The following is a 72,089-nucleotide window of genomic DNA, read 5'->3' on the forward strand; positions in this document are numbered from 1 at the left end:
CTCTGCGCTCTCCTCCCCCACTGCCTTCCTCAACTCCGGGCACCCCCTCTGCAGCACAGGGGCACCACGCCCACTGCGGAGCTGTGAAACGGAAGGTGAGGAGCGGGCAGGGGCTCCCGGGCCGGGCCCAGGGGGCTGCTCATCCACCTCCCCCGCCCTGCTGGCCCCGGCCCCAGAGCCCAGGGACCGGCCCGGGCTGCTCCCGGCCCGGATCCGCTCCCACCCACGCGGCGAGGGCAGCTGCGCGGGAAGGCCGCGCCGCAGCGGGGGTGGGGGACGACCCGAGCCCGGCGGGCCCGGGGCATCGTCCCCAGGGGGCCCACCCCTGCCCGGGGCTCTCGGAGACTTCCCGCAGGCCCGGCCGCGGCGCCCCCCCCCCCCCCACATACACACACCCGCCCGGGGCCCCGCTCTTACCTCCGGCGTCCGCATCCCTCCCAGGGGACCGCACAACCTCCTCGGCGCCCCCTGAGCGCCCCGCGGGAGGCGCGAGATGCGCAGCCGCTGCGGACTCCGGCTCTGCCGTGGCCGCTTCCCGGGTGTGTGAGCTCAGCCCGCCCGCGCGCCCGCGCTTCCCACGCTCGGCGCCCGGCGCCGCGCCACCCAGCGGCCACGGCCGGCACCGCACGCTGACGTCCGGGAAGATCTGCCGCAGCACCGCCGACTGGTTTGGAAATTCCCAGAATTTGACCGTGGGTTTGCAGTGGGGCGGAGGACCCCGCAGGCCGTTCTGACCTCCGGCCTTAGGGCGGAAAGGCTCCCACCCACCCCATCTCTGAGGGAGATTCCAGAGTCTTTGCATAAGTCCCTGAGTTTCCCCTCTGCTTCTCTGACCTTGCCTCCCTTATTTCTCTCAGGGCAGTGGAGACTGGTGAGGGTGGTGACTACTCATAAAATGGAGGTGGTGGGATCAAGGGTGGGCAAAGGGAGGGAAGCCCTGTGAGCTAGCATTTCAAGGTCTCCTTGGGCCTGTCTAGAGATCCGAGGTGTGTGCACCGGACAGTTCTTGAAAGAAATAAAAAAATAAAAAAAAATAAAATAAACGACAGATGCCTCAACCCACCTGTAAATTCTAATTCGGGAGATTTGGAGTACTGTTTTTTAACGTTTTCTCGGCCCTAGATCCTTCAGAGAATTGAAAGAGAGCTGGGCCCCTCTCCAGAAAAGTGCACATTCATGCATAAACATAATTTTGCACCGTCAGGGAATTCTCAGACTTCTCAAAGCTCCATGGACCCCAGCTTAAGGAATCCCTCTCTGCCGTACCCAAGATAGCAAGAGATGGAGCTGGTGATTCCCTGTGCCCGCTGCCATCTTTGCTCATGCTGTTTCTTCCTTCAGGAATACCTACTCCTACCACAGTCCCACATTTATGCCTATAGAAGTTCCACATCTCCTTTAAGACCAGCTTGAATACCACTTCCTCCCTGGTTTTCCCATTCAGAAGTGACCTTGGTCTTCTGGGAGCATGTTCTTTATGCCATTTATGGCTATTAACACTATTCATGTGGACCTGTAGTTATTTTTGTGGTTGGTTGTCCTATCGCTGCTTCTAGATTATAAACTCTTTTAAGAAGAGTTTCCGCTCTGCAACTACGAAGCTGAGGTGGCTTACATGGTATGCCCTTGACAAATAGCTCTTAAATAATCAAAGGGAAGCTGGGATGAGGGAACAGGAGGCCCACTGGAGACCCAGGAAGATGAATGCCCTTGCTCCAGAGGAACCGGATGCCCCTCATACTAGATGTTTCACCATCAACATACATCTGCACCTTGGCACCTGGCAAGCAGAATTCTCAAGTTGGCAGGATCTTTTCATCCATTTCTTCTCCTCTGGGCAAGGCAAACATAATTTAGAGGTCCCTAGGTGAAATTGGGTTACAAGCTCATACAGGATACCCCTGACAAATAGCAGACATTCTACCCCAAGTGTCCCCTTGTTGAATAAGGGACATCACAACCCACCAGTTGCACATGCCAGAAACAAGCTAGCATCATCCTTGACTCCTCCCCCCTCCCTTCCTTTCCTCCATACACATTCCCCATCGATCATCATGTCCTAAATTTATTTCAGAGATTGCCCTTCTCTCCATCCCCATGGCCCCATCCCAAGCTCAGACCACCATTATTTCTTGCTTGAATTTCTGCATCTGTCTCCATCCTAGCTGGCCTACCTGCCTCCAGTCTCACCAGGCTCTGATCCAGTCTCCACAACCCAGCCAGAAGGATCTTCCAAAAATATCAACCACTTCTCTGCTGAAAATGTGTAGGCAGCTCTGCTTTTACTAAGAATGAGGTCCCAACTCCTTCACCCAGCTCTCTCAGCCTCCAAGCTCTGGCCCTCAGCTAACCCTCTGGCCTCCTCTCTTGCCCCTTCCCTCTCTCCCTTTGTGCTTCACTTGTACCAAACAACAAGCTCTTTCCCACTATGAGGTGAGAACCCCCTTGCCTGATTTGTGAGGCTATGCCCTACTCATTCTTCTGGTTTCCCTTCTGTCTCTGTCTCCACGTATGTCACCTTGCCCTTCCCCAGCTGTAACATTCATCACAGAGATTGTTCCTCACTTAGATGATGTCCACTTACCCCGCCACAATAGGAGCGCTGCAGTAGTATCCTCAATGCCGGGCACGATACCTGATAGGAACACAAATGTTTACTGCTTACGAGAGGAATGAAAGCTTTGAACATGACACACACAGGGACTCTGGGACAGATACTGTGGTGCTGCAGGATCTGAAAGTCAGATGTGCTGGGGCCAGGCCCACTGCTTTTGAATAATAGCACCACTCACTGTTCTCTAGTGAATTCCAATCTTTCTGGGTCTTCGACTTCCTCAACTGAAAAATGGGGATAATAATACTCAGGGTGCTCTGAGGGTTGCCAGAGGTATATGTGGAAGCACTTTGTAATTTTGAAGTTCTCTCTATGTAATAATAGTATTGTATTAACTTCGTTTAATCCCCACAGTAACATTTTGAGGAAGGTGGCTGACATTCCTTTTGTGGAAATTCCCAGAAATAACTCGAGCGCACTCTAAGAATGTCGACGAAATCACCAAACACGATGTTACAGACATAAAGAATGGAGGTGGTGCCTGGCACATAGTATGGACTCCATGTGTGTTAGTTCCCTAAGAAGTACACACGTCAGCATCAGGGCTTAGTCCCCGTGCTCCAGAGTCTTCTGATAACGCAGCGTTTGCCCTGAGCATGTTTGTTTCTCACTGTATCCAGTGCCCCAGGGAACACGCAGTGCATCTGCCCTTCACAGATCCATGTGTGTGGTTATGGGGTCTTTTCTCTTTAAAGATTAAATCATTTTTTCCCCTTTCTGTTCAACAAAGACAACAGCCTTTTGGTTTTTGATAAACGTTCCCTTCCTACTAGCAGGTAGATTTGCCCCAGGCACTAAGCGTTGTGCTTTTAAAACACACACAAGCCCAGCTGTCTGAATCTGCTATGCACTCCAGTCTTACTTCTCTTATCTCCTGCCCCCCAGGGGGCTTGAGTTTTCTCTGCCTTGCAGGCTGATAACATGTGGAAGGAGGAGAACAGTTTTAATTAACAGACTAATTAAGTGGTATAAGCCTTTAAATGCTGATTATAGGAAAGTCGTTCCCCACCCCCCCAAGTGATTGATTTATTTATTGCCCTTGTGCTGCATTATGGCAAAATAGTCAGCTTCTAATTATCTATCGGTTAGTTCAACAGGTCTTTTCCTTCTCTCCCTTTTCGTGTTTCCGCTTGCTAATGGTGGGCACAGGTAGAATGGGAGACCTCAGACCAGGTGATGAGCAGCTCTGAGCAGATGTAAGCGTTGGGATGCTACTGCCACCCCCATCTTGACAGTGCGAGCTAGAATGGGAATGGGAGGTAGGAGGAAAAAGAAGGCAAGAAAATCCTAGCCATACTTGTAGGTTTACCTCCCCATGACCCCTCCCTCATGACCCCTCCCCCTCATAGGCCATAACTCACACACATGTCTGTTGCATTCAAAAACAGTGCAGTATGGAGTTTTAGAGAATGCTCTGAAATCCGACTGCCTGGGTTCAAACCTTGGCTCTCCCACTGGCTAGCTATGTGGTCTAGGCAAGTCGCTTAACCTCACTGTGCCTCAGCCTCCTCGTTTACAAAGTGGGAAGATAATTGTCCCCCCCTAGGATTGTCACAGGATTAAATGAAACAAGCCGGGTAAAGCACTTAGCCCACTACCTGGCACACGCTAAGCCCGCATACGTGAAATATGATCATCACTCCTACTGCCTGAAATTATTCAAATTACCTGCTACATAGAAGGAATTTGATAAATGTTTGTAGAATAAATGAATGACTATATCATAATTTTCAAATAGATTGTGAGTCCTTGAAGTTCAAAAGGGTGAAGAAAAGAGGAAATTGTCCATTAAATCATAATAAGAAGCTACCTTTAGTTTAGAGTGCTGATCACAGGTTGGGCTCTGAGCTAATTGCTTTCTGTACATTCTCTCATTTAATCCTTATGTAGGGCTTCCCTGGTGGTGCAGTGGTTGAGAGTCCACCTGCCGATGCAGGGAACACGGGTTCGTGCCCCGGTCCGGGAAGATCCCACGTGCCGCGGAGCGGCTGGGCCCGTGAACCATGGCCGCTGAGCCTGTGCGTCCGGAGCCTGTGCTCCGCGAAGGGAGAGGCCACAGCAGTGAGAGGCCCGCGTACCGCGGGAAAAAAAAAAAAAAATCCTTATGTAACCTGATTTTTACCAGCCTTCTTAGAACATGTTTTCCTTAAACAGCCCAAGTCCCCGCACCAAATTCTGTGGGATGTCCCTGTTCCCCCCAAGGATTCTTGGGGGATGGGCTGACATTTTCATGTTCCCTTTTTTTTATGAATTCCTGCTCCAGCTGAATTCAAGGTCATTTTCCTGCCTCGTGATAGTGCATCCTCTCGTCCTATTATTCTCACAGCAAGTTAAACTCTTTCCTTCCTTCTGTCCTTAAAGCTCCCAGAACACAGGGTCATTTTGTGTGGAAGACTTTTACTGCAGGTCAGAGGCACGATAGGACAGTTATAGCGCCACTTAGAGCAAGCAATAGCTGGGAATCACCACAGTAAAGCTCCTCAACTGCCCCGCCCTCCCTGTTGCCCCGCCCTCCGTCCTGGCTGTTTTGCTACCCAGAACCCTGCCTGCAGCCATTTTTCCTTCCTGAGAGCATTCTCCTCCATTTCTCTACCGTTCCCCACCTTCCCCTGAAAATATCAGCTTTCTATAACTTTATCACACGAAGATATTTAGCTCTTTGTGAACAAATGTCTCCAATCTGGGCTATTCTCAATCTGGGGTCAAAGGAGGAGCTAAGGAGATGGGTGTGTATAGAGTTGCTCAGCTGGTTTTCTCAGCCGCAAAAGTTTATCCCAGTGTTCTCCCCAGCAAATGAGCCGAGCGCCTCTGAGGTGAATCCTGCCTCCCTTAGAATGAAGAAATACGGCAGTAATATTTTTACATAAAAATTGTTTCTTCCTGTTAAACTTGTGGTCATGCTATGAGGTAGATATGATTAAACCCCATTTTTTTTTTTTTTTTCCAGACAAGGAGCCTAGGAATGAAAGAGGTTTAAAAAAAAAAAAAAAAAACCCACTCAAAGTCACATACCTTGTATCAGGGCTGGACTCCCAGGTCAGGCCTATCTGATTCTAAAGCCAGGAGGTGGACCACGACACCGTGTGGTCACTTAATGTAGCTCAAGCAGGTCTGAAGTGGTTCTACTCCTAGGGCGAAGCTTTCCCAGGAAATCTTTCTGTGAGGGAGGCCGTGTGGGTCATGGGAAGGTGAATTGATTGACTGGAGGCCAAAGCCATGAAAACAGATTTAGAGCTAGAAATAGCTACCTATCTATATAGGTTCATGTATGAGACCCGAGAGGAGTTGTTGCTATTAATCACCGCTGAATGATTACTATGATTGCCTCAATTTGTTGATGCTGCAATTGCTGAATTTTGCTGTGCTTTATTCAACCTTGGGTAGGGGCTCTCACTCCAGGAAGATAAAGAAGATTTTCTTCTGCTTGTGGAGTGCTGACTCCATACGTAAAACATCACGTCGGTAGCCCATTCTTGTCTGAGAAGTCTGGCCAGTAGCTGAGGCTCTTACAAAGAGTTCAATAAATAGCTTTGAAATGAATGAAAGAATGGCTCTTCACTAACTTTAATTTGTCAGTTCTCTTCCCAAGGCAGGAGGGGTGAGGCAGGCAGAACCAGAGGAAGGAGCATCCGTCCCAGCTGGGCAGCGGGCTGGGACACCAAAATTGTAATGTTGCAAGAACATCGCTGGAAGTGGGGTGAGGTCACAAAATGGATTTATCGGAACTCTTCCCAGAAAGAGTAATGAATGTAGTTAGAATTCTCTAACAGGCCACTGCAGGCAGGGGCGTACAGATTTTACCGCATAGCAGCAATGTGACCCTGGCTTTCTCATCCCCAAAGTGGGGATTTGGTGTTTATCACAAGGGATTTCCCCCCCAATTAAGTGTGATAATGGAAAAATTCTAGCTTTTATCCTTACTTATTCTTCAGTCTATTATAATCTGGTTTCTACCCTTCCACACTCCACTGATTGCTTTCACCAAGGTTACCAATCACTCCTTTGTTGAAAATTCCATTTCTCTACCACTTGGTAGCATTTGACACTGTATAACAGACCTTCCTCCATGAACTATTCTCTTCCCTGGTTCCTTATGATGCCAGTCTCAAAGTTTTCATGTCTCCTTGACCACCCTTCTAAGTCTCCATTTGAGACATCTGTATCAGTTATCTGTTGCTACATAACAAATTACCTCTAAATTTAGCAGTGTAAAACAGCATTGATTATCTTACATAGCTTCTTAGGGTCAGGAATTTGGGAGCAGTTTTGCTGAGTTGTTCTGGCTCAAGATTTCTCATGAGATTGCAGTCTCATTCATTCATTCTTTCATTCATGAAGATTCTCTCCCAAGCTCTTCCAAGCTCGCTTGCATGGCTATGGGCAGGAAGTTTCAGTTCTTCACACATGGACCTCTGTGCAGGGTTGTTCGTGACATGGAGATGGCTTCCCCAGAGTGATTGATCCAAGAAGAATAAGCACATGTGGCCAAGACCTCAGGAGTGCCATACCATCACTTGTCACACAGACCAATACTAGTCCAATGTCGGGGAGGACCACACACCAGTATGAAGCTGAGGAGGCAGCTCTGGGGGCCATCCTGGAGGCTGTCTACCATGGTAGCCCTCTTGGCTGACCCTAAAAAGTCAGTGCTCCCCAGGGTTCTATCCTCACACCCCCCTCTTCTCAGTCTCCACACACACCCTTGACACCGTGGTGCTCTCCTTCAAGTACTATCTAGATTTTAAAGTCACCCAAGTCTGCATCTCTAGCCAAGTTCCCTCTCAGAAACTTCAGCTTGTACACTACCTATTGGATCCCAAAGGCACTGCTGAGCCCACAGATCCATACTGAACTCATCCTCGCCCCACGAGCCTGTTTCTCCTCCTGTGTTTCCATCTTGAGGATGACAACGTGGTCCACTCTGTTGCCAAAAGAGAAACAGAAAATCATTCTTCACTGCCCTTTTCCCTATCTCTCATATCCAATTGCTGCATTCTTTGTTTTTCATTATTTTCCCCATCTTTTGGCTTCGAAAAATGTCAACCCTCTAGAAAATTTAAGAGTAAAATGATCCCCTATTTACTAGATTACTTCATATAGGTTCACAATTGCTAATATTTCATGCCACATTTGCTTTCTCTCCCCTCCTCCTCTCTCCATAGATATATATTTTTTCATAATAATACAAAGATGCTATTTGCCCTATCACTCTTATTCTCTCACAGATGTACTCTGTGTGTGTGTGTGTGTGTAAAGTTTCCATGTAAATACGGTGGATTTGAAAGTAAGTTGCAGGGAAAAGAATCTGAAAAAGAGTGTATATATGTATATGTATAACTGAATCATTTTGCTGTACACCTGAAACTAACACATCTTTATAAATCAACTATATGCCAATAAAAATTAAACTAAAAAAAGAAAAGTGTAGATAATAAAAGAAAGTTGCAGATATTATGACACTTCATCCCTAAAGAGTTCTGCATGCATCTCCTAAGAATAAGGACATTCATTTCCCTACATAACCACGATGCCAATATTACACCTAAGATTACATCCTCCCATTCTGTCTCCAGTTTAGCCACTTTCCTTCAGGCCACATGTTTCCCTTATCTTCACTAGTGCAGTCACCTCCTAACTAGTTCCTCCTTTGATCCATGCCCCATACTTCTGCCAAAGTGAGCTTTCTAAAATGCAAATCTGATTGAGTCACTTCCCTTCTTCAAACTTGTCAATAGTTCCACATTACCTTCAAAATAAAGAATAGACCTCACATGGCATATAAAGTTTTCATCATCTAGATTCATTTAGAGCAGTACTGCCCAGTAGAAATATGAGTTACATAAGTAACTTTAAATTTACATTTTAAAAGTAGCCACATTTTAAAAAGTTAAAAAAAAAACAGGTGAAATGAATTTTAAAAATGCATTTGATTTAATCCAATATATTCAAAATCTTATCATAGCAACATAAACCCAATATAAAAAATTATTAATGAGATGTCTTACTTTAAGAGTTAAAGTGAAATGTATTCCTACAAAAATAACAAGATTATATTTAACAAAAAAAACTATATTGTTCCAGTCTTAAAATATGAATTAATTAAAATTAAATAAAGTGGAAAGTTCTGTTCCTCATTCACACTGGCCACACCTTAAGTGCTCAGTAACCACATAGGCTAGTGGCTCCTGAAAGAGTGAATTCTAAAGCAGCAGTGTCATCCAGGATCTCCTGGGGGTCCCCAAGACATTCCCGAGGGGTAACTAAGGTCAAAATTATTTTCATAATAATATTAAATGTTATTTGCCCTCTTTCACTTTCATTATCCCACAAGTGTAGTACAGTGGAGTGTTCCAGAGGCCACAAGTCATGTAATATGACGACAGATTGAATAAAGAAACATATGAGAGTATCAGCAGTTTTCTATTAAGCCAGATATTGAAGTAATTTACCAAAATGTGAAACAATGCCTCATTTCTCCCTAATTGTTTTCTTTTTTTTTTTTTTTGGCGGTACGCAGGCCTCTCACCGTTGTGGCCTCTCCCGTTGCGGAGCACAGGCTCCGGACACGCAGGCTCAGCGGCCATGGCTCACGGGCCCAGCCGCTCCGCGGCATGTGGGATCTTCCCAGACCGAGGCACAAACCCGTGTCCCCTGCATCGGCAGGCAGACTCTCAACCACTGCGCCACCAGCGAAGCCCCTAATTTTTTTTTTTTTTTGGAAAATATAATTATTTTTCATTAAAATGGGTGACATACATTCACTTAAAGAGGTAATTCTTATTTTTAAATGAGTTAATGAATAATTTGAAATGGTCTCAGTTTTACTTTCTGATACAGTAATTATTGATAGATATAATTCTCAAAATCAAAAGTCTTTGAACTTTTGATTACACCTCTCGATGGTGTAAGAGGGCTTTGAGAACAACTGGTCTTGAGCAGGCCTAACTCTCCAGCCTCATGGCTAGTGATTTCCTCTCCTCCCTCATATTTCTTGCATGAATGTCCAGTTCCAGACAAGATGAAGCAGACACACTTCTCCCTATTCCTCTGGCTAAATACTTCTAAAACCAGTGAACATCATATATAAAATAAAAATCTGAAAGGTAAAGAGAAGAAGGTTAGGGACCTCAGGACTCAAGGAGTGACATGTCATCAAGGTAGTATCAGCAGAGACCTAGGGGGGATGCTGAACTTCCACTCTGGTCCAGCAATAATGAGGCACCCAGCACTCCACAAGTGTCAACAGTTGAATGGGGATCCTGGACTTTTACCCGCACCTGGTGGTAACCAGGAGGTACGTCCCACCCAGTGCAGTATGAAAGGGGCCCTGCTGAAACAGATCCAGAGTTTCATAACACAATACCCAAAGTGTCCAGGACACAATTTAAAATCACCCGTAATGCCAAGAACCAGGAAAATCTCAACTTGAATGAGAAAAAATAATTAGCAGATGCCAACACTGAGACGACAGAGATGTTGGAATTATCTGACAAGGATTTAAAAACAACGATTATAAACATGCTTCAATGAGCAATCATAATATGCTTAAAATAAAGGAACAAATAGAAAGTCTCAGTATAGAAATAAAGTTACAAAGAAGAATCATATCCTTTGCTTGGGCCTTAAAAGAACCACTCACATTTCTGGAATGACCAGTCTCACTTTGTGCCTGGGCCAAGGTGCCTACCTCTCCCTGGAACATCCATATCTCCTCTTCTCCTTTTTAAATCCTGCTTGTCCCTCAGGGTCAGCTGAGATGTCACCTCCTCTGGGTAGCCTTGCATGACTTCCATGCCCTTCCTCCTCAAGGCTCCCTACACCACAGCACTCACACTCAATGCTAATTATTCTGTCATCTGTTCCTCCACACCCACCAAGTGTAAAGGCTTGACAGAGGGACTGTGTTTTATCCCAGGCCTTGCATAGTACCTGGCTTAAAATAAGCACTCAAAAAATTTTTGTTGAATAAATGAATAAATCAATGAATAAATGGAAACTCTGCAGCGGCCCTCTCTCTTCTAATGAATAAATCTAAACTCTGTGGTCTGGCATTAAATACTTTACACAAATAGTGATACATATCTTTCTGGTACCCAGCTTCCCTCCATATATCCTACTTTTCTGCCACACTGGAAAACACAGTGTTTTGAAAGTACTTTTTACATATCTGTATCCCTATCTCCACATACACATATGTATGTACTTCTGTCAGCCTCAAATATCCTCACCCATTTTTTTTTTTAAAGAAGATGTTGGGGGTAGGAGTTTATTAATTAATTAATTTATTTTTGCTGTGTTGGGTCTTCATTTCTGTGCGAGGGCTTTCTCTAGTTGTGGCAAGCAGGGGAGACTCTTCATCGTGGTGCACGGGCCTCTCACTATCGCGGCCTCTCTTGTTGCGGAGCACAGGCTCCAGACGCACAGGTTCAGTAGTTGTGGCTCACGGGCCTAGTTGCTCCGCGGCATGTGGGATCCTCCCAGACCAGGGCTCGAACCCGTGTCCCCTGCATTAGCAGGCAGATTCTCAACCACTGCGCCACCAGGGAAGCCCTCCTCACCCATTTTTGCCATCAAATTCTTATCCATGTTTACAACCCCACTCAGATATCACCTCTCCGTGACCCAGCCCCTGATCTCCCCCACTAGAAGGGGTTCTGCCCACCTCTGGATATTAGGCACCTCATTTAGTCTCTTGTGTTATTTCTCACTTTCTGCCTTGCATTCATTTTTGTTGGTTTGTTGGTTTTTTGGTTTGAATGCACTTGTAGTATTCTCTCCAAGATTTAAAAATCTGTGGGGTTGGGACTTCCCTGGCAATCCAGTGATTAAGACTTTCCTCTTCCACTGAGGTGTGGGTTTGATCTCTGGTGGGGAACTAGGATCCCGCGTGCGGCACAGCCAAAAAAAAAAAAATCTGTGGGTTCAGGTGAACTCATATTTTGTTCATCTTTGCCTCTGCCACTGAGCCCCTAGCACAGTCCCCTGTTACTCTCTGAGTTTCCATTTCTTTTTCTGAGATCATGGTACCTACTTCATAGGATTTAATTTAATTTTTGATACAGCATCTCAATGTTGGTACAGTCAGTACTCAGTAAGGGTTAGCCATTATGATGATGATGATGATGATGATGATGATGATTTGAAGCAATAAATGATGGAGCAAGTCCTATTGGCTCTACCTTGAAAACATCTTTTGAATTCCACTTCATCTCCCCACTTCCACTATTATCGCCCTGATCCCAGCCATGACCATTCCTCTTGATACGATCACTATAGTCTACTTGGTCTCCCTGCTTCCCCTCTCTTGCCTGTCTACCTCTATTCTCTACTTAGCAGCCAGCACAATCCCTTTAAAATATAAATCAGATCATGTTACCTCTCTGCTCAAAATCCTCCAATGGTTTTCCCCATCTTCTAATAAAGCCCAAACTCCTGAGGCCTCAAAGGCCTGATGCGATTTGGCCTGTCACCACTCTTCCCCTCACTCCCTCTGACACAGCCTCAGCCGTCTTCTCGTCCTCCTTCACCTAGAGCTTCTTGCACTTGCCAGAGTTTGCATCACAGGCGCCTGCACTTGCCCTTCCCTCTGCATGGCCTGATCTCTCCCCCACTTCATTCTAATGAACTGTGTTTTCAATTCTTACCTCCTGGAGGGTAACAACCACATGTAGATATCAACCGTTACTCTCAATCTATTTTATACTTTCCATAGCTCTTAATACAACCTGAAAACATATGGATAGATTTGCTTAGATAAATGTGTTTGTTTCTCCTGCACTGGAATTGTAAGCTCGCTGAGGATTTGTTCACTGCTCTGTCCCCAGACTCTAGAATGGTATCTGGCACATGGTAAGTGTTCAGAAGACTTGCTGAATGACTGAATGCTGGCTGTGGGCTTCTTGGGTGTGGGCTGTAGGAATTAGAAGCAGCATCCCGTTGCATTAAATTGCTCAACTGCTACTGGGTTTACGTGAAGAGGAAAGGCGGGATTGTTCCACTTAGAGGAGTTGATGGGGGAGGGGGTGGGGGCAGACCTTTCACAGACAGGAGCACAGTAGCAAACCCCATGGAAGTGGAATTTCCTAACCAAAAGACACTTGCTTGTTTGGTCTGTTTTCTGTAACTTTTGCTAAATACTTTATATGTTTTTAATGCTAAAAAGCTGTGTAAAAAGCTGTGTCTCCTCTAGCATTCCTCACCCCAGGATGAATGTGTTTACTCCACATAGCATATCCTCCCATCCTCTGGCTGCCTAGGTCAGTAAATAAAATCGATGTACTATAATTTATAAGTAACACTGTTGAAACTCTGATCCCTCTGGAGGCTGTAATTTGCCCTTCCCACCCTGTCCCCATTCTCAGCCCACCCCCGTAGTAGCATTTGTGTGTATTCGTGCCGGAAAATTAAATGTTTCAAAGGTTTAAATTTTAAAGGTGTTTGCTATATATAACTGTTCTGCATTATTATAAAGCATTTTCAGCAAAAAAAAAAAAGGGCCACTCCATCACCGACCTTTTTATCCAGGCTTAGGGGATCCTCCTCTTTATCCATTAAATGAAAATCTAGCAGAAGATACATCTAGGTATGCTTTTCCATAATGAACTACGTAAGAGTCCAGGGTCAATTCTCCAGGGCTGACTTCAGGCACAGCAGAGTGAACTAAGGTCCCAGGACCTGCCTGGCTGCCCAGGCCTGGGAGAGCACCCATTGATGAAATGCTCCAGAGGTGAAGCCCCAGACCTATCCTGACACTGTCCTCTCCAGCTTCAGGACATCCAACTGGAGGAACCCTGAGGTCCCAGCAGAAGAGTGGGAAAAGCTTCGGATCAGGACACCTGAATTCTACATGATTTGGGCCAGCTACAGCCCCTCTCAGGGCCTTAGTTTGTCTTTAACTGTACCATAGGGAGTCTAGTTGAAAGTATCTTTCAAGTCTCCTCCAGCAGTGACCGTGTATATTTAAATGAGCTTCAGGTGTGGGGCTGCTGAAGGGCAGGGCAGTAGTGGAGAGAAACCCAACATGGAGGCAGTTGAACTGAAGCTGAGCGGTAGGACCCCAGCATGGCCAGCAGGTGGAGCCATTGCCACACTAGGATGCTCACACCAAAGGTGGGAAAGTTTGCTTTTCTAGAAAGCAATGAGTCCTTCAGGGCAAGCTGTCCAGCATGAAAAAGAACCAGTCGCCACCCAACCCTCCCCCCTAACACACACACACACACACACACACACACACACGCACGCACACACCCCTTCCTCCCAGAGCCTACACACTCTGACAAACTCGGGGCAATATACCCAGCCTCTGGGCCTGAGGCTGAAGGCGTTTCAAAGACCCAGCTGCCTTTTCTCCTCCTCCCTTGTTTCCTGGGAGTCTGTACCCTGTACCACCAGCCTGACCTGGCCAGACTCTCCTCCCGTCCCTCTCACGGCCGGATGTGTGACCAGACAGAGGCCAACCTGACTTCTCTTTCTGATTACCATCTTCCCTTTGACCAACCCCCAGCCATCACCTTCTAGGGAAACCTCAAGATTTCCTCCCTTTGCCTCCCCTGAGTCCTGGGGAGGAACCTCTGGTTAGAACAGTTGGAGAAAAGAAAGGGGGAAATGGGGGTAGGGCTGCTGAGGGAAAAGGTCTGGCTTTGGCCAGATAAGAATCGAAGGATCCTTTGTTTGGCCCCAACTGCTGCCACCACTGTTGACACACTTAGGAGCGTTTCCTGAAGCTTCTGATTGTCCAACAGCTCTCCCTCCCCCACTTCCTATGGTAGGGGCTGGGGGTGGGGTGTCTGGGCGCTGGGGGTAGGGGGGCTTACAGATGGTTTTGCAGTTAGGCTGCTGTCTTAAGGCAGAGGTGGAAAGCATCCCCTCCAGGAGTTGGCAGCCAGATCTCTAGAGAGAAGTTCCCATACTCTCCTTCACTGTTCTGCCCCCAGCTGGGGATGGGGATGGTGTGACTATAATAGAGGGTGCACAGGCCCGGGCTCCTTCTCTTTGTTTGGCATCTTTTACACATGGTGACCAAAATGTGTCTCTATTTCAGAAAGGTGTTCATGAAGGGTACAGCTCCTAAGTCCTCAGCACCCTCCAATCTGAAGACCCCGCTGCATTCTGCCTGCTTTTCTTTCTGCGACTAGAAACATCAGCTTCCCTGAGGGCATCCCTGTCTCCCCCCCAGAGAGGGGAGTAGTTAGTAGGCTTAGACAAAAAGCAGCATCCTGGTTGGTACCTGTGTCCCCTGAGCTGGTCCCACCTCTTCCCTGGCTAGCCCCTCCCTACCGGGTCCCTGCGTAGTCTGGCCAGGTCTCATGGGGAAACCGCTGCTCTGGTCTTCAGGCACACCCGGCTGGGACAGAACCACAGAACAGATATGTTTCAGTATCACTTTAATTACAGTATTTACACACATCATTTTTTATTCAGGAAAAAAAAAATCCACCCCATCTTCCTATCTCTGGAAAGTTCTATTTCCAACCGTCATTGAAACCAGGATCCCTTTTCACCCCTCTGGAATAAAACAGAAACAAAAACAGGACCTGGGTCACTCACAGAAAAGGTGGCTTGTGGTGAGGGTCCTCTGAAGACGTGCTGGGGCCCTGACCACATGGGTTGCAGAGCAGTAAAAGGATTAAGGGTTGGGAAGGCAGAGACAGAAAGGAGTCTGCTGGGAGGCTGAGGCCACAGCTCAACCCAGGAGTCAGGGAGAGGAGGGAGGAAGCCGTTGAGACAGAGGTTAAGGTCAGAACCTAGCCTCCGTGCACGAGTCTTCCTCAGAAGCACACAGGTCAAGAGGCACAGCTCAGAGATCTGGTCCCACGGTCCTGTCCACTCTGAGCCACAGGGAGAAGCAGCAGCCCAAGCAGAAGCTCTGCGTGGCCCCGCAGAGATAAGGGCCAAGCTATGTGCCCTCACCCATTTGTGTCCATGTGTGTGCACGTACCCCAAACACACAGACACAGGACATTGTTCTAAAACTTGGAGGTGGGGGCGGGCAGGGCCTGTGGAGCTCAGGGAACTTGGAGAGCAAGAGGGGAGCTGGTGACAGAATCCACAGTGCCTTAGAGGGGGAATGAGGGAGATGGTTTAAGACAACATGATTTTCTGGCTATATCATTACAAAGGAGCAGGTGAAAGGGGTTGCTTTGGTTTCCCTAAAGTAGAGAAAGAAAATATAACGACGAAAGAGTAAAAGGCAAAGTCTCCTGGGAGGAAATGACAACCCAGAAAAGCCTGTGCTTTCCCCTGGGAGTTCCTATAATGAGGCAGAGAGGATGGGGAGGGAAGGGGCCCCTGTGTGGAAGCTGCAAGCCCTCAACCCCCCCAAGGAGTTTCTCTGCACCTTGGCTTTCCCTATCACACCTTTACGCAGAGCAGCCCAGAGGCTGGGTGCAGGGAGCTGAATGTGGAAAGGGCAGGAGCTACCTGTCTCTCCCCAAGGTGGTGAGAACCCCTTGGCCTGGAACAGGGCAGGGTCCCAGGAATGGCCTCCGACGGGGTGTGCAGTGGGAAAGGGTGGAGGATAAGGGAGGCTCCCCCAGCAGGGAGACAGCACGTGCTCAGGTGCAGGGAGGGGCTCCTTCCCCAGACTTTGCCCAGTCTCGCCCCGCCCACTCGCCCCCTGTCACAGTTCGGTATCAGCCACCACGTGTTGTCTCGCTGAATGGCCGTTTCTGGAGGTGGCCTGGCCGGTGCCGTTCTCCTGAGCCCCTTGATTCACACTGGCCTTTCCCTGAGCCTCGGGGGAGGCCCCAGGGCCTGAGCTATAGCCCTGGCCTCCACCGTTCTCCGTGTAATAAGGGTCTTCGCCCTAGATGGTGTATAAATAAAGGAGCATTATCTCGTAAGCAGGGCAGCAGGAAGGGGGGGTGGGAGGAAGAGGAAGGGAGTGGCAGGGGAAGATGGAGGTTGCAGCTGCATGTGCAGACTCCTTTCTTCCTGAAGAGCGATCAGGGTTCCAGCTCCTAGAGGAGAAAGGACAGAGGAGAGGCACCACACCGTGCCACGGCAGTTCAAGAGCCAGCTCCCGCCAGAAACTAGGCAGTCCCCAGGGTGCAATAACCTCCCCAGAGAAGGTAAAGGGCCAGAGGCCAAAAGTCAAACCCTGGCCTTGTCCTCTCTCATCCGGAACACGTCAAGAGTAGATTTTCCCTCCATGTGTCCCCTTGTGAGCCACTTGGTGCCCGTGGGCTTTTAACATGCTTGCAAATAAGTGGCTGATTTAGCAGCCTGTTCTGGTTTGTATCCAGCTAAACTATCCCAGGGAAAATAATAAATAGATGACACGAACCATCTGCTACCACAGGGACCAGGGCCCCAGTTAGTGCCCCCTCCCCAATCTGCTATACATTGTTTTGACTTGTCCATGGATACAGTAATGTGAAAACACGCATATTCCCTTGTGAGGGCACAGAAGTGCCTTTTCTGGTATTTCTCCTCCCCCTCCATGGCATTCATGGACCTCCCCAGGAGACCTAGTTTCCCATTTTCTTTGCCCTGGACCCTAGAACTGACCAGCCTTTCTCCTGTGGGGCTCCAACTGCGGCGGTTCATCAGGAAATAGCCCGCGGTGCCCAAGACAGCCAGCAGGATCCCCGAGGTGACCAGTGCAATCAAGGTCTTTCGGGAATAGCTCTGGTGGCTCCCGACGTCTTGTTCAGTGAAGCCTTGGATGCCCAGCTTGAAGAGAAGAGACAAAAAAGAGAGCCTGTCATTTGTGGAACATGGGTTCTAGACAAGGAGCCCAGACCATGCTAGACCCTGTGTGTGGCTCAACAGGGAATAAACCCAAGAAGACACGGACCTCAGGGATTTTCTAAACAGGACTTAAGACCGGAATCTCTTAATTAAGCTGCACTGTAACATTCTGTTTCAAACATAGAAGGGAAAAGGACTATTGGAGAAGGGTGGAGAGGTAGGAAGGAAGGGCAGGTCTGGAGAAGATAATTACTTTCTCCCCTGCTCCAGTGAATTCCCCTGAGACCCCTCATCTCACAGAGCTTACCTCTTTCAGGTCAGACTGGTGCTTTTTCAGAAGTTGGAGCTTGCTGGAAAGTTCTAGAATTAGAAACAGAGGTTGCTGGATCTAGAAGCTGGAACAGCTCATCCTGTACTATTCTAGAAGATGCTCTGATGGTGAGGGTCCATCTCAGGGGGGTCTTTCCCAAAGTCAGCATAGCCCTGCTCCCTAGCATCTGTGCTCTCTGAGTGAAGAGGCCTGATTTCTACCCAGGATCCTCTAACCTCAGGAACCCCTCTTCCTCCCTAGAGGAACCCCTCTTCCTCCCTAGACTTCAAGACAGATGTGCCCCTTACCTGTTCTGTTGGCCAAGACCAGCAGCAGGCAGTGAGGCCTCACCTCAGACTGGGCCAGGAGCAAGGAGCACACCCCGGCCCTGGCCTCACCCTGCTGCTTCCCACACAGGACTCGGGTCAGTTCCTCTCCATTGTCCTTCTTAAACTCCTCCTGGGATGACAGGGAGAAACGGTGAGAAGGAGAGGAGGTTACTAATATACTCTGAACTGCATCTGGAGTCTCAGGCAATAATTCTGATTAAAGTCACACTGCTACCCTCAAAACAAGAAGAATCCTTTTTTTCTAAAATTCCAACTGAAGAAAAAAATCTCGCAAACTTCTTATGTGCAAAAACATAATAAGATAAAAAGTCCAAAATCTTCCAGAACCAAAAGGTGGTCTTAGGTGGCACTGTAAGATGCCCGAGGATGAATTTAGGAAACATCATCTTGCTGAAGGATTGCCCATGTAAACATATACTATTCAAATTAAATTCAGAAGAAATTACTAAAAACAGAAAATATTAATAATGCAATACTAATGAAGAGAAAATCCTCTGTTTCAAGGTTACAATAGCCCCAAATATTGAAGGAAAAGCTAAGGGAGGTGAGGAATAGAGAACAAATTTATGACTATAGACGCAACAGGATCCTCGGTCCCTTCCCTCTTACTCTCCAAGGGGTCTCCCAAAGAGCATGGCTCAACCTCAAGTGGTGTTCTTGTCTAGTCTTCCATTCCCCTTTCCCACTAGAAACATGGAACCCAGTTTTACATGAGGGCGACAGATTGCTCCAGGTTGCCGACATAGGACTCAGGCACTCAGACTCAGAAGACAAACTCTTGATTATTCTTCAACAGTTGAGTCCCAGAAAAGGGATGAATTGGAATCACTGACTGTGCCCCTCCAGCACCCTGTGCTCAGACCTCCAGGATTTATTTCAATAGCCTCCAAAGGGAGTGGCCTCCCCAGCACAGAAAAGGAATCAAAACCAAGACTTTCTCCTCCGTCCAGATGGCAGATGGCAGGGGAGGAAATGCCTGAACGGCTCTGACAGCTTTCCTGTTAGGGGAAAACTGCTGGGGCGTGTGAGGGGCATCAGAACTGAGCCTCCGTGGAGAAGAAAGCTTCCTGTTTGTGGAGCAAGACTGTTCCTCAGGGCAAGGCCAGAGGGCCCTCCCAGCTTGGAAAGCAGCCTGGGTATTTTCCTACTGCTATGGCCCGAGGCAGGAAAACCCAGGCTCCTTTGCTCCTGCACAAGACAAGGTCAAGATTGGCCTCACGGGGCTTCCCTGGTGGCGCAGGGGTTGAGAGTCTGCCTGCCGATGCAGGGGACACGGGTTCGTGCCCCGGTCTGGGAAGATCCCACATGCCGCGGAGCGGGTGCGCCCGTGAGCCATGGCCGCTGAGCCTGCGCGTCCGGAGCCTGTGCTCCGCAACGGGAGAGGCCACAACAGTGAGAGGCCCGCGTACCGCAAGAAAACACACACAAAAAAAACATTGGCCTCACATCCAGCTTTCTCCTGCCAGCTGGAAATCGAGGCTTTGGGGAGGCCAGAGAGCAGGGCTACCTAACCTCCAGATCAGAGAGAGAAGAATCCAACGGTAGCCTCAGAAGTTCCCCAAGAGCCAAGGTTACAGAGAAATGAATTCTCAGGCCACGGCTGCTTCCCCCTCAGGAAAAGGATAGACGATGCAGGTGTCCAAGGAAGTCCTTGGATAGAGGCTCTTCACAACAGCATTTGCTGTGGGGAGTCTGGGCTCCACATTTGATGTGATCAGCTGTCTTCTTCCTTTCTGGGCTCGTGTCCCTTTGGAGAGCCTTGCCTTGCCTCTCCGTGAGCACCTCACCCTCCCCAGCACCGCGCCTTCTGGATGAGGTGGAGGGAAACTCCTGCCTGGATGATTCTGGGCTTCTGAAGTGTCTCTGGTTGACATGTGTCTTATTCCTGAGAGAGGCAGAGGGACAGGGCTCCTGCATAATCTAAACAAGCCGAACAAGGCGGCACCTCCTCAGTCTGCTGAGTCCTCAACCAGATTCAGCTGTTCTGACAGTGACCACGACCCGAATATGAGACACTGTGTGAAACCCTCTGCACGTGTGTCAGGTAGGGGGGCGGGGGGGGGGTACCGGTGTGGCAATGAATTCCACGTGATCAGAGCTCTCACTGTATATGCACGGCCATGAAGATAAACGATGCTTCCTATGTCTCAGGCCCTATTTTAAGTGCTTTATGCATGGTGACTCATTTAGGCCTCACACAACCCTACGAGATGGATACTATTATTCTCCCCATTTTATAGATGAGGAAACTGAGGCACAAAGAGACTAAGAGGCAACAGAGCTAGTTACATGGTAAGAACCCTAAGAAAGGCACAGACAACTGCTATGGACATTCAAAGGAAGGTGAGCATACATCTGGTTTGGGGTTATCAGAAACATCCTGAAGAATGGGTAGCATGTATGCAGGAGAAGCTGGCAGGGAAGGGCCTTGGGAGTGGGGGTAGCACCACAAGGAAGCCCAGGAGTGTGTGAGCCTGCGACCTTCACAACCCTGGTTGCCATGAAGAACATGGCTTTCCCCCTTGGATTCCCATCCTTCAAGACTCAATTCCAACTCACCTACTCAGGGAAGCCAGTCCTATCTTCCCTTAGACTGGGTATCAGCCCCTGTTCTGCTATTAATTAGATTCTTTGCAAGTCATGCAACTCATCTGAGTGTCAGGCTCCTCAGCTGAAGACTCAGTGGGGTGGTGACTGACGAGCTGCTGTATGAAGAGTGCCTGGCAAGGTGCCTGGAACCGAATCGGCACTGGATAAATGGCAGCTGTTACTATTACTATTAATAAGAGCAATACCTCGTAGACTATACTGTCCACACGTCGATGTTTAATCACATTCTGCCTTACCGCTACTGTCATTTCTCTGTGACTAGACTAGAAGACTTCTTAGTGGGCGGAGTGAGTGTACATTACATAATTTTGAACCCAGACTGCAGGGAGCATAACACCAAACAAATAAGAACTCAGTGAATTGTTGTTCGTCTTAACATCCCAAGTGGTTTGGCTTCTACACAGGGTTCCTCCACCCCTTGTTTAGTTTCTTGGACTCAATTCAAGGGAATTGAGTGCCCAGCCTCCCTCCCACTCTGCAATCCAACAGCATCAGTGAATTGTGTTTGGGCCTGGAGAGGAGCAGGTGGATCCTGAACAAAGCACAATGCTCCTCAGGATGCTTGAAATAAACATCCTCCCCCAAGGGAGGCTGTGGGTAGACATCATGGGAGAGTAGGCAGGAGGAAGCCACAGCCTCACCATTTTGCTCATGAGAATCAGATTGGTGGACCCCTAACTACATCTGCTTGCACATGTTACTTTGTAAAAATAATAATCATAATAAAACCACCTAACCTTTCTAGAGTAGCATTCTCAAACTTTGCAAAGACTCTTAACATGTTAAAGAAGCATATTAAGTATGGGAGTTGGGAGAGAGAGGGACAGGTATTTTTCTAAACGAACGTTAAGATATTTCCCAATGTTAAGATTCTAGGCTAAATCGCCTCTCTCTGTCCCTCCCACCCTCTCTTTCAATAAATGTATTGACTGTGGTGTGAGTTTGACAATGCAGCTAAAACACCTATTTTCATATAGAGACTGGAGTAATTAAAGGACCTGTTACAAGTCACACAAATGGGCAGCTGACCAAAAGTTAGGCTGTCCCAGATCTCAGGCTCTTTCCAGAAGACACACTGTCTTCATCAGTCCTCCGTCTGTAAGTTATTTTTTCTGCATGGAAACTGACCTTTAGTGTTGGGGCAGAGGGCAAGGAAAGCGAGGGCTGGGGATATTATCTGGAGGCTGGAGGCAACCTGCCTCCAATGAAGCAAATGTGACAGAACAAGGGTGATGTGAGCTAGCGGAGAAAATACAACTTCTGCATATAAACATATGTGTTTCTGAAGAAAGGTAGTTCTGAAAAACAAACTGGAGGGCAAAGGACTTGAATAGAGATTTCTCCAAAGAAGATATACAAATGGTTAGTGAGCACACGAAAGGATGCTCAACATCATTAATCGTTAGGAAATGCCAATCAAACACACGTCATGCCCATTAAGATGGCTACTATCACAAAAACAGAAAATAACAAATATTGGTGAGCATGTGGAGAAACTGGAACTCTTGTGCCCTGTTGCTGGGAATATAAAATGGTGCAGCTATTGTGGAAAACGGTATGGCGATTCCTCAAAATTTTAAAAATAGAGCTACCATATGATTCAGCAATTCCATTTCTGGGTATATACCCAAAAGAAATGAAATAAGAGTGTTGAAGAGATATTTGAACAGACATGTTCATAGCAGCATTATTAACAATAGCCAAAAGGTGGAAGCAACCCAGGTGTCCATAGGTGAATGAATGGATAAACAAAATGGGGTATGAACATACAATGGAATATTACTCAGCCTTAAAAAAGAAGAAAATTCTGACACATGCTACAACATGGATGAACCTTGAGGACATTAGGCTAAGTGATATAAGGCAGTCACAAAAAGATAAATACTATATGACTTTACTCATATGAGGTACCTAGAGTAGTCAAATTCATAGAGACAGAAAGTAGAATCATGGTTTCCAGGGGCTGGGAGCAGGGGGGGAATGGGGAGCTGTTTAATGGGTGGAGAGTTTCAGTTCTGGAAGATGAAAAGAGTTCTGAAGATTGATTGTACAACAATGTGAATGTACTTAACACTACTGAACTGTACACTTAAAATGGTAAATTTTTATATTATGTGTATTTTACCACCATTAAAATGATTCTTTGGTAGATTCCCCTGGACCAATAGCTATAGCATAAGAGAATAAAGTAATCTCACGTTTTAGAAATTATGTGGGAAACCACAACCACAAAAACTAAATTAACCTGATATTGCAGCGGAGAGAATGAAAGTCAGACATAGGGTGGCGCGTTCTGCTAATGAAGATTCTGAGATATGGTAACAGGTGCTTGACAGGAGAGTGGGATTGCCTTCCCTCCCTGTGGCTGAAATAGGTGATTTCTGCCTAGAGGTGAAGTATGAGGAGCAAAAGGAGAGTAGTTGGGATAGAAATGTCTACAGAATGCATGTACAGAAGACAGGCCTAAATAATCCCCATTGCAAGAGCTAACAGGTAGGATACTCACTATGTACCAGTGCAAAATGAGTGTCTGGATAGCTGAGAACAATGCATGCATACTTCTGTTATGGGAATATACTAGATGGAAGAGCATAAGAACATTACATAAGTACTCAAGGATGTGATGTTAGAGGAACCCATGTCTTTCATGCTTCTCATTAGGCCTGAGTTTCCCTTGATTAGAACCGCTGTGGTAAGGCTCTCTGACACCAAAGGTACAAATGCAACCTAAGGAAAATTAGGAGACACTACATCACTTTGGAACAGATTGATTATCAGACAAGCATGCAGTAGGACTCAAGGAAAAGGAATCTGGGACACAATCAGGAGCTGTGGCCCAAAATTCTGGAACAAGGACTGCTGACTTAGGAAAATTACCTTGGGAGGCAATGCTGCTTGGGGGCTGGGGAAGAGGAACCCTTAGGAAGACAGGGGTATCGACGGTGGTGGAAGGAAAAGGAAAACAATAGCACTACACAGGTGCTGCCATAGAGTTGATTCATCATGGGCAGTGCAGAAGCCTTCTTTAGGATATTGGAGGAATTGCTATCTTTTCACATCCCTACTTGCAGATCCTCTCCAAACTGAGTAGAGTGCAGACCTTAGCTGTGGCACAGAATAGAGTAGACAGTAAAGACCTCAGAGAGAAACAGACTGCAGCACAGAAGGAGAAGTTATTTCTGGAGTAGCAGTAAGTTTCTGGCACTTGTCTTGTACAATGACCCTCGTTAAATGTGAACTTTGAAGAGCAGTGGACAGACATTTAGAATGAATCCTCTGCAGTTAGCTCTAAATCGTTCGTACAAGGAATTAGCATTCTGGCACAGACCGCTGTGATGCACAAGAAAATAAGTGCTCAACCAAGATGATACAAAAAGAGAGAGAGAAGATGGTCATTTTTCTTGGCTATAATTAGCAAAGTGTTGGGCAAAAATTTTTTTTTAAATGACTAGAGCTGAAAATCAGCGTCAGAAACACACAGAATGTTACTTGTACGTTGTATATTCATGCTTAACTATTTTGCAGATTGTACTTAGTTATTCCATTGTGTGAACCTATGTCTTCAAAATTTGTGGTGTTTTTTAAAATTGTAAGTTAAATAATTTTCTTAGGTATTATTTTAAAAGAGCTGTGAGTCACAATGACCCAACTGATAATCATGAATAAGATACCGATAGTCAGAGTGGACAAAATAAGTAACTTAATGCCCTCTACAGACTACAGTATTTGCTCAGGCTCTTTCCAATCTATGCACGTCACACATCACATATATGGTTCCCTTAAATGGATTCCCACCTTGTAAGAAAACGTTTTTTTTTTCTATGAGTAAATACCACTCTTCCTGTCATCTTATCCTTCATCCAGGAAATTGTTACTGTCAGGAAATTGGATTTACTGAAACAAAGCAAGGAGGTCTGCTATCATCATTAAAAATTAACACGATGCTGTACAGTTTACCAATGCAATAAGACATGAAACTGAAAGAAGAGGCATAACTACTAAAAAGAAGGAGAAAAGCAACATATTATGAGAAATAACACAATAGCTTATGTTAAAAATGAAAAATAATCAGCTAAAAAGCTCCTGGAATTAATAAACAAGTTAAAGAAAATGACTAGACCCAAGATAAATATTAAAAACTCAACGAACTTTCCAATATACCAGAAAAATCAATTGGAATATATCATGGAAAAATCTATATTATAAATAAACCTTAAGAAATCCATAAAACCTAAGGAAAAAACATTTTAAAAACTAAAAAAAGAAGATACTCAACAATACCAAAGAAAACCAGAAAAAATAGAGGGATTTTAGAGCAGTTCCAATTAAAATTTTAATGGTTTTGTGTTTTTTTTGAATCTTGAATAGGTGTTGCTATAGTTTTTCTAAAAGAATAGATGAAAAATGCCTTTCATTTTTATAGTGTAATAAGCAAAGACCTGCTTGACTGGATATTAAAAGTGCCATAATATAAAAGTATAATAATTAAAAAATTTAAAACAGGCCCCCAAAAAAGACAAACTAAACATATAAAATCTCTCTGAAGAACATGCCCTAGGACACATAAAAACTTAATACAAACTAAAGGAAGCATTCCAATCAATAAAGGAGAGGAATAATAATAATTATAGGGGAAATGGTTATATGGAGAAGGCAGCATTTACAGCAAAAAAATTCTTTGTATATTAAAGAGTTATATGAAAATAATAATAAATAAATTGATATTTTAGGTGACTAGTTTATATTTCATGAAGAATTTCTTAACATAAAAGCAAACTTAAATCTGAATATATATATATATATATTATATATATATATAATGTACAATAGAGGAGGGAAAAAAGTAAATTTAAATAAAATTGTCTTTGCCTTCTTTGTCCACCAGATGGGGCCTCTCACTCCTTAAATCCAGAGCTCAGTATTCAAAGTAGCCTGTCCATGTTAAACTCCCCCACCCTCTCCCAAGTCCCTCAGTCCAAGACTTGCCTTCAGGACATTCAGAAGGAATTTTGGGAAGAGAGGGAGGGGTAAGGAATTGGGGATGGAGGTGGGGGTTTTGACTTACACAGCTGGAGGTCTCATTTAGCTCCAGGCAGATACCTTGGGTCAATTTCACTTCTTTGACTCTGGAACATTTTATTTCTCCCTGTATTTAAAAAAAAAAAAAAAGTAAATAAGCCAGCATCTTTGCCCGGCATTTCTTCCCCACCTCTTTTCTGGTTTGATTTCTGTAAGATACTCTTTAAAGAGGCTTTAAAGAAAGGGAATTTAAACATTTTGTTAGGAGACTAGGAATTTATGTCATATTCTTCTTTTACCTCACTTCCTAACTCATCAGATAATCAAAACTTTTGTTACTAGCCTGGGCTTGCAGGCAAGTAGCTATTTGTGACCTTGGTAAACATTTGCTTGGATGGCGCAGAAATGGAAGAGGGGAGGATCTTTTCCCCTTTGAGCTGTTTTCCCTCCAGTGAATTACACACTTGCAGCGAAACAGATAATGAGGTGGCCAGGCAGATCCTGGTGACACTCATTTTCCTCCTGGTCCCTTAGAACTCTCCAGATTTCTATTCTGGCTCCTTTAAAAACAGAAACCAGGCAGATCCCCCATGCCTGCCCCCAGGCTCCATGCCCTCACATTTTCTACTCTTCCTGCTGAAAGCTGTTGATAGCCACAGGCCCAAAGGCTGAGAAAGGCAGGTTGAGCTCAACACCCCTGTTCTGCCTAGTTCCTCACTGCCTCTCTTCTCCTGGCATACCACCAAACCCTCTTGTATAGAGGAAATGGTATTTGCCCTAAACATTTTGGGAAAAGCAGCGCCATTAAGTAGAAGATGGTTTCCAAATATGCCCAAAGGCGAGTGGTACCCTAGTCAAAGATTGGACCAAGAGGTGCTGGAAATAACCACAGAGAATTAGATGGATTTCTGAGAATCCTCTTTACTCTCTACTTCCTAGAAATATAGTACCCACGGCACAGATCAGCCTTGCTACCCAACGCTACCCCTCTCCTCCCTTTTCTATCCCTTCCAGCAATATTTATGCTGCACATTTTTCATGCTAACTCCTATACAACCCAAATTCATTGGTTGGGATAAGCAGAGGTTAAGGGGAAGAGAGAGCTTGCATACATATGAAGTGAGGGGCAATCTGTCATTTTTGGCCTGATTCACCCACCTTGATGGTACTTGGGATAGGAGAAAATGATGTATAGGGGTTAGTGGGAGATGTCACAGGGCTGGTACTATTGTATGGGGAATCTGAGATATTTCCAGGTAACATGCTGGGCTGCAAGGTCATCTCTGAAGTTGTAAAGTTGATGGTGGTAGAAGACACTGTGGTGGCTAAAGAGGTCTGTGACTGGACAGAAGAGTTCATGGTTCCAGGGACTGGGGTGATCCCAGAGGTAGATGTGAAATTGACTGTAGGCTCTGGAATTGACCAAAACAGAAGTGTGAATATATGCGCATTGGCATAAACACACACACACACACACACACACACACAAACACATCTCAGTTCATTGACACAGGCACGGACTTCAACCCAGAAAAGGGAATTTGGGGAGTTAAGAGTTACTTCATGTCTTAACCCTTACCAACTCATTTCCAGCCAGCTGTTGGAACCATAGCTATAATCATAGAATATATTAGAGATGCCCTCAGGACTCTGAAACTGAACTGGAAACTGGTCCACCCTAGAGATGTCAAAGACCCCCAGTTTGAACCTGTACACAGTCTGTGCACTTAGAAGAGCTCAGAGATCTCTACAGAGTCTTCATCAGATTTTTATTTTATCACTAAGCTGAACTCAAAGGGTGCAAGGAGCATTATGAATCAGGATCAGCTGCCAGGGTGTTGAGAAAGCTGTCACTACAGGAAGAACTGTCTAGTGCTTACTTCAGGGTACCCTAAGCACGATACTCAAGCCACTATTAAAAGGGGCTTGTATGTTTCCATCTGTGGTGGGAACTAGAGGGTGGGGGTATTTGCAAATAACCTAATGCTTTACCCTAGTGCCAGCAGCATCCTTCTGGGGCCCGAGACAAACACTCTTTACCTGAGATGGCTGCTGTGTTCCCATTGCTGTCCTGAGAGACAGTGTAGAGGCTGATGTTTCCAAAAGTACTTGATATTGTGCTTTCCTGGTTGGGTATAGTTGTAGGGACAGTTGAAGATATTCCTGGGGTAGATGTCTTTGTGGCAGTAGTAGTCAAGTTCTCTGTATTTGTGAACCCAGAGGCTATAGAGAAACAAAGAAGAAATATCAGAACTCAAATCATCCTGGAGCCTCATGGCATCACCTGATTCAATTTCTTGACTTTAGGTAGAATCCATCTAGAACATCCCCTGCCACCCCTGGCAACAGAGCAGAACAAGGACATCCTCCTGGACATGTGACTAATTTCTCACTAGATTTTTCCTAAGGAAAGAGAGAAGGAAAAGTTTGCATGCACCAAACATCTAGTATAGTATTATTTATAGAAGGGAAAAGTTGCAAGCAACTAAATGAATTACAATAGGATAGATGTTATATGCACTTAACGTACAATAATCATTGCAAATAAAAAAATGCAAAAACTATAGCAGCATAAGAATATGAGGCAATGCTCATAACATGCTAAGTAAAACATTAAAATTTCAAATTACACCTGAATAAGTATTGCCGAGATCTAAAATGTGGGAAAAGATGTGCCTCTATTTCCTTTTTAATGTATCCTTCTCTTCAGCCAATGTATTAACTCTTGGAATAATCACTAGATTGACACCATTTCTATGTAATCCTTTAAAAATCTTCTATCCTCCCTAGATTCCCCCATTCCCCAAATCCTTTCATTCTTTCCTTTTATTGAGGAACTGCAGCTAGCAACCACAAGATTTCTTTCGGGAAGCTCCGACCTAGGAATCTAGCTGATGGACTAGAGAGCATAAGGCTTGGTTCCTCAACAAATGTCCTGGGAACAGAGAGCTTAGTCCTGGCTCTGTCAATAACTCTGTAATTTAATGTGTGTGTGTCTCAGTTTACTAATTTTTAAAGTGAGGGGTTATTGGGAAAATCAATGAGATAACAAATGTTAAATTGCTATAGTATAATGTTCCTGGAACTAGTTATTCTCTGAAAATTTTCCTGCAGGTTCTTACCCTTCCATGTTTCCTGTGGTACCCAGCAGTGCCATCCTTAGACCCAGAAAGGAGAAGCTACCTGTCTGGACCCTGCACTTTAGAGCCTACACTCTGTTCCTCTTCCTGCCCTCCCCGTCCCCAAGCTACGAGGAGTCCATGGGGCCAACAGAGGTGTACCCTCTCTTCTAGATCATGTGTTGGGACCAGAAGTCCTAGAACTTCTTGCCCAAATGGCTCTTTGCTCACTTAAGGACCTGCATGGGTCTGTTCTCCCAGTCCCTCCTTCCAAGGGTGAACTGCAGCACCAGGGTGTGTGCCTCCAAGGCCCAAGGGTGGCCAATGGGTGGCTGTTTGCAGGGAGAAGGGTTAGAGCTTAAGATCTAACCCCACCTTGTAGGTGGGGTGTCCCTTGCCTGCATGCAAGATCCCTTACAGTATGGACCAGAGCCATGAGCAAGAAGAAGAGAAGAGGGTAGGCAAGGGCCAAGGACCACCTCTTCCTGCTAAGCCACATTGTGGCATTGAATTCCAAGGCTCTGAGAGTCCTAAATTCAAATCTGGCCTTCCAGGTGGCCATGAAGGTAAGTTTTTCAAGGTAAGAGGATAGACGATATTTTATTTACCATATGGTTGGCCTGATTTATAACTTTGAAGTATTTAAAACCTATAATATGTGGGCCTCCATTGTATTCTTAGCTTGAGCCCTGTAAGTATTAGGGGTAGACTTGGTATTCAGAGCTCATACCCGGCAGTAGCATCCTCAAGGAAAGGCACCTGAGGGTCCCAGGCCACCCTAAAGCTTGTCTCTAACTTTACTGATTGAAACCTAGGCCTGTATTTTACAGAAGTTTCTGGGTAAATAGCAGTGCAAAATGACACCTCTTCTTTTCCTCAGCATCAAGGCGGATGTTAGGCATTAGTTTCAAGGCAATGAACCTGAGGCCAAAAGTCTCCCCTAAAGGTGGTGGCAAGTCTCACTCTCCCTCATCTGCCTCTCTTCCCAGCATGCTGCAGGTAGGTTGATACTCATGGTGAGTACAAAACTCATATCTCAAAATTATAGGGCAAGTGTGCAGGAGGAACAAGTGATATTACTATCTCCGTTTTAGAGAGAAGAGTTTTGGCCAAGAAGGAAGGCCATCATTCAGGCAGGGCAAGGAGCAATGGGGCCACTGAGGTTTAGCTGACTCTTGAGTAGAAGTAGCAAGAGGGTCAGGGGATCCAAACTGCCAAAGATCAGGATGCATCTTCCATATTTTGGAGAGAAAAGTATGGGCTCCTCTCTGGCTGGGATAGGGGGCAGTAGCGGGAGGGGGGAGTGGATTTATCAAAATAAAATAGGTGGGGAAGCAGATCCAGTCTTCTTTTGTCCATAAATAAGTCCCTCTCAGCAATCTGACCCTAAGGTATGAGTTCAGTTCAGGGGGCAGGTGGTGGGAACATTTGGACACTGAATTGAAGGACCATCCTCTCAAGGTACCATATTCCAAGGCACCACCGGAACTCCCCCTTGACATCACTCTTCCTGCCCACCCTTTTTTCTTCTTCCCACCAATACATCAATTCTTGGGAATCCCATCTGGCCCAACCTGGCCCAGCCCTCTTCTCTCCCCAGAGAAAGCTGGGCCTGGCTGAGGTGATGTCATGCTTTTGAACCCCCTCCCCCAGGGCCTCCTTCACCCAGACAAACAGTTTTGAACTTTTCCAGATGTGAAGAGAGACCTGCTGCTAGCTCTGAGGACAGACGTGCCTGTTCCAGATGAGTGAAGCAATCCTGGACCCAGGCCAGCTACTGAGCCACTAGGGTCAGGCTCCCGGCTGCGTCTGCGGCTGCCCCTCCCACCCATCCCGCAGCCAAGAACTGAGGAACAGGTTGCAGGATCCGTCTGCAAATGGAAAGGGAACCCCAATCTCAGATTTATGTGCTGAGCCCAGGGTGAGTGGGGAAGCCTCTGAGACCCTAGAGAAACAGGACAAAAAGGGAAGGCAGAAAGGCAAGGCTGAGCAATGGGGTACATATGAGCTGGCGTAGGGCAAGGGGACACCTTGGCAGAACCCTGGGGGCCCATCCTGACCTACACTGCAGCACAGAGGCTGTCAGTAGAGACTGGAGTCTCTTGTTCTCACAGTCTCTAGGGCTCCCTTTCTCGTGCTCCCATGAAGAGATGGGTCTTGGAGGAATGACATTTATAAGAATCAAGACTGACCACAGATTTGTTCTTATCCTATATTGCCCCCCACACCCATGGCATTAAACCATCCAATACTGATCTTTCTTTATCTGAGCTTCTTATCCCCAACTCTGTATGGAAGTCATAGCAGCCTACCAGCCAGGTCCAAGAGACAAGCGATGAAACCTCCACCCCATTCCACTCTAGACTGGAAGAACAGCCCTTACCCCCAACCCAACAGAGCATTATACTACAATTTAAATTTGAATGAAAGGCTATCTTCTGTTGTTTACTTCTCACTCCATCTTTATTAACTGCGTCTCCCTAAGTACCCTATTTGCCCCTACCTACCCTACTTGATCTCAACCCATGAACTTGGGACAAAAGGGGACAAGGTATCAGGAAGTTAGCAAAATGAGGATTCCAAGAAGCCAAATAGATGTCACAAAATTCATGTTGTAAAAGTCATGCATTTAACTTACAGGTACTTATTTCAGAGGCAATTATTCTTGTTTTACACACAATTCTAACAAACTTGTTTATCTGATATCCTAGCTAAAGCTAAAAATTAGAAAGAGAAGCAAACAATAGAAGCAAACAATAAGGAGAAGCAACAGTTGAAAATGAATAAGCAGCAATAAATGAAAAACAGACATGAGTATCAAAAACCACGCTAGTCTGGAACCATTTATGGTAGGAGTAAATGAAAATATACACCTTCGTAGGCATTAATGATGCCACTGAGTTGCACCATAACCGAATTATTTTCATGATACAACTGAGTCTGAAGGTTAAAGCCCTTTTTTTCCTGATACACTAAGAAAGCAGAAACATAGGTAATATGTTTTTAAAAGATTTCTACCTACAATTAGTAAATTAAAGATTCTTTTAGTCTTTAAAGGGGGTTTACAAATCCTCAGAGATCCAGAAAGTTCTGCTAACTAAGTTACTAAATTCCTGTACTTTAGGAGAAGGTTTTTTCCCCCTATATTTGGTCTTGTTTTTCACAGACCCTCTGAGTTTTAGTTTGTGCTGGTGCTGTTTTCTTATCTCTCAGTCAGTCAGCACCGTTCTACCCATCCTTTCAAATTCTAGCACCTGGCCCAAGAGGAATTTCTTGGAGGAGATCCTGGGTAACTTAGATGCAGTACTAGGAAGAAGGGACAAGCTGGCCTCTGCTGGGAGCCCACAGCCTGCGTTGATGGTTGATGAGAAGACAGGAAAGCCTCAAAACAAAGAGCTCGGGCTCTGTAATTGGACCCTGTTGAAAGGCTCCTCTACCGAGTTCTAGTTGCATGGCCTCGGGAAGCTTCTTCACCTCTCTATACCTCACCTGTAAAATGGAGATAAAAATAGTGCCTACCTCCTTGTTCGCAGGAATAAAGGAGATGGGGGTGTAAAGCAGTTGCCTGTCTGGTAAATGCTCAAGAAACAGTGGTTATCTTTAGGACAGGTCCCTTTTTTCCTGCTTCTCAGAGACCTTAAGACACATATCTCCATGAGTTATCTGGCCCAAGATCATATATGCTGTTTCCTGAGTATAGGTCTTGTCACCTTGGTTACATCATAGGTTTCCTGAGTGCTGGAACCATCTCTCATACTTGTCTTTATTACTCAGGGCACTGAGCACAATCCTCTGAGTTCACAATAAGCACTTGGGTTGAATGGCAACTGCACCAGGAGTGTTCACACTGACCACCTCTATGTAGAACAGTGTTCACACTGACCACCTCTATGTAGTACCATGCCATTCAATGCTATATTTTAAGAGGGAATTTATTTAATTAAGGGAGTGCCCATGAGATGATAACCAGAATTAGGAAAGTTCTAGAAACCAAGTCATATGGTTGAGGGTTTAGTGTTATTTCATCTGGATCAAGGGTTGGCAAGTATAGCTGGTGGACCAAATCCAACCCATGGGCTGTGTGCTGTTTGGCCAGTGAGCTAAGAATGGCTTCTACATGTTTAAAGTGTTGTAAAATAAAACAAAACAGAGTATGCATCAGAGACCACATATGGACTCCAGAGCCTAAAATATTTACTATCTGGCCCTTTACAGAAAAAATTTGCTGATTTTTGATATAGAAAGGAAGAATTTAGGGAGAAAGAATAAATACCTTTCTTCAAGATTCATTTCACTCATTCATTCATTCTTATCTTCCCGAAGCGCCACCAAACAGCATTGTGCGGAGCACAAGCTAAGAGAAGATACCTTTCTACTGCTCGGTGTTAGTGTCACTAGAATTTAAATAAATCCCTGCCCTCAAGGAGCTTATAATCTAGTGGAGCAGACGAGAAAGGTTGTTAAGGATTGTCATGAAGAAAGATCAGATTAATTCTGTGAGAGTTTAAGGAATAGAATTGCAGTTAATGATCAGAAGCTATATAAAGGCTAATTCACTGCAGTACAGAAAAAGCTAATAATCATGGGATTTTTTTTTTTTTTTTAATAGAATGAACTACTCTGGGAGATAGTGAGCCACCCATCTTTCCTGGGAGCATTCAGGAAGCATCCCTGCTATGGGTCTCGGTGGGTTTGGGTCATGTTGAACTAGATCAAAGAACTGGGCTGATGCCTTCCTACACTGCAGAGGCTAAACTGAGGTGTGAGCATAAAAAAGTGTCTGTGGCCTGAGTGTTCCCAGGGTACTGAGACTCCCCTTTAATATTCAAATAGCATGTCTTGGCCGACATCCACTTCCTGTGGGACCCCAATATCTTGAGCTTTCCCTGGGGGCTACGTCTCTCCCAGTCACCTCTTTCTCCATTTTCCTAATTGCCACCGACCCCTGTCTCACAGCTCTGTGCCTCTCTGTCCTCAGGCTGCAGGAGTTCTCGTTCTACACTACTGCACCATGGGCTTGCCAAACACCCATTCCTTTATTCCCCCCACCCCACCCCAGAGCACCACTAACAGTGTTACAAGGCCAGTGCGTGTTTACTGAAGGTTTGAGATCATGGAGGGAGATTACAGCACAGCCCAGAAGAGACAAAGGTATAATCTTGAAATCCTAGGCTAGACATTCCTATGCTAAACAGCCGGGCCACACCACAAGGAATTTTCCCAGCCAGGTCTTTTCCACCTTCCACTCACTACTGTTCCCTACTGCTCCCAGCACCTCCCCTCCTCTCTCTATGTTCTCCTGGCCTCTGGAGTCGTTTAGCCTTTTGTCTCTAGGGCCCATCAAATACAAAGTTCTACTTTATTTTATCATGCTCAGCAATTCAGCCTCCTGTCTGCCACTGCACATCAAAGGTTTGTGCAGGAGTCTAGGTTTTTTCACCCAAAGACTCATTAAGGCGTTTTCTTAAATAATGGAGCTGGCTACCTAGAGATGCTGCTCTGCTAAGAAGGTATCAGTGGTGGGTTCTTTGGGTTATTTTTCCTCTTAAACCAGGAGCAAACTTCCCAAACAAGCCAGAGGTTTTTCCTTTGTATTCCAAAGGGAAGTGATTCATTTCAGTGGTCTCCAGAGTGTAGGTCCTAGGAAGTACACCCTGGTATACATCCCTATTTATTTGTATCACATTCTCTCAAGATGCACGCGTCTTTCTCCTTAGCAAAGTCTAGGGCCTTCGGGACTAAAAATCGTAGATACTGTGTTTTTATTTCTTAGCTGAGGAAGGAAGAGAATGTTCTCATTAGGGAAGTCAAAGCCCAGAAAAATATGGAAATTCCGCCCTGGCGACTCCAAGCATTTTCTTTTGGAGGGTGTGTTTTATTCTTTTTCCACACCTTCACATTTTCAGTTCCCCACACTCGGGGCCATTTAGTGACATCCAGCAAAGTCAGTGGGAGCAGGAGGCCCAGGCACCCTGAGGGTGGAACTGGGTAACCATCCAGCTCTGAAAGTAAGTCCAGGCCCTCCTGCCCAGGATCTAAAGGAAATCAGGCAGTGAGATGGTAAGAAGCGGAATTTGTGGCTCCTTTGGATTTGTTTTTGTAAGACTCTGAGCCTGAGTTTATCTGTTGCACTTTGGCACTTCTTGCCCTGAGCTTTTGGAGACAAAGACTCAGAGAAGGAAGGAGATGAGAACTAGTGAATGAACAGGCCCAGGAGGTGGAGCCAAAGGGATAAGAAAAAGATGCCCAGGCTCGTTTTATCAGTCAAACAGGAATGTTGCCGAAGATTTGCATTTGCAAAGGCTATGCCAGCTGGGCTGGCCCTACAAGGGGGAGAACTGGGGACCACGGAATTAGTCAGAGGTCCCAAGGCTGCTCCTTCTTGGTCGCCATGTGGCAGAGAGTCAAAGGGTGGAGTCCTCTCCCCTCCGGAAAATATCTGATAAAATTCTTTTCCCTTTTCTTTTTTCCCCTCTAACACGTAGCCCCAGACAGGATATGGGTGTGGGGTCAGCAGACACGAAGGACCCAAAGGAAGGAGAGGAATGTGAAGGGTGGTACTTGTTAGGGAAAAAGGAAGGACAGCCTTGGAGGGCTTGGAGGAAACAGATACCCTGGGTCTGACAAATGGGGTTCCCTGATTACCTGAAAGATTTCTCTTTCCAGCTGGTGGTGCGGCAGTGCTACCTGGTGGCCTCTCAGCGCCCACCCTGACTCTGGTCACCACCCAGAGCCACCCCATCTACAACAGAGAAAGTCCACTTTTGGTTGGCTGCTGTACCCAAGCCCAGGCCAAGTTCTCACAGCAACAGAAAAAAGACCTTCCCAGAACAAAGCTCTTTGTCAGGGTCAGTGAGGAGAAAACCACAGAACCCTCTTCTGCCCTAAAGTTCACAGTAACAATAGCACAGAGTTTCTGCAATGCTCCTTTGTTAGCATTTCAAGGTACAGTCACTCACTCATTCCAGTCACCCCACAGTATAATAGAAAATGACTCCTAGTATTATATAAAAACAAATGCTAGAAAGCTCTTGGGGAATGCATAAAGCTACACACTGGCCTTAGCAGGCTGGCAAGATTGAGCATAGGGACCCAGGCCCCACCGCTCATCCCCAAAGCAGAGACACTGAAATTCTCAGCATATCTGCCCAAGGTTTTGCAGAGGTTAAAATCGCCCTCCCCGTCCCCACTGCTGCAGGCCAAGGCGAGACTGAGACTGGCCAGCTGAGGAAATAAGAAAAGGGTGGGCCTCACTGGGCCCAGGACCAGGTCATCATGAGCTGTGAAGCCAAAGGAGAGTGGAGCATCGGATAGGAATCTGAGCCGCTGGTCAACTCACCCCACTGTGAGGTGGAGCCAGCCCTCAGGGCAGTTCCCCATTCTAGGGCTTCAACGGACACCTTACTGACAGCTTTTTCCCTGCCCCGAAGGGCATGTCTGGGGCTGTCAAACAGGTCAACCCAGAGCCTAACTTAGAGCTTTCTCCAGCCTGGAGTCTCTCTCCAACTGGGTGGACCCAAAGGGGGACAGCAGAGGAGACTGAGAACAAAGAGGCCTAGCTGGCTGGCCCAGGTCACTCTGGGGGGCCATGGTGGGTGGCCTTTAGGATGCAATAAGAGTAGGGAATTGGGAGTCCTAGAGGCCTGGAAGCAGAATCTGGAGCCAAAGGGAGAATAACTTACAATGTTTAAATCCTTCTAAGTGCAGTGAGATGAGATGGAGAATGTTATCCCCAAATGAAAGCAATTAGGAATAAATATTTATTGAGCGCCTACTAATTTTTCTTTTTAACCAAAGTGAGTGCAAGAGCTTAAGAAGTCAGGGCGGATGTGGATAAGCCAAGGAGTGTCCACCAGTTTGCTGATCTGTCCACTAGTTTTAGAACTTGGAGAAGAAGGGCAGGGGAAGAAAACTCCGAAATGTAACAAGTTTGAGTTTGTGCCAGGGTGAGGGGTTGCAGTGGGGAGAGGAAAGCAGGGCACAGAACAAACTCCATCTACCCTGTGCCTTCTCTCCAGTGGCATGGAGAAGAGGGTGTCAGAAGACGGAGTGTAACTTAGCTTTGCGATCTTAAATGCAAGAATATTTTCACGGACTGTTCTTCATTCCAAACTCCCCATGTCACAAACTCCCCATGTCACCTAACTCAGCCTGCCTCCTGGGCCTCTGGACCTCGGACCTGGGGCCTCATCCCAGGTTGGCTTCGCTCCGGTTCCTTGAATGTCCAATTCTGACTCCCCCTGTCCTAGTGGTCGGTGGGCACCAACGCTCTCTTCCCAGGAACCGGCTCAGGCCGCAGCTTTCTGAATCAACCGTCAGTCACGAAACTTTCCTGCTTCTCTCCTCCCCTCTCTCCTGGTTCTGGCTCCAACTCTGCACTCTGCACCTTTGGCAACGCGAAAGGACACTGGCATCTTCAAAGAGCTTTACTTTAGAGACACCTCGAGAGAGCCTCATTGACTCTGGGAAGCCTCCGGCGCGACCTCCGATTTACACCTGGGCTAGTTCACGCTCACAGTGTGGTCGCCTTCCCGGCGCGTCCCACCCCCACCCATTCCCAGCGGAGGCACCAGTGCCCATTGGGCTCTGTTCAAGCGGCCCCGGTCCCACCAAGCCAGGAGCAGCCGTGGGCGTGGGGGCACGGGGTAGGGCAGGGGTCCCTTCGCTCCGCCTAACTCGGCTGTGCGCGCTCTGCCTCCGGGAGAGCGTCGACCCTCCCCGCCACCAAGTTGGCAGGGCCGGGCGCGCGGCCCATACTCACGCAGCAAACTCAGCAAACAGAGCGCGGTCCAGCCCCGCGGCATCCCGCGCCCCGCGCGCGCGCCCCTACGGACGAGCATCCTTCCCGCGCCGCTCCCGAAGAGATGCACAGAGCCCGAGACGCTGCTTGGCCAGGCCCGGACGCGCAGCTCCCGCCCCTCCGCCCGAGCGTGGGGTGGGCGAAACTTGCTTTTTCCCCTCCCCTCCCTCTTTAGTCCTGGCACGGCCAACCCCTCTCCTTGGCTGCCACTAACGTGAGCTTCCCGCTTGGTCCCAAAGGCGGAGGACGTTAGGAGGCAGGCTGGGGTTGCCGCTGTCGAGGCCAAAAAAGGTTTTGTGAGGGCCCCAGACGTCTTGTTCAACTTTATATAGAGGCCCCATCTTCTTAAAGCTCGACTTCACTTAACTTTAACCCCTTTGTGTCAGCCTTGCCGGTGTCCAGGGCAGGGGGCAAGTTTCCTCTGATTTTTTTTCCATTTCCTTTCCTTTTTGCTTTTCTTTTAAGTTTTAAGCTGAGAACAATCTTGCAGATGGAATCTACCAGTTAGGACCTGAGTTTACAAGTGTGAGCATTTTGCTAATCAGGTACAATTTAGCACATGTCAAATCTGAGGCATTTAGTGATACTCTACCAGAGACTATGCTGTGTGTTAATGATGCAGAAAGCCTGAGCAGGACATATAAATGACAGTAATTATTCACTTTCTTTTAATTATTTTTCTTACAAGATCTATTTATTTTAATTTGGAGGGTTATTTCCTGTTACTGTCCCTATTTTCGCACATAGTTTGATCCTGTCACCATCATCATAAAGACAAAGGACTCCCCTAGCACCTGGGGTGCCTTCTCTCCAGTCCTGGGGCTGAGACTCTAGGGGCTTCCTCCTGCTCTCTTATCAGAAAAAAAGACTTCCCCTGACTCCACCCTCTTCTACCTAATTGATCCTGGAGCTGTGTACTCCTCGTGAGTTGTTCTGGTTGTTGGTAAACTGAATTACAGAAACTTTGAACTGGGCAGTCAGCCTAGTCAAGGACTGGATTGGGGAGATGGATACTGGAAGACAGAGGAGCCAGGAGGAGCAGATGACGGCACCAGGTGGGGGTGGGGGCGGGTAAGAGAAGGCACAGTCTTGGAGACTATGCCCTGAGATCCTGAGTGGGATCACATGATTACAAATACCCAGTCCAGTCTCTTCCATGATGTCTGTTCCACAGAGCCAAAAGGGAGAGGGAGGAAAGCCCAGCACTGCTCTTTTCTGATTTACTTCTCCGCAGACCCCCTAGCATTATGAAAGTAGAAGGGTGTCCAGGTCTGAAAGCAACCCGAAACTCCCATTCTGATCATGCTGCCTAACTTTCCTTTGCAGAGGAAACAAAGCCTTTCATCACATAATGAAACCAAAGGCTTCTGATGCAGATTTGGTAGAACATGGTGGTATGGTATGTATCTGTTTCAAAGTGCAAATGGTGATTCAGATCTGACCACACTGTGATCTCAAGGGCCTGCAGATGGGGACGGAAAGGGTTACAAGATACATTTTTAAAATCAGGCTTCTGTCCTTGGAACTCCCAATTAACAGAGAAAAAGAGTTGCCCTCCGCCGACCCCCAGCTCTCTCAGCTCCAGGAGCTGGATCTGCTTAACCCCCAATGAGAGGTTGTGAACAAAATGTGGGGTTGGAAACTCCATACGAAAACCAATTTGGCCCTCTCGGCTCTTCCTTCATTCTTAGTAAATTCGTCTGGTTACTTCAAATGCCCTTTGTCTGCCCTAGCTGGAGCACGAACTTGTCCCTAGCACCTGAATTTCTTAACTAGCTTTGGGGGCAGAGGAGTCAACGATCCTATGGAACTGAGCTTCTCAAAGCATGGTCTACAGAGAATCAAGGGTAAGGTCTGCGGATCTGCGCTTTTAATAGGCACTCTCTTCTATACACGCTAAAGTTTAAGAAGCCCTGGTATAGAACAAAGACAGGTTAGGTACAAAGTGGATGGCAGACTTCAGGGAGGGAAATAGGAGTAGGAGGCACTGGAGGCTGACAAATCACTTCCTCTGGGAAACCAGAGCTGTTCTTCTCTGGCCTACAAGACTATAGATGACACCAGAACCATGACACTAGGTGATAACTGACCACTCTCTATTTTACAGGGCCACTGAGACTCATGACTCCAAGCACACATGACCTTGCCCTGGCCACCCACAGACTCAGGTTCTGGCCATTGGACACATGTCTGCCCTGGGGCCCCAGTCTTACGTTTCCTCACAGGCCACATAGAGCTGAGCTAGCAAGGGTCTTCAAGGCTCTAGCCTTTTCTGGCTACTCCTCAATGTTTCTGCTCCCCTACTTTGTCACATGAGCTGTTGCTGAAAGAGGATGTTAACTATACCACGCAGGGACTTCCCTGGCGGTCTAGTGGTTAAGACTTCGCCTTCCAACACAGGGGGTGCGTGTTCGATCCCTGGTTGGGGAGCTAAGATCCCACATACCTCACAGCCAGAACATAAAAAAGAAGCAATATGGTAATAAATTCAATAAAAACTTTAAAAAAAATGGTCCACATCAAAAAAAAATCTTTAGAAAATAAAAATAAACCTACACCACACTCTGTGTCAGATGCAGCAGAAATCTATAGAGTGAGAGGCTCTGTTGGGCCCTGATAGACTTCTAGGTCATGGCCACCCTTACCATTGAACATCCCCCACCCCAGCCCCAAAACACACACATGTCGTATCAATCCATTTAAAATAGACCCTCATCCCATGTCAAATATAACTACTTTGATGTAAAAAAAATAAGGGAAATTATTTACAATTTTTTAGAGTTTTATGATATATTCTTCCTTTTGTTCTTGTGGTTCAAGCTTTATTACATTTATATACTGATATAAGTGCTAAAGAGTTGAATTGCAGTTTACAAGTTGGCTGAGTTTACCTTTTAGAGGCATTTAATAAAACATTTGTTCATTTTGATTTTCCATTTTTGTATTTTGGAAACAAGACGTTTTTCCCACATTGCTAACTTGTCTTGGGTCTTTGAAAGCTTTCAGGGTTTGGAGCCCAGTTTGGCAAGAAGGGATGCTTGGTGGTGGAGGTGTACAGATATTAGAGGGAGGCGATGAGAACCTGAGGTCAGAAGTAAGCCCTTTCTGTCCTCTTCCCATCTGCCAGTCTCTCTCCAGTGCTTCCTCTTGGCAGAACGTAACCAGAAACCAGCTGACAAGGGAACCTGGGAGATGTGGCATATAGATTCCCAGCCCTAGGGTCTTGTGGGAAATTGGCTGCATGCAGTGGAAACCTCCCGTGTGCTCTAGGCAGGCTACAGAGGCCACAGACCAAGAAGGCTCAGACCAAATTATGGTAATCAAATCACGAAGGTTACTGAATCTATTTAAAACATACAGCTAGAACCAAGAGGAAAGAGTTGGGGTAAGTTAACCCACTTGCGATGGGTACAAGCAGGGTAAAAGGACCACACATTCTCTGAATCTTGTGTTTTGCTCCAGTAGTGCAGTTTTGAGGACCAGCATTGAGGTTGAAGGATCAGTAGGTGGAAGATGCTTGCAACCAACATATACTTGCTCTATTGGGAGATGCAAGGGCAAGTTGGTCGGGTGGCAGGTTTATGCACACAGCTCGTAAGTGTTCTTCTGGGCAGCCATCCCTTTTGTCAGCGTTTATGGGGCAGAGCATACAGGGGCCGGAATAATGTCTACCAATAGGTAGACAACTTAGGGATGACCTGGCTGTCAGCCCGAGGAGGCATGCTCTCTACACTTGGTGACTCATGACTTGATTTTTCTATTCCTTTCTACCTGTAAGTAACACTTTCGTTTGGTCCCTTCTTTTTATAATATATTCAATTTATTCTATTTTTGCATGTCTCACAGATTACAAATTTGCTCCTACTTTTAGCACATGTGACTTCTGCCTATGTCTTACAAACCACTTGCTTACTTATCCCCTATAAATAGTACATCTGATGAAATTCACCCATTCTGTCTGCTTTCCTTGTCCTCTGTAGCAGAACTGAATATTCTCACATAATAGAGCAAACACACATTATAACCTGCATTCTAGAGAAGAGTATAGAAGAGTGGGGTTGGTACTGAGAGATGCAGGGTGAATAACTGTCACTAATCCAGTTTCATGTATTTTTTTATACAGAGAAACGCTTGCCCAGCTCTATTTACTGCATAGTCTATCCTTTCCTTACTCATCTGGAATGCCATTTCTGTTATGTGTCAACACTTCATATATATGTGCCTGTTTCTGGGCTCCCTATTCATTGGTCACCATATGTATCCCAGGGCCTTTAGCATTGCCTCATTTACTGCAGCTTCAAATAAGTCCTGATATGGTTAGGTCAAGTGAAAACTCAAATTTTTCTCAGAAAAGTGGCCTGGCTATTCTCGGCTCTTTACTCTTCCATATAGATTAGAATTTGCTTATCAGATTCCTCCCCAAAATAACCTTTTGGATTTTGATAAAAATTTCCCTGTAGATTAATTTGGAGAGAATGGAATCTTTCATTCAGTGAAGTTGGCATAGCTCTCCATTGTTTGGTTCTTCTTTAAAGTTTATGATCTTCCCTGTAGTGGTTTTAATTCATCTTTTGTTAGATTTATTCCTAGGTAATTGACGTCCTCTAATACTGTTGTAAATAGTATCTTCTATTTAATTATTTTTGTTGCTGGTGTGTGAAATGACAGTTCATTGTTTTATATTAATCCTCTATTGAGCTACCTTGTTAAATTCTATTATTTCTAAGTATTTGTAGATTCTTTGGGGTTTTCTATGTAAATGATCATATCAACTACAAATAGTGATAATTTTATTTTTTCTTCTCCCTTTGAATTCCTTTTTCTTAAGTTAATGTACTGGCAAGAACATCTGCTACAAGAATGAAAGATGGGTGATCTTATACATTCTTACCTCATTTCAGATTTTAAAGGGTAATGTTATAATGTTTCCCCACTGAGGACTACATTTGCTTAATTTTTTTATATGTGCTATTTATATCATGCTAAAGAAATTCCCTTCTATTCCTAATTTATTAAAAGAGTTCTTTTTAAAATAATGAATGTATGATGTTTTAAAAATATCTACATCTAATTGAAGAGAAGTATAGCTTTTCCTCTTTTAATATGGGAGTTTAGTGAATTACCTTTATAGGCTTTTGAACATTAAACCAACTTTGCATTAAACCCAACTTTGTCGTGGCTTATCAGTTTTATACACTGTAGAATTTAAGTTGCTAATGCAGTCTTCTATTTATGGCTTTTGTTTCTATATTCATAAATGAAATGGGTCTGTATTTCTTTCTTCATCATTGTGTCATTGTCTGATTTTGGTATTGAGGTTATGAAGTCCTTATAAAGTGAGTTGGAGAATATTTTCTTTTTTTATAGTCCCAGGAAGAGTTTTTGTAAGATGGGGATGATCACATTTTTAAAGATTTGTTAGAACTTTCCTATGAAATCACTTGGGCCTGATATTTAGTGTGGGACCGTTGAAAAATACTATTTCCATTTTTTCTAATTGTTATGAGAGTTCTCAGTTTTAAAACGTTTCCTCTTGAGTAAGCTGTTATTTTCCTAGGAATTTATTTATTTACTAAAGTTTTCAAATTATTATGGATAAAATTCCTTTTATCTTGTTAATCTATACTTTAATATTTAGAGTGTATCTTCTTTCTCGTTCATATCATCACTTTGTGAATAATTTGTTACAAAAATTTAAATTACAAAAGTTTTCAAATTGCATATATATATATATATATATATATATATTTCAAGTGGGGTTGGAGAGTATTCTTATGTTGGGATAACATCCCTCTCTTGCACTTGAGTAGGTGAGGCTGTTCCTTAGAGGGGAGTGAGCTTGGGCTGATCAACCAGTGCAAGCGCCCAAGATAATCTGTTGGCATCTTTCATAGGCCCCTTGGGATATCATTAAAGGCAAAACTGTAATGATGTTCAGTAAAGAAGCATAAAATGCAGTGCTTTGTTTCTCCCTTCCTTCGACGTTGGCCCAGGACTGCCATCCCAATTTTGCTTCCTGAGAGACAGGCTTCTCAGTAAGAGAGAAGGACATGGTGTTTCATCTAGACTTGCACATAATCCACAGCTTTTCTGTGCATTGCTATAGCTATTAAGAGCTGGTGATGTGACATGTAAGTGAGGAAAAAGCACATCACGGTGTGTTGCTATTTTGTTGTGGGAAGGAAAAAAGGTCAGGGTGTGAGGGGATAACATGCATCACATCATACTCAATGATCATCTCTGGGTGGTAGAGTTAGGGGCAAATGTCACTTTTTCTTCTTCACGTCTGTGTGCAGCATGGACCTTATTTTATTTTACAATACCTGTGCGTTACTTTTACAAACAAAAATAACAAATAAAGCTATTTTCATTGTGAAAAGGAAAAAGCTGTGGCAATTATTAATTATTATAGTTCTTGTCTTAAGATTTGTTAGGACCTGCATCGTCTGAGGGAGCGGCCACGTGATAGCTGAAAACAGCTTAGCTAAAAGAGTGAATATGTCAGTGACGAGGGCAACTTGGGTAAAGAATTTTTAAGCCCTGGGAAGCAGCTTTCTGAGAATGGGTCAGAAATCCATGGTCTGTGAATGTGAGTGTGTCTGTACTTCTGATATTGCCTCTGCTTATTTCCCTTCTGTTTCTTCTAGACTTTCAATAAATCTTCCTGCAAGTGCAGGCCTATCTCAGCTTCGCTCATGAGTGCTACCAGACAACATTTATATTTCCATTAAAGCCAGAGTACCAAAGCGGGTCCAGGCTACCCTGGGGGTTGGGGTGTAATGGATTCAAGGAAATTCCAACATGAAGGATTTATTTGGAGTAACAAAAGTGGAGCTACTTGGCAAACTGTGCTTCCTCATTTGGAAATTCTCTCTCTGGTGCTACCTAAAGGTAGGAGCAGGGAAGTAATTTCCTTCACTAGAGGGTCCAAGAATTGCCTCAAGGGGCTGGAATCATCTTGCACCCGATACTGCATGTAGTTCATGGGCCAACAGGCTGTAAAATCCAGGAACCTATCAGTCTTTGTCTTTGGAAACCCAAATGGACGGTTTTAATGACATACATTTGATGGAGGCCAAAACAGAGAGGGTGGTTATTTTTAACCTGGGGCAGGAAAATGTGGCTGGAAAGGAAACATCTGTCCCAAACTATTGACTGTTGCACTTTATATAGAGGTCTTTTCTGTCTTGAAATCATCACCTAAAGTAAGGTGGTTGGTCGGGGTCTGACTCTGGGAACATTCCTCCCTTCTCCCTTTTCCCACTGCTTATCTTCTGAGTGAGGCTTATGCCTCGAAGAGACCACCTTGGAGGCAGAAGGTGGGGGAGTGGGTCAAGGACTGCCCAATTCCTGTGAATTTTTTGGACCCCTCCTAGTCTGACATCTTCATGCAAGATGGCCTGCCCTTTAGGGTATACATTTTGCAGACTCCCCAGTTGGGGGGTCACTGGAGGTCTTGCGCTGTGAGAATCAGACCTCTGAGTGCCAGAACACTTTCCTTGGCAGTTCTGACTTCTGGTCTCTGAGCAGAGAAGTCGTTCTTTCTTCCAGGTCAGCAAAATCATTCCCTTTCGTTCAAGACATGGCAGCCTCCTGTGTGTCTGGCTGGGGAAGGAAAGGGGCAAGTGTGCCCACAAAGTTGCAGGGACATATTGTCGTCTCAGCAGACGCATTTTCCATCATTTCTGAGCACACAGAGCAAGGCTGAATGTACCCACAGAGCCTCAGGGTGGATTATGTGATGGGGGCAGAGGGGCAACATGTAGTGCTCTGGTCGAGCACTGCACGGACCAGCAGCGCTGTTTACACAGACCGTGGGGGCGTAAATGGCTCCTGCAGGAGTGGCTGGCAGTGGAGAAGGGGAGGAGCAAGACCAAGTGTGTAGTTGGTTGAGGGGTTCCCAGCCTTCGGTCTTGGAAAACTAACCAGAATAGTGCTGCTGTGTTCTTTCGGTCCCTCCTCTCTCTGTCTCTGTCTGTCTCTCTCAATTCCTTCCTGTTTTCAGCCAAAGACTGGACCTGGAGAGAAACAATTGTGTTTTCCAGATCGAGTAGACAGTTGCCAGGAGAAATGACAAGGGAAGAACAAGAATAAAAGAGCCTACATGAATCCACTCCTTCCCTCTGCTGGTGCAGTCCCAGCAGAGCAGTGTCGGAGCAGCAGGGCTTGGAGGGTGTGAAACAGGATTGCCAAATTGCATGAGTCTCTAAAAAGATCCATATGTCTGGGCTGCACCAAGCTTCTGAGCTCAGGGAGGGGCCGATAACATCATCTGCTGGATGGGTGTACAGTTCCCTTCCTTTGGGGAGGATTGTATGTCAGCTTGACTAGATGCTGTTAGACTCGTCATGACCCAGGTTGGGAACTCGGGGTGCAAGTGTTTGGGGTGAGGAGGAAGGGAGAGGGCCAGATAATAGAATCAATAGGAAAGGTAAAATTTCTAAGCTAGAGTCTGTGAAACATTTAGTAGGAAAAGAGTTTGGAAACCCCAGCATATTGATTTTTCTTTAAAATTTTTTCTCATGCCAGGCGAGTTTTGGGGGAGCCACTGTGCAGACGGATGTCAGGTCATTTGCCTGCTTTGTGGGAAGTCTAGATGCTTATTCCCACAACTCACCCTCCAGAGCCAAGGAAGAGTCACTCTCTTCCTCCTCACGTCTTTAACCTCCAGACTATAGCTTCCTTTGGGGTTGGGGGTAGCAGATGGTACACAGCTGTGGGATGCATCTGGTCTTGCAGGGATCAGAGGAAGGCACAAAGGACAGTTGGAATCCCGGTGGCTACCCTGGAGGCAAGGCTCCAAACATTCGGGGTGGTACCCCGACACTCTACCCAGATTCCATCTTGGACAGACTTCATGTTTTTCCTTAGACCTCCACGCCTATTCCCCACTCTGGCTTCAACTGCCTCAGACAGAGATGATTTTGTGAGAGTGGCCAGGCAGCTGCTTCCCAGATGTGTGTTTTCTCCAGAGATGGCCATATCCAAATGGAAGAACTTTGAGAAGATTCGATGGGGACAGTAGGGTTGGGGACTGGGAGATTCCTCTGAGCATGTATTGACCTAGGAGAGCTAGCCCAGCAACCGTCTGAAGACCCCAGAGTGAAGCCAGAGGATTAGAACTGGAGAAAGAGTGAGAAGGTCCTGAAGTGTTGGTGATCTTACCCTAATTTTCTTCAGTTTACTGAGGGCTGGTGAAAATGTCACAGAGGGCCCACGTCTTCTGACTGGTATCTGGAAACCTTAGCCCAATCTCATAGCTCCTACAGCCTATGACCCCACCCAACACTGGTTAGATGTTCAGACCCTAAACATCCAGGTGGACCTGAACGAATCCCTGTCCCTCTGTGGGGCTCAGTCCTGGCATCTGTAGAGTGATTGGGGTCAGTGAAGGAACCAAGGCACCTCCTGGCTCTAACTGTACCCAGAAGCTTCCCTCTAAGAGGGAGGCTGAGCCATGCCTGCTGCTGAGGGGACTGAGGGGGTGGCTGGTGTCTGAGCCGTAAGCTGCTGTCGGGTAGGGGGAGCGTGGGGGTCGTTTCCTTGTGTGAGGGGCAGCCAAGGGAGAGAGGGGAAGCAGCCGGAGTGGGTGACCAGTTCCTGTCTCTGACCCTTGGGGCAGAGTCTGAAGCTCCTGCCAGGCTCCCACACCTTGGCTAAGAATAGTGCAGCTCCTTCCTGCTGGCCTTCAGGCCTCCGGAGCCCAGAGGAAAGAGAGCTGGACTATATAACCTCAGGCTGGGCTGTCCCTTCCGGTGATTCTCTCTGGAGATCAAAGGGCCGTTGGGATTGCAGTTCTAGTTTCTGATGCTACTACCTAATAATAGAGCTCTGGTGTGTGGGGAATGTGGTAGTCAGGCCACCGCTGAAGGCTGGTGGGAAGCAGGAGGTCTGGAACCTGAAAACTAACAATTCTAGGTGCACAGGGTTGGAAGGATGTGCACTTGGGGGCACAGAAGGTTATCAGGGGTCTTCAAGGTGAACTAAGGTTACAGTAGAGAGTGTCTTAAGTGTCTTAGAGTGACTAAGACCCTGAGGGAAAAGGCCTCCTGGTTCTGAGTGACGAGGACCAAGGTGGGCCCTGGACACCCACGTGGATACCCAGCTCCAAATCTGGCTGAAGCAGTTGACCTGAAGACCACACTTTGAGAAACAACCAATGACCGATGGCTTACCAGTCCAGAAAGCAGCTCCCTGCATGACGGGCTGGCCCTGTTTGGGCTCCTGAAGTAACTTTAGGACAATCACTAGGTCCCAATGACTAGGGGGACCATATAATTTAGCATCCAAACATGAGTGTTTCTGACAGTGAAAGAGGATGTTGTTAATAACTACGCCAGGCGAGCAAGCATAATGGAAACTGTCCCTCAAAAAGCAGACATCTGGTTGCTCTAACCACCAGACATTGCTGTGTCTCCATGCTCTTCTCTCTCTAGATTTCTCAATAAGAAGAGTTGAGATGGAATACATAAAAGAGAACTTTAGAAACTGAGGGACCACAGAAATCTAGGGATTATGATCAAGCTTCTCTGTGTTTCACAGGTCCCGTCCTTCATAAATCATGTGGAGGTTAATTATAGCCACAGAGAAGCTGGGCTCTGAAGCTGGGAAAGAAAGGAGAACTTTCTCAGGAAGTCCATTGCTTGGCTGGGGCGGGGGGCTGCCTGGATGGAGAGATAAGCTTCACCAACAAGCCAAGAGCAGCAGCTTTGTGCTTTGGTTTTCTGCAGCTGAAACCCTGGGCTTGTAGCAAACCCCAGAGAAAACCCTTGCATCTTCTTTTACTGAAAAATAACTTCAGCTTCCAGTTAAGTGTCCATAATCTATACAACTCACTTGAATAGACAGGTCCATTTGTTGATTCATTAATGAGCATGTAAGGAACAAATCGTATGTTACATGCCAGCTTCTGTGTTCGTTTCTAGAGATGTAAAAACAGAGCAGTAGTCCCACCTCTTAAGGAACTCTCAATCTAGCAGGGGAAACAGAGGGCCAAATAATTTGCGGAGTGATGGACTAATACTGCTTTGGTAGAGAAACCTGTCCTAAGAGCAGAGCCTCTTTCTCAGAGTCACTGAAGACTTTCACAACCTCCCTTTAAACAGATAGCAAAATCCTTGCTAATACGATGATGAAATTTACTGAGGGGCATTTTGGAGCATTTGTTAAGGGCGCAGGTTTTGGAGCCAGTCAAACTTGGATTTGGATTCTGCCTCTGCTAACTCACAAATTATGCACTCTTCAGCAAGTTTCTCCAGGCAGATAGCAGCAGTGCCTACTTCATCAAACAGTAGGTCTAAAACTTTAACGTGTACACGAACCACCTGGGGGACGTGTTAAAATGTACATTCACATTCAAGAGGCCCGGGCTGGGGCCCGAGATTCTGCATTTGTAATAAGCTCCCAGGTGATGTTGATGCTGCTGAGTTGAGACCCACACGCTGAGTGGCAAGAGCATAGAATGCTGAAAGATCAAATAAGTGCGGAGCACAGTGCTGACGAATGGTAAGTGCTCAAGAAATGTGCCCTATTTCTATTCAAGTGAAATACTAAAATGTTCATGGATCTCCATTTAGATATCTCCCCATATATGACATATTATCATAGTCTCAAAGAAAATTTCTTAAGTCAGGGAAACACTCCTTGTTCTATCTCTTGGGTCCCACACGAGGCCAGTCCTTTACACAGTCTATGCCAATGGGAAAATTCCAGAAGAGAGGAATGGAAGATTTAGAATTTGTTTCTACTATCATCCCCAAATCCTCCTGATGTGAAGGGCGATGGGAAATCTTGTGGAGCTCTCTCCTGCTGAATGGATCTAACTATGGATACTGCAAAGGTATCACTTTCAGACCCGATACTAACAGTAAAGAGAGAAACAAGCATGCAGATATCAAAAACATGATTAAAGTCTAGACATTTTTATGAACTTTGGTGGTTTTAAGATATGCCCCCAAATTTGTTGACACTCCTACCATTGAGAGCAGACTCTATGTCCCCTCCCATTAAAGCTGAGCTAGCTTGTGACTCCTTCCACCAACAGAGTATGATGGAATGGCTGCTGTGTGACTTCTGAGACTGGATCAGAAAGGGCCCTGCAGCTTCCTCCTGTTTCTCTGGGTTGCTTGCTCTCCTGACATTCTCCCTCTCTTGGAAGCCAGCTACCACAAGCTGCAAAGAGAGGCCCGATCTAGGCTCTCTGGTTGACAGCCCCTGTGGAGCCCCGCCTGTCGGTCAGGCACCAGATCTATAAATGAAGGAGTGTCCAGACACTCCAGTCTTCCTAACTGAGGCCCAGGCCTGGTGGAGCAGAGACAAGACCTTTGGGCTGAGCCCTGACCCACAGAATTCACGAATATAATAAAATACTTGTTTTATGCCAATGCGTTCTGGGGCAATAAATAATTTCAACTATATATATATATATTTTTTAATTAATTTATTTTTTTGGCTGTGTTGGGTCTTCGTTGCTGCATGTGGGCTTTCTCCAGTTGTGGCGAGCGGGAGCTACTCTTCGTTGCGGTGCGCGGGCTTCTCATTGCGGTGGCTTCTCTTTGTTGTGGAGCACGGGCTCTATGTGCACGGGCTTCAGTAGTCGTGGCTCATGGGCTCAGTAGTTGTGGCTCGCGGGCTCTAGAGCGCAGGCTCAGTAATTATGGCGCATGGGCTTTGTGGCTCCGTGGCATGTGGGATCTTCCTGGACCAGGGCACGAAACTGTGTCCCCTGCATTGGCAGGTGGATTCTTAACCACTGCAACACCAGGGAAGCCCTTAAAAAATATTTTTATTTAGAATAAGAAAATATAGATAAGGTGTTTAAAAAAATTAAAGTTTATCTTGAACACTTATTTACAGGTAGTAAATATTTTTTTCTATAAAGTTAATAATTCATTTGGTTTTAAAAAGTAAACATCAAATCTCTAACAAATTAAATTTAAATCCCATGATTAACTATTATGTCACTAGACGAGGAAGAGTAAATAGTGGGAAAAAAAATCATGCTTTGGAATCTGGATTTGAATTCCAAATTAAAAACTTGCCAGTTGTGTGGAAGACAGATAGGTTTACTTTTCTATGTCTCATATCAATAATATATTAAATATTTATATCACTTAATAATATAGTAAGTGGGATAATAATAAAATGAGAAACTAAGCAATCTGTGGTGGGGAAGACAGGAAGGTTTCTGATGAAACTGCCCCCTAAGTTAATCCTTAAAATGAGTAAGAAGGGCTTCCCTGGTGGCTCAGTGGTTGAGAGTCCGCCTGCCGATGCAGGGGACATGGGTTTGAGCCCCGGTCCGGGAAGATCCCACATGCCACGGAGCGGCTGGGCCCATGAGCCATGGCCGCTAACCCTGTGCGTCCGGAGCCTGTGCTCTGCAACGGGAGAGGCCACGACAGTGAGAGGCCCGCGTACCGCCAAAAAAAAAAAAAAAAAAAAATGAGTAAGAATAACTAGGTTAGATATTCTCAGACTTTAGAATTTCAAAAATTTCTGAAAAATTTTGGGGTAGATTTAGGAGGCAAAAGACTTCAAAAAAAGCAGTATTCTAAAATGTGTGTGAAAATTTGAAGAGGCAATAATAGCCAAGCCAATCTTAAAGAGAAATAAAGCTGGAGACCTTATGTTAGTCTAGATCAAGATGAATTATAAAGATACAGTAATTAAGATAGTGTGGTTTTGGACCAAGGATAGACAAACTGATGAACGGAACAGATAGAGAGTTCAGAAATACTCCCACATGCATTTGGTCTCCTGATTTATAACAAAGGTGACAACTCAGAGGTTGTGAAGAATACAGCAGCAGAACAGAGAGGTGTGAGAACCAGGAAAGTAGAGCATCACAGAATCAAGGGACGAAAGAGCTTCAGGGAGAAGGAAGAGATCAGCAGCGTCAAGGACAGCAGAGGTCTATTAAACTGGAAGGTTATTTTGAATTTGACTTTTAAGCAATTGTTGAGACCAGAGTGTGAGCTCTTCTGCCAAAGTGGACAGGAACCGGATTGCAGTGGTTTGCAGAGTGAGGGGAAGTGATGGGTTAAAAGAAAGGAAGTACAGGCTGCTCTTCCAAGAACTCTGGTAAGAGGGGAGGCAAGGAATTCACAGCAGGTAACTGTGATAGGAATTCATTTTTTAATTTATTAAGGATAGCGGAGGCTTGAGTATGTTTGTAAGCTAAGGAGACTGTGAAAGTTGAGAGGAAAAATTAGAACATACATCCCACTGAAGATATATTACATTGATAGAGGAAATTCAGTGTATTTCTGGGGAGAAAAGAAGATTAAGAGTTGAGAATAACACATGGATATACTACATTTTATGAGTCTTTAAATGTCTCCAGAAACTATTACATTAACATTTCAGTTTAAAATAGGCCAATTCTTGGACATCCTCAGTTATATCTCAAAGGCCTTTTAGCTGCTTAAAAATATATTTTGAAATATTTCAGGCATAAAAAAGACTATAAAGAGTAATGTAAGGAACTTGTGAGCCTCCACTCACCCTAGGAAATAGAACATTATTAATACAGTTGAAGACCCCCTTTTGTACCATTTGTGTGTATGTGTATGTGTGAATGTAACTGTGAGTTTTAATACATTGCTGGCTTCTGTTTGCTAGCATTTTGCCTTGAATTTTGCACCTCTGTTTAGCAATAGGTTAATATGTTATTATTCTTTTTCTTACTGTCCTGGTATACTTTTGCTTTAAAGTTGTATTAAAAATATATAGTAAGTTGGTTAGTATTGCTGCCTCTTTGTTTGTTATCTGGAAGTGTTTGTATAAAATTAGAACTTTTTGCTTCTTAACTGTTCTATAGAACTCACCACTAAAATGTCTGAGTCTCGTGAGTGATACTGAGTATGTACGGGGGTCAATTTTTAATGATTCATTCAATTTACTTAATAGTTAGAGTCGTGTGCCGATTTCCTATTTCTTCTTGAGTCAGTTTTGGTATGTAATATTGTCCTTTTCATCTGTTTTTAAACTTAAAGAGATATAATTGTTCTTATTATTCTCTTAATATTTTAAATTATCTCATATCTATAGTTATGAATGATTTTTAAATCCTAATATTATTTTCCTTCTTTCTTTTTTAAAAAATAAATCTAATCAGTTTTAAGATTTTCAGAAATACCCACTTTTGGCTTTGTGTGCATTCTGTTGTTTTTTTGTAATTTTTTAAGACTCTTAGCTCATTAATTTCCATTCTTTCTTATTTTCTAAATAAACATAAAAATCTGTAAAATTCTCACTAATAACAACTTTGCTCCTTACATATATCTTGATATATGCTATTTTATTGTCCTTTGAATTTATGCATTTTCCAATTTCTACCTTGGTTTGTTTTTTGATCCATTGAATTTTCAGAAGTTTGTTTTAGAATTTTTCAAACATATTGGGTTTGTTATGTTATTTGAAAAATAATACACGTAATTCCATTTCAGTCAGAAAACATAGTGTCAATGATATGACAGCTTTCCCACTTATAGAGACTTGCTTACCAGCCTAATGATACAAATTTAATTTTCATAAGTGTTCCATGTGTGCTTGAGCACAATGTGTATTTGCCAAGGGTTGGATTCAGAGTTCTATATACAGCCTTTGGAATAAGTGTGTTAATTATGTCATTCAATTCTTTTATTTCTAGCTAATTTTCTTACTGCTTGATTATTTTTGGAGGGAATTGTACTAAAATTTTCCACTGGGTAGGTGAATTTTGCTCTTTTTGTAGTTCTATCAGTTTTTGCTTTATATATTTGAAATTGTATTATTAGATATAGAAAAGAATAGAATTTTTATATTTTCATGGTGAATAAAACATTTAATCTATTTAATCTTTAGTAATGCTTTTTGTATTGAAGTGTGTTTTGCCTGATATTAATGTAGCTACATGAGCTTTCTTTCTATTAATATTTGCCTGAAAGATTTTTCTTCATCCTTTTACTTTTGACATTTCTCTGTCTTTACTTTAAGGTGTGCCTTTTGTAAACAGTATAAAGTTGAATTTTCTTAAGTCCATTTTAATAACCTCTGCCCTTTAGTTGGTAAGTTTTCAGTCCACTTACATTTATTATGATTTATTTCTATCATCTTATTTTATGTTTTCTATTTGTACTACTTTTTCTTTTTTTTTTTCTCATTCTTTTAGATTGGTCGTTTTTCTTAATTCCATTTTTTTTTTTTCTTTTACTAATCCTAAACTTGAATCTGCTCCTGTCTGGACTGGCTGTCCCCAGTGCCTGAAGCACAGCTCTCCTACTAGGCTCTCCCTTCACCGTCACCCCAGGGATTCTCTTGTCCTCTCCTGTGCTGGATTCCCTGTTTCCTGTGCCCCATCTCCCTCCTTCTTAGTTTACTCCCTCATTTGTAACAGGCACATTCTTCACCAACTTTCTGAGAATCGACATACTAGAGGCAAACTTTTTCATACCTTATATGTTTGAAATTGTCATTATTCCACTCTCACACTTAGTTTAGCTACAGATAGAATTATTGATTGTAAACTGGTTTCCTTTATAATTTTGAAGGCACTGCTCCATTGACATTTAGCTCCCAGCGTTGCAGTTAAGAAATTCAAAGCTATTCCAATTCCCGATCTTCGGATGTAACATGTTTTCTCCCTGGAAACTTGTAGGATATTTTCTTCATTCCTTAGTACACTGAGAAGCCTTAATGTACCTTTTGTGGGCTATGTTCAGCTATAATGCTGGGTTCTCAGTAAGTCCTTTCTCTCTGGAAACATGTAACATCCATTTGGGGAAAATATCTTGAATTATTTTGTTCTTTCGATGTTGGACTTTAAAACAAGTCCTCTGGCTTTATCCTTTCAATAATATTTTCCATCTCGTGTTTTTAATCCATTCTGGGTGATTTTCAACTCTTTTATTACATTTTTAATTTCTACTAGAATTTTTTTTTTCCAGTGTACTTTTTAATTTGTTTTCTAAATGTTGTTTCTTTTTTTCTTTTTGTTTTTTGGCATTTTATTTTTGTTTTATGGGCATAATGTCTTCTCTTATTTCTCTGAGGATATAGGGGATTGTTCTTTTTTATTTTTTTAAATTTTCTTCTTCCTGCATGGTCTCCATTTCCTCCAAGTTGCTTTTTCTTCTTCTTCTTCTTCCTGTTTGTTTATTTGCTTTTTTGTTTTGGTTTATGTCATTCATGACAGAGGCTTTCTTTGCTATCTGATATGAGTGGGGCACCAGCAAGCTGATTGTAAGCTGTGAGAGAGAGGGTTTGGTTTGTCACCTGTGGTCTCTACTGTGGGAGTGCTCTGGCTGGGATGTATCTTTGGAGAACCCAAAAGATACTGGCATCAGTAGCGTCAGACCTTCCCTCTTGTGTTTGTCAGAGGCCCCAGAAGATTTTCCATCCTCCTGCCTAGAGTGTTTAATCCTAGCTACCTGCAACCTGGGAATTAGTGGGAGAAGTGAGCTGGGTGAGCATTCCACCATTCAATTCATGCCCCTATTTTCAGAATGATTCACTTGCCCTGAACAAGGGCTGGTGTCTGACAGTCTAGAGACTCTTTGTTTTATATCCTTCAGTCACCAAATCTCCAGGCATCTTGCTGTGGTTTAGAAGGGGCAGTCTCTCATGGTATGGTAGGATGGCACAAGGCGGGCAGGATAAAAATTTGGGAATCTTCAAATTTGGGGTTGCTTCTTCAACCAAATTGATCTTCAACCAATCATTTCATTTTTAAAAACTGTATTTTATGTATAGTAGTTTGTATTTGTTAACCCCATACTGCTAATTTGTCCCTCCTCCCTCCCTCCCTCTCCCCTTTGGTAACCATAAGTTTGTTTTCTGTGTCTGTGAGTCTGTTTCTGTTTTGTATATACGTTCATTTGTACTATTTTTTTAGAGTCCATATATGAGCAATATCATATAGTATTTGTCTTTCTCTGTCTGACTTATTTCACTAAGCATAATATTCTCTAGGTCCATCCACATTGCTGAAATGGAAATATTTCATTATTTTTTATGGCTGAGTAATATTCCATTGTGTATATATACATATAACACATCTTCTTAATCCAGTCATCTGTTGATGGGCACTTGGGCTGCTTCCATGTCTTGGCTATAGTAAAGAGTGCTGCTATGAATATTGGGGTGCATGTATCTTTTCAATTAGAGTTTTTGCTTTTTGCAGGAGTGGGATTGCTGGATTGTATGTTAGTTCTATTTTTGTTTTTTTAAATAAACCTCCATACTGTTTTCCATAGTGGCTACATCAATTTGCATTCCCATTAGCAGTGTACAAGAGTTCCTTTTCCTCCACATCCTCTCCAACATTTGTTATTTTTAGACTTTTTGATGATAGCCATTCTGACAGATGTGAGGTGATACCTCATTGTGGTTTTGATTTGTGTTTTTCTAATGATTAATGATGTTGAGTATCTTTTCATGTGCCTGTTAACCATCTATATGTCTTCTTTGGAAAAAATGTTTCTTTTCAAGTCTTCTGCCCTTTTTTGATTGGATTACTTGCTTTTTTGATGTTGAGTTGTATGAGCTGTTTATATATTTTGGATGTCAACCCCTTGTCGGTCACATCGTTTGGAAATATTTTCTCCCAGTCTGTAGGTTGTCTTTTTGTTTTGTTGATGGTTTTCTTTGCTGTGCAAAAGTTTTTAAGTTTAATTAGGTCCCACTTGTTTATCTTTGCCTTTATTTCTTTTGCCTTGGGAGCCTGACCTATAAAAATATTGCTACAATTTATGTCAAAGACTGTTTCACCTATGTTTTATGGTGTCATGTCTTACATTTTGAGTTTATTTTTGTATATGGTGTGAGGGAATGTTCTAATTTCAGTGTTTTATGTGTAGCTGTTTAGCTTTCCCATTTGTTAAAGAGACTGTCTTTTCTCCTTTGTATATTCTTGCCTCCTTTGTTGTAGATTAATTGACTATAGGTGTGTGGGTTTATTTCTGGGCTGTCTATTCTGTTCCATTGATCTATGAGTTTCTTTTTGTGCCAATATCACACTGTTTTGATTACTGTAGCTTTGTAGTATAGTCTGAAGTCTGGGAGGATTATACCTCCAGCTTCGCTCTTTTTTCTCAGGATTGCTTCAGCAATTTGGGGTCTTTTGTGTTTCCATATAAATTTTAAGATTTTTATTCTAGTTCTGAGAAAAATATCCTGAGTATTTTGATAGGGATTGCATTAAATCTGCAGATTGCTTTGGGTAGTATGACCATTTTAATAATATTGATTCTTCCAGTCCAAGAGCATGGGATAGCTTTCCATTTCTTTGAATCATCTTCAGTTTCCTTTATTAATGTTTTATGATTTTCAGCGTATAGATATTTACCTCACTGGTTAAGTTTATTCCTAGATATTTTTAAGTTCTACTTTGCCCTGCACTTCCTAGAGATTTTGCACACCAATTCTGAGCTTTTGGAGGCTTTTTGAAGTAAAAATTCTGTTGTTTCTCAGTTTTCCTTAAGGCTGGTTTAGGACTCAGTCTTCTAAGGATCTCCTAGTCAATTGCCACTTTTCCATATGTTTGCAAACTTCCAATATTTTACCATTACTGATTCTTTCCTTCACTCATTGTTCTTGTAGTTTGTTCATTAAAAATTCTCTTTGTTCTAGTTTTAGTTGAGCTTCAGAAAGGTTACCAGTAAATGATGTATTCGTCCTCCATATACACCCAGGAGTAGAGTACATTTTTTCTGATTCTCCTTCACCAAGAAAATAGTCTTTATGTTTCCACCAACAGTGCTTTCCAGGGGTCTCATTTCCAGTCCCACATTGAGGGGAGACTTGGCAATGTGGTGGGAACTTGATGATTGGAAAGAAACATTTCAATCCAACATGAAAAGAAATGGGAAGTTGATGTTTCCTCAGCCAGAAGCTATTACAATTAAATAGTGTTTTGCTAGAAAATTCTGAGAGCTTTGTGCTGACCACTGGAACAGGGAGGGATAGGGATAACTAGAGATAAAGAAACCAGCTAGGAACAACCACAATGGTCCATGGACCAGCTATGGCTTCCACACTCAATTTTTTTTCTTTTAGGGAGAGAAGAGTTTGTAAAGATATCAAAAATTTCAAATGTATTTAAAAAAAATTATTTAGGATTCCAACTTTATTTCAACATCACAGGACTGCTTTGAAGTTCTGTTTGGAAATTATCTAGAGTCATATATTTGCCAAATATCTCTAAATAACATAAAAATATTAAGTTCTTTGTAGTTTAAAAGACCTTTCTAGATAAGAAAACTCTAAAACAGATTTGTTCATAACACCATCTAATTCTGTTTTCACTCTGTGACCTCAGGCATCCTGTGTTAAAAAACACAATTTATTCCTGAAAATATTTTGGATATTGAATTTCAAATAGCTTGAGCCCATATTTTATGATTTTTAAGTGAGAAAAAATTTTAAAAGCATTTCCTGAAACCCCAACCAATTTCTCCCATTTACCCCTAAAACCCTCTTAGAAATCTATATAATAATCCATGGAGGATTTCTGAAATATAAAGATAAAGGATTTAAAACAAAAATTGCATTTAATGAACTCATTAGTGAGTATAGACTAACACTCTGCAACCATGTTGTTCAATAGCCAATACGTATTATGTTTTCCTTTCTACATGCTTAAGTTTTCTATTCATTCTCTTTCTCTCAAAATGCTTTTTCACTCTCAACTCTCTTTTTAGTGATTGGGTTTTTCTAGGCCTCTTTGGTTCATGTACTTGGTTCACAGGCTTTTCCACTTTCTTAGAAGGCATTTTCACTTAACAGTGTGGGGAAGATGATGGCAATAACACACAAGTTTAAACAATGCAATCAACTGTGCAAGCAGGAGAGAAATGTCTTTCAGAGGAAACAGCTAAGATAGACTGCAAGGCATCCTGAGTCCTCTTGCCCAGACTTGTGTCCAAATGATGAGTTTTTACTGGCCCCAGCATGCAAATACTTTATAGAAGGTTTTCAATTAGAGTAATGTATGTAGGGTAAAAATGGTTCCAAGTCATTACAGGGAATATTTGGAGAGTGAGAATTCAGGTAATAAATGCAATGTCTGTATTATGTCCTGTGTACCCACTGTCTTTTCTAAAAAAAAAAAAGACCTAACAGTAAAAAGGTTTTTATAATTAAGAAAACAAATTCAAACACAATACAAAAATACACAAAAATAAAACCAATTGTATTTATTTAATTTTTCATGGTTTGCATTCTGTCTTCTGATTAGACAACAAACCTCTTTGTGGAAATGACCTCATTTTATAATTCAATCCAACAAATGATGCTAGCTACCTACATGGTGGCAGGCACTGCGCTAGGCAGAGAACTGATTATGACACAGACAGAGCACCATGGCTGAGTGTGTAAACTTGCTCAGAAAGTATTTGTTTCCTCCCAGTTTCCATGTGCATATTCTATGTATCTTCCACCAGGTAAATGGGTTATTTCTCCATAGAACCCTACCTCCCCAAACAAACAAAACCTTTTCCTAACCATGCCAAAGTGGCAAACAATCTGATCATTTATGCTGATATTCCTCCAAAATGTGATTATTAAAATAAGAGCATGAATTATTAGGTCATGACTAAAATCACTAATCATGGTGTATGATTCTTGTATATTTGAGAGAAAAATAGAAAGAAATAAAAAATACACAAGGGCAAATTAAATATCCTTCTCCTATTAAACTTCAATTTTAATCCTAATCACTTCTTCACCTGACCCCACTTTTCTTATTTTGCAAAAACAACCTTTTACTTTCTTAGATGAAGTTTCCAGTGTTAAAAAGGGTCTGAGAAGCTCAGAGTTTCTCCCTTTCTCTGCTTCAGGGCTTCTGACAGATCTGGGGTCAAAAAGCCTGTAGCGATTTACTCACACTAACTAGGGTAAGGGCATTCTATTTCACTCCTTGGGTCTCTGAATAGACTCTGACGTATTTTAACTGGCCAGATAGACTTCCAGAGGAAATCTGGCTTTAAGCTTCCAGAACTGACCTTCCTCTTTCTTTTCTTTTTGTGGTTAGAAGAGGAAAGAGCAGAAAGACAATGGCAAACACTGACAAACGCTATATACCCAACAGGGCAAAAACTTCTCCCAGTAGTCAGGGGACCTGTAATTCACCCAGGCTGACTCCCTCCCCTCCTCGCCTTTGAGGCACCTAAGTGCAGTATTTATTGAGGAGGCAGTTTGCAGACTCCCCCGGGCCACCACTGCCTGATAGAAATGTATTGTAAGTCACATATGTAATTTAAAACTTTCTCGTAGCCACATTAAAAAAGTAAAAATAAGCAGGTAAATTAATTTTGATAACATACTTTATATAACACAATATACTCAATCATATAATCCATATAAAACATATTAATGAGATATTTTAGTTTTTTCTCTTCTTACTAAGTGTACTTTACACTTATAGCACACCAAATTTTGATGCTCAGTTTTTATGAGGAATAGGTGAAGTGTATGATTTTATGTAATTCACAGTTGGAAAAATATATTTACATATTTAGGGTGTTCCAAACATAATTAAATTTTTCCCTTAACTGAAAAATCATTGTCCTTTTATACTTGCAACCACATTGACAAAACTGGTCTATCTTTTTAAAAGTAATTGCTTTGACTTCAAAGCAAAAGATATCCATTTCAGATTTATGTCTAAGTTTAGTAAATTCATTAACTCTTGTGTTAGCTCAGTATTTTTAACATTAAACTCAAAATGGTATTGACAGATTGAAAAGCAAGTCTTTATCAGTATTGAGTTCTTCACGTTTTTCTCATAGTGCTGTAGTCAATTTACACCTAATGCTATCAATTACAATTAAAATTGTCTTCCTATTTACGCATATAAGAAAACTGTAAAATCATTATTAATTAATCATATGATGAAAAGTTTCAATTTCAACTTAAAATCTTGTATTGCTCTAGCTAGGTCACAGATAAGCTTTTCTTTTTCTTGGAACTTCAAATTTAGCTCATTCATATGCAGTGTGATATTAGTGTGAGAATGTAAATCACACTGCTGTTTTTTCTTTCTTTGATTATTGGATATTTGGCAAATATTCCTTTATTTTCAAGAAAATATTGAATTAAAGTTAACAGCACAACAAAACTCTCACAACTCGACCAAAGAACATTGGCAAAGAAGTCATGAGACCATTACATTCACTGTCTTTTATTTCTTTCAACAGTTCTATTCAGTTGTAATGATTCATTGTATTAGCATATATACACTGAATAATTTTAACAGCTGTATCCATGACAAATTTCATGCAGTCTGCTTCAGAAAATTGAGCACAAGTATTTGTAAGATGTATCATACAGTGAAACAAAGACTTAAAGGAAACATCATTTCCTTTTTAAAAATTCCAATAAACTGGGTTTTTGGCCTAACACAGGTGAAAAACTGTTTGTTGTGTTAGAAACTAATTTTTTAATATCTAGCCAAAATTCTTCTTTGACATGTAAAATATTAAAAAATATGTATACCATGAGTTTGATGTTTTAGGCCATGAATGGACAATATTTCTTGTAAATTAAAAAATCTTTGGAGACATAACATACCCAAAGTACTAATTGGACAGTGTTTTTTATATCTTGTGATATAAAGCTATAACGCTAACCCTACCCTCCAAAAATTTTTTTTGCAATTTTTCAGATTTTGAATCAATTGATCTTTGATATTGTTAAAAAGATCTTGTATTTTATAAGCAATAGTTTTGGTAGCTTAATTGAAGTTCTTACTTTTCATGAAATATCTTTTTAGTATTTTCCTCTTAACTTTCTAACAAAAATTTCTCTAATTGAAAAAATAGTTTCTTTTACCATCTCTCCATCTAAAAATTTATGTGTATGTGTATATGAAAATCAAAGCAATTTTATATCTGGTCAAAGTGACAAGCTCAGATTCTATTAAAAGTCTTAAAAATTGGGGACAACATAGATAGATCTGGAAGACATTATGCTAAGTGAAATAAGTCAGTCACTGCATGATTCTACTTATATGAGATATCTAAACTAATCAAACTTGTAGAAGTAGAAAATAGAATGTTGGTTGCCGGAGGGTGGGAGGAGAGGAAAATGGGGAGTTGCTGTTGAACTCATATAAATTTACAGTTATACAAGACAGATAAGTTGTGGAGATCTGCTATCCAACATAATGCCTATAGTTAGCAACATGGTATTGTGCACTTAAAAAACTTTGTTGAGAGGGTAGATCTTGTTGTGTTCTTACACACACACACACACACACACACACACACAGGGACACAGCGAAACTTTTGGAGGTTATAGACATGTTTATTACCTTCATTGTAGTGATGGTATCGCAGGTATGTATACATATGTCCAAACTCAACAAATTGAGTACATGAAATATGTGCAGTTTTTTTGTCTTAGATATTTAATTCTGATTTCAGGTAAATAATTTCATCAATTCTTTTTCAAATATTAGAGGAAATGTATCTAATTCAGTATGTATTTTCTGAAAAGTCTCTTAACGTCATATACTTTATTATCTCTAAAATTTTTTGTATAACAATCTTTCTTATTTTGCTCCATGTCAACAAATTACAATGGTCAGTCATTGTGAAATTTACAATATACATTTACCAATCTTTTTTTAGAGTTCCCATGAAAGTACCAGCTCTTGCACCTGTATGCAATTCTGCATCAGTAATCCGCCATCATTTTGAATTAAAAAACTTGCTCTTTCTTATTTTTTTAACTAGAAAAATAACTTAATTGTGTTACAATTAAAATAATAATATTTGATTTAATCACCAATTATGACTTATATAGGTATCACTGGAACTTGTGCTGTCCGTATGAAACATTCAAATAAACACATTAAAATTGTACTATGGTGTATAGAAAAAAAATCACTGGAACTGAAATCAGTGCAGAGACACTAACTCTGTCAGTGAAGTGTTTACATGAAATACTAGAAACAATGCATATGATACCAGTAACGTGAGAGTAAAGTTTCATGGTGAAGGTGAAATGTTGTCCTGCCAAAATAATCAAGTTGTGTTGTTAGAAAAATATTTCACACTGCTTCAGTTTTTAAATGTAAATTATTACAATTAAGAAAAATTAAAAGTGTGGTACCACAGTAACACACTTCAAGAGCTCAGTGGCCACATGTGACTGGTGGTTACCGTACTAGATAATGAAGCCTCAGATTATCACTAGCTAGACCTGGTAGACACCTAGCTGAATCTAAAAACCCTCCATAAAGGGATTTTGATTCCATTTCCCTAAGTGAATATTTAAAAACACACATGAATAGATGTTTAAAAAATATGCTTATGCTATAATTCATTGTGACTCTTCTAAATAAGGATGTAATGAAGTAATAATATACATTAAGAATTTAAAAATCTCACCTTTCAGAAATCTAGCTTTCACACGTTCCACATTTCTGTTTATATTACATATTACATTAGCTAGTCCATGTAAATCATTTAACACAATGCCTGGAGCATAATAAGTTACACATTTATTTGTTTTTTTCCCCTCTGTCATCTGATTGATGATTCTGAGCCCTAAGAGTTTGGTGCTCTTGCTGCTGCTGGGGGTGGGCGGGTGATCGAAGGTGATGGTTGAGAACTGAGGCTGGGCTTCTAAGGGAGCAGTTGTCCTTGTCACCATCTTTCTCCCCAACCCTTGACCCCAGCCCTTGACTGCCAGGGACTGGAGTTTGTTCACCACATGAGGTCATCCCCCCAAGCTGGTATCTTGCTAGGCCCTCTCCTCTCTGACCACAGGGAAGGCGGGCCACTGAGTGGAGGACCTTACTCATGGGTGAGCTTGGAGGAAACAGAAGATCAAGCCTTCATTCAGCTACTGTTTTGGAAGCAAGGAAAGAGATCTCCGTTCCCCCACCTTATCCTTTGTATCCCTAGTGTCCTGTGGCGGGGATTGCAGGGGGGGGGATGGTCAAGGAAGGGGGCGGCATGGCTCCCTGACCCTATGGGTTACGAAGCCTTGAGCTCCTCTCCATGATCACAGCTGCTCCTGCCCTGGCCAGATGGGCCTGCTAAAGATTTTCATATGTTCCAGATCACTGGAGTTTAAATGAGGCAACGTCTACAGGAAGCAAAATTAAGGACTTTCTAATCTTTTGCATTTGGGGAAGATACCTGATCCTGCCTAAAAAGATGTAAGCCTCTTGTTCAACTTCTGAATACGGCACTTTCAAACATTGTCAGGATCTGTTGTCAGAAGCACTGTGAGAAAAAGGGAGTTGTAAGAGTAAAAGCTAAAAATATTTATTGAGAGCTCGCCATATCCTAAGTATCTCAACTGTCTTTATCTGCAATTTTGAGATGATGAACCTGAGACAATGAGATGACACATAACCTGCCCAAGAACATAAAGGTGGTAAAGGGTGAAGGTAGGATTCAAACCTAGGCAGTCTGATTCTAGAATTTGATATCTATATTTATATATGAAACATGCCTAGTTTTTTTTTTATCACTTCTATTTGATACTTTCTGAACAGATCTCTTAAATATCTATACAGTGACTTACATTTTCTTATAATACTTACCCAGTAGTTTTGCTTTTATTCCTGTTGTTGAATTGAATGAACTATTGAATTTTTTTCATTTAAGGTGGAATGTTGTAATGCCTCTTATTTCAGAAAGGACTCAAGATTAAAACATGGTGCAAAATAAGATAATTCACAGTAAAGTCCTGAGGTGCACAGCTGAAGGATGCAAGGAGAGGGGACAATCAGGCAATTACATTGAACTGATTGGCACATGGGCAGTAAGCTGGCTCTAAACTTTCTGGCTGCAAAAGCAAAAGCTAAACACATTAGATTGCATCGTTTTCATTTCCTAACAGAAGAATAAAATTCAGCTACAGACAACTCAAGTAGGAATTAATGTACGAGCCTTTAAAAAAAAAGGGAATTGGGCTTCCCTGGTGGCGCAGTGGTTGAGAGTCCGCCTGCCGATGCAGGGGACACGGGTTTGTGCCCCGGTCCGGGAGGATCCCACATGCCGCGGAGCGGCTGGGCCCGTGAGCCACGGCCGCTGAGCCTGCGCGTCCGGAGCCTGTGCTCCGCAATGGGAGAGGCCACAACAGTGAGAAGCCCGCGTACCGCAAAAATAAATAAATAAATTTTAAAAAGGGAATTAAACAACAACGTGGAAAATATCCAACCCTGGTTTTATGACACAAAGAAAAGTCATTCAGATAGTTGGTTGTTACATTGTTCTTAAGTAAGAGCAGATGCCCTTACACACTAACCTGCTACTTGTGAAAGCATCTCCACAGGCTGAAAAAATGTGATGCCGTGTTTCCTTCAGGGCTAGAATTACGTGATTAGAACTTGGAGACTCTCTGATGGGTGATTTAAATGCTTTGACTCTCTCCAGTACCAGACACCTAAACAATTTCTGGGCATGTGCTAAATGGCTATAAATAATGACCAAATCCTCTAAACAATATAGATTTTTCTGAACTGTTTATTACAATGAGAGCTATGAACTATAGATACAAGATGGGAAAGAAATAAATGTGCCATTCTCTGTTGGAATGTTAAGAGCTGGACAGGCTTCTCAGACAGGCTGCCCACTTTAGGAGAGGCATGAGCCACTAAGGCTGGGGCAGGGGGATGACTAGGGCTAGTAGGCAGTTGAATGATGTGCTGGGCACTGTTCTAGATAACTCAATAGGGAGATGTTACTATTCTCTACATCCTTCAGATGAGGAAACTGAAGGTCAGAGAAATGAAAGGCCATATATAAGCCCCCCTGACTGCTGAGTACCGTACTGAGCCAACAGACTTAAGAAGTCTAGTCCATACTACTTGGGAAAACAAGACTTCCCCTTGTCAAGTGATTAAGCTGGATGTTACCACCTGCCTATACCTCTCAAAGCAAACTTCTCTATGATTCTGTACTTTTTTCTGAAGAAGTTGTCTGTTGGGTGCAACAGACAGGCAATAGTGTGAAAAAGCCACTTAAATAGCAGGATGATTCAAATTAACCAGTTAGAGAAAACTGTATAAAATTGTACTTTTGGGCTTCCCTGGTGGCGCAGTGATTGAGAGTCCGCCTGCCGATGCAGGGGACGTGGGTTCGTGCCCCGGTCCGGGAGGATCCCACGTGCCGCGGAGCGGCTGGGCCCGTGAGCCATGGCCGCTGAGCCTGTGAGTCCGGAGCCTGTGCTCCGCAGTGGGAGAAGCCACAAGAGTGAGAGGCCCACGTACAGAAAAAAAAAAAAAAAAAAAAAAAAATTGTACTTTAAAATTTTGATGAATGCTTATTTATTTCTATGATTTAAAGGTAGTATAATTAATATTAATTAATGTTCCTTTTGGCAATGGCTAAACTACAAATTCAACCACTGCTTAAGACCTATCTATTTATCTATTTACTATTTATTTAAAAACTGAAGTATAGTTTTTTTAAAAACTAGCCTTTTATTATAATTACCACATTCTCCATTCTAATGATCATATGTTACCTAAAATATGTAAAAGCAAAGTATAATTACTTTACAATGTTGTGTTAGTTTCAGGTGTACAGCAAAGTGATTCAGTTGTGTGTGTGTGTGTATATATATATATATACACACACACACATATATACACACACACACATATATACACATATATATTCTTTTTCAAAAACCTCTTTATTGTCAAAGACAATAAAACAAGGCCACTTGTTCAAAGGAGAAAGGCTGACCTTCCTGTTTCCTATGGCAGAGGGACATGTCCCTAATTTTCCTAGTTTTATAAAGATTAAAAAAGGAGCAGTGCTAGGTCATTGCCCCATTTGATGTCATTTAAAACTGGTACTGTATCTGCTATGAGAACCTAACTATTTTAATAATGCTTTTTATCTGAGGCACTAGAGAAGCAGAGGCTAGCCTGAAGTCTGTGCTACATATCAAATGATGTTGAGTTGCCTGGGTGTTCTTGATGATTTCACAATGTGGAGGAAAACTTATTCTTTAATCGAGCTTTGTTCTTACACAAAACCCTTTTTAGTAGTAATGGTAGGAATAGGAAAGTGGGTATATATAGGAGTCAAATTAGTGGACTAAGGGACTGTAGAGATTTGAGATGATGTGAGAGTCAAAGGCGACAAGCATTTTAAGTTTTAGTAGCTCAGATGATGGTACTACCATCAGCAGAAGTAGGCGAGTTAAGAACCAGGTAGGTTTGGATGGTAGAGGGATAGGGATCACGTGTAGGAATCTATTTGAAGGTAGGTGGTCGGAGCCAGTGAAGTTTCTAAAAAAACTAACAGTCATTCTACCTCCCTAGTTTGAGACCTGTGCTGTCACTCTTCCCCACTGATATTGACACAATGTCAAGGCTCCATAACTGTCTGATAAAGGCCTGAAAAGGCAAAAGGAACTGATGTTGCCATCTCACAACCTGATGCGATTTATAGAACCAGTGCCAGGTCATCCGTCCACCTATTCTTTCATCCATTCAAGTTCATTCATCTATTCAACTAGCATGTGTTTCTATGAGTCAGGCACTTCAGGTACTGTGCTAGGTACTGGGGATGAAATGGTTAACAGCACAAGGAGCTTATGATCTCACTGGAAAGATGATAAGAAAACAGGCAATAACAGCAGAGTCAGTATGCAGTGGTAGTGATAGGAGAAAGAACGTTAAGCCAGCTCATAGGAGAAGCATCTAACTCAGCCTTAGTGAGTTAGAGAAACCCTCCTGGAAGGTTATTATGTCCAAGTGCAGAAAAATAGGGAGGAGAGAGCCAGGTGAGGTGGTGAGGTGGGGAGCCTTCCAGACGGAGCTGTGAGCAGGTCAACATTGTTGAAGCATAAAGGGTGAGACGAAGTGTGGTGAGAGTTGAGAAGGGACTAGTAAATGGGCTTGATCAGGAGGTGCCTTGTAAGTCTTATTCAAGAGTTTGGACTGGATTCTAAGGGAAGTGAGGTGATATTACTGAAGGGTTTCGAATTCTCTCTCTGCCTATAGTGGGAAGGGTGGTGTGGGCTTGAAGCAGAGCTTCAAGGAGTACTTTGTTGTTTCCTGGTCACCTGGGGGTGAGAGCCCAGGGCAGCAAGCCCTTCAGTTCCCATCTCACTGGGAGCATCTTGGGAAATCAGTACAAGTGCGGCAAGAGCTTTCACCCCAGCACCATTCCACACTCAGTTCTCTGATGCTCTCTACCTTCTGCTACCACTTTAGTGACACTTCTCAAGGAATAATAAGAAACTATACTCCATAAGCACTTTCCTTGTACCAGTCATGATGTAAGAACTTCACAGCTTCCTTATAACAACCCTATGAGGTAGGAATTATTTTATCTCCATTTCACAGAAGAGGAAACTGAAGCTCAAAAATTTGCGTACCTTGCCTCTGATGGCACACATAGTACGTGACAGAGGGGGCATTTTAACCCAAGCAAACTGACTCAAGAGCCCACCCTTATGACTGCAGGGGATATGAAAATGCTAGTAGCGTTCATTTCTCTAACGTGGAGGGTCTGAAAGATTGAACCACACTTTTTTTTTGGTGGGGAAATTATTACTATAACTAAAATATGCCATTTTAGCCAGTTTTGAATGTACAATTCAGTGGCATCAATTACATTCATACTATTGTGCAACCACCTTCACAATCTGTTTCCAAAAACATCTGTATCATCCCAAATAAAAACTCGATACCCATTAAGCAATAACTTTCCCTTCTCCCTTCCCTAGCCCATGGTAATCTCTACTTTCTGTCTCTATGAAATTTCCTATTCTATATATTTCATATAAATGGAATCATACAATATTTGTCCTTCTGTCTCTGGTTTATTTCACCCAGCATAAAGTCATCAGCGTCTATCCATGTTGTAGCATGTAGCAGAACTTTATTCCTTTTTATGACTGAATAATATTCCATTGTATATACGTACCACATTTTGTTGACTCGTTCATCTGTTGATGGACACTGGGTTCTTTCCACCTTTTGGCTACTGTAAATCATGCTGTAATGACCACTGGTGGCCTAGCATTTAAGTCCCCACTCTCAATTCATTTGAGTAGTACATAACTAGGAGTGGAATTACTGGGTTGTATGATGATTCTATGTTTAGTTTTTTGAGGAACTGCCAAATTATTTTCCACAGCGACTGCACCATTTTACATTCCCACCAACGATGTACAAGGGTAGAAGCATAAGACTCAAAAGGCAGAAAGGATCCTGCAGTGTATTTAGTTAGTTCCCTTACTTTACAGCTGGGGAGACCTTAGTAGTTTAAAGATTAGTTACCATTTTTGATCATTGACTATAAGCCAGCCGTTTTATATATATTATTCCACTTTGTCCTCTCCAAACCCCTATAAAGTGTTTATTATCTCAGTTTTATAGAGGCTAATTAACAGGCTCAGCATCTCACACATGACAAATGGTAGAGCTGAGCTTTGAACTCAATTTAGTGTTAAATTAACTCAAGATCCTATATACATGGATCTTCTCTGTGGCATGGGATTATCTGGTTTCACTTCCTGGAATTGGTTTTCAGTTTATTCCATCTCTAAAATGAGTACAAGATTTTGTATGCTTGCAAAAGCTTTTAATTACTTTTGTAAATTGATCTGGAACTTACGTTTTTCACATTACCTGGGTTCACATTTTAAAAATGCAGCTTCAGGGACTTCCCTGGTGGTGCAGTGGTTAAGAATCCGCCTGCCAATGCAGGGGACACCAGTTCAAGCCCTGGTCCGGGAAGATACCACACGCCACGGAGCAACTAAGCCCGTGCGCCACAACTACTGAGCCCACAAGACACTACTATAGAAGCCCGCGTGCCTAGAGCCCGTGCTCCGAAACAAGAGAAGCTACCGCAATGAGAAGCCCGAACACCAATGAAGAGTAGCCAGTACGCGCAGCAACGAAGACCCAACGCAGCCATAAATTTATAAAAAAAGAATGCGGCTTCATTGTCAATGAACAATGGAACAGGCAGGAAACAAAACACTTTGTTGTTATTGTTGGGTAAATATAGCATTGGTGCTGGTTTTCCTTTTCTGAATTTTCTCCAAAGTATTTCTCTGTAAAGCTACTGTAATCTGATCCTTAAAAAAACATTCTGCTAATTTGGAGGCTGTTAGTAGTTGTAGAACTCGTGGGATGATTTTCACATCTGTCTTTTTGTTCTTCTCAGGTGTGCTTATCACCCGTCTCTTGTCTGATTTTCTTTGTTATGGATTGGATTTCCATATGCTGCTACACAGTGCCTGTAGCCTTTCTCTCCAACGATCTCTTTCCTGTGTAAGACGTTTCCCTCGCCATTGTTAAGCACAGGCGTATTCTGTCTTCAGCCAATGACAACAGTTCCTCCAAGAAATTTCCTTCTGCTTCTCCTCTGCTTTATAGGTGTTTGATTTCATTCATTAGTTCTGTTTACTATCCTCATTTTATAAATTATTATACCGTGGCTTCCTTTTTTCTTTGCTCTCTAAGCAATTTCGTTGGCCATTTTGGGGGTCATATTACTTTTTTTTACACCTACGATTTGAAATCTGGTTATTGCTGATACTGAGAATTGGTCTGGTGTGTCTCTCAGTCCACTCCTCTTATTTGGGGAATGCAAGTACGCTCGGGAGAAGAAATAGCCCTTGTAGCTACTTCCCAGCACCTCCTGCAACGGGCTCTCTTTATTAATTTTCTCTTCTCTATTAGGACTCTAGATTTTCTAGCTAGATTTTCACTGCCACTGGCTCACCTGGCTGCCCCAGGCACCCTGCCGGTTGTTCTGGCTTCATAAAAATAGTAGCTTGCATTTGTACACAGTTTCATATTTTATAAAGCACATTGGAATACATTATGTGACTCGAGTCAGACTTAAGTGCAGTAAGTAAACATTATAATCCCTGTTTTATAGGTGAGAAACTAAGATGTTAGGAAGGCTAAGAAGTTTTCCCAAAGCCACACCAACTGAGTGGCAGAAGCAGAATGCAGACTTTATATTTTTCTTATATTGTCATATATTGTATCAGCACTTCGATATAGTCAAATTCTTTCTGGTTCTTAGTGATCAGATTGTGACTTTAAAAAATTATAAATAAGCTAATGGAAAATGAAAAGGAAACAAAGGTGGGAAGAACCAAAGTATACATACGATGAAGACGGACACATTCCTAAGTCTCAAGTCTGAACCACATACTTCTTCATTGATCTGCATAGAATTCATCACAAACATAGAAGCATAAGACAACACTCACTTATTGTCTCACAATTCAGGTTTTGAAAGTAGTATAGAATGGTTGGATTCCTGCTCAGGATATCACAAGGTTAAAATCAAGGTGTTGACCAGGCTGGGCTCTCATCTGGAGACTTACACTGAACTTGTGAGTATTCTCAGAGATCTAATAGACCTTTCCTGACTCAAGTCCCAAGAATTCCCAAATATCTTTCACCACTCCCTGAAAGGTCCTTTGGCTCCCCAATCCTGAAAATCCCGTTCCCACTGCTGTCCGCTGTCTCAGTGCTGGGCGGCTTGACTCACCACCATTCACTGACTCTTCACAGTGGCCTCTGCTCCCTGGTGAACTTGAGCTTCTTCCCCAGGTTCCCAAGCCAGCATCAGGCCTGGCTCCCATTCCACTCCCCATGTAGCATCAAATGATGAATTACACCTGCTCTCAGCTCTGGACGCTACTGTGGCTTTCTCTCCATTTCCTGGGCAGATTCACATTAATGAAAGTGTCTCCTTCCCAGTATCCCACCACCCACTTTGTGCCTTCTAGCCATTTCTTATTTCTGATCTGATGACCACATTGAATCCCAAGCTCATTTGCTGAGCTGGGTCACAGACATCACAGGACCCAGTCAATACCATGGCCTGGAGCTTTAGACTATGATTCTCTCAAAATAATCCCATAGTCCACTTGCCCCAGGGAAGGGGTCTTTTAGGATGACACCTTTAAAATGTTATAATATTATGTGCTCAACACTCTCCCAGGTGTCTTCCTGTATACAAGAATCCTGGCAATCCTATAAGTGAAGTATTATTAGACACATTTTACCAACGAAGACTTTGAGGCTCAGAAAGTTCAAACAATTTGCCTAAGGATACAGCACTAATCGTTGACAGAAACACCTCAGTTTGCGCCTCTTCCATGCCTGTGATTACTTGTTCTTAAGGAAAGAATGGCACACCTACTATCAGAATGCCATAAACACAGCGGAAGCAGTGTCACGCTCTCACACTTGGGCTCATAGGTGCTTAAATCCCTTATGCGTTTTTAAAGTTTTGATTTAGGAAACATTCTGCTGCTGTGGGTGCCCTCACTTCTGCCCCTGTTCCATCAGTGCTGCTGCTGCTCACACAGCCCACGACGTTATTTCACAGTAACTGAAGCAACAAAACAACTCTTACAACAGTTGCCGTAAAGTACCGTATGGAAGAGCGTGTGCGTCTTGGACAACAGCCGTGTGTCTGCTTCCTTTGCGGACGTATGGGTGGGTGCATCTGGGGTGGGGATGTTTTTTGAGCAGTGTGACTGTGTGTTTGGGGGCAGATCTAGGATCTGGGCAGGCATTTTGGTTGGGCACCCCTTACTCTCGGGTATATAACAGATCTACAGCGGAGAGGGCTTG

The 72,089-nt window shown here is 43.4% G+C and overlaps 1 protein-coding gene across 2 annotated transcripts; it reads right to left on the reverse strand.

Annotated features, from left to right (window-relative positions):
• Positions 1–14,980: 14,980 nt before the first annotated feature.
• On the reverse strand, positions 14,981–37,620 carry CD34 (CD34 molecule). Of its 2 annotated transcripts, none has more exons than XM_030872909.2 (8): positions 37,475–37,620; positions 27,635–27,817; positions 26,753–27,006; positions 25,641–25,721; positions 17,924–18,074; positions 17,613–17,665; positions 17,123–17,287; positions 14,981–16,418 (listed from the first exon to the last, which is right to left on the reverse strand). In XM_030872909.2, exons 1-8 carry the CDS (start codon positions 37,551–37,553, stop codon positions 16,233–16,235), a joined length of 1,152 nt encoding a protein of 383 aa, XP_030728769.1. In that variant the 5' UTR covers positions 37,554–37,620; the 3' UTR covers positions 14,981–16,232. The 2 variants fall into 2 exon arrangements, with proteins under 2 accessions (XP_030728769.1, XP_030728770.1); XM_030872910.2 differs by lacking the exon at positions 14,981–16,418 and adding an exon at positions 16,429–16,572.
• Positions 37,621–72,089: the final 34,469 nt, after the last annotated feature.

This window comes from Globicephala melas, chromosome 1, assembly GCF_963455315.2.
Source record: "Globicephala melas chromosome 1, mGloMel1.2, whole genome shotgun sequence".
In the NCBI taxonomy this organism is placed as follows: domain Eukaryota; kingdom Metazoa; phylum Chordata; class Mammalia; order Artiodactyla; family Delphinidae; genus Globicephala; species Globicephala melas.

Bases quoted from the DNA above. Each gene is read 5' to 3' on its own strand.
- CD34 (XM_030872909.2), bottom strand. From the start codon at position 37,553: ATGCTCGTCCGTAGGGGCGCGCGCGCGGGGCGCGGGATGCCGCGGGGC. The intron at 27,818-37,474 runs GTGAGTATGGGC...GTTTCTCTATAG, and splicing joins CTGTTTGCTGAGTTTGCTGC to CCTCTGGGTTCACAAATACA. The intron at 17,666-17,923 runs GTAAGGGGCACA...TTCTAATTCTAG, and splicing joins GGTCTTGGCCAACAGAACAG to AACTTTCCAGCAAGCTCCAA.